Genomic DNA, 72,089 nt, shown 5'->3' with positions numbered 1-72,089 from the left:
GTCACATGGACTGAGGGACAAACACTTCCGGGTCAAGGACTATAAAAGGACTCTGGGAAATCCCAGATGGATGAGCTGAGTTGGGAGGCAGGGTGGCTAAGCGTCTGGGAGTAGGAGGATTGTATTGGATTGATTTATTGGAGTAGTTGGGAGTGGAGGGTGCTTTGTGCACTTATTTATAATAATAAATATTATTATTGAACTTTAACCTGGTGTCTGACGAGTGGTCTGAGGGTACAAGGGAGCGAGAAAGCTCTAAACTGTCACAACAGGCAACTGAGGCAACAATTCACACGGCTCAGCAAAATTAGACAATAGAAGATTGGAAAAACGTCACCTGGTCTGACGAGTCTCGATTTCTGCAGCAACATTCGGATGGTGGGCTCAGAATTTGGCATTAATAGCATGAAAACATGGATCCATCCTGCCTTGTATTAACGGTTCAGGCTGCTGCTGGTGGTGGTGTGATGGTGTCTGTGATATTTGTTGGACACACTTTTGGCCCCTTAGTACCAACTGAGCATTATTTATATATATATTTATATACACCTGAGTATTGCTGCTGACCATGTCCATCCCTTTTTGACCACAGTGTCCCCATCTTCTGATGGCCACTTCCAGCAGGATAACACGCCATGTCACAAAGCTCAGATAATCTCATAATGGTTTCTTGAACATGACATGCAGTTCACTGGATTCAAATGGCCTCCACAGTCACCAGATCTCAATCCAGTAGACCACCTTAGGGATGTGGTGGAACGAGATGTTCGGATCATGGATGTGCAGCTGATAAATCTGTAGAAACTGCTATCATGTCAACATGGACTAAAATCCCTGAGGAATGTTTCCAGCACCTTGTTGAATCAATGGCAAGAAGAATTAGGGCAGTTCTGACGGCAAAAGGGAGTCCAACCCGCTACTAGTAAGGTGTACCTAATAAAGTGGCCAGTGAGTGTGTATAGCTTATTAGACATTGTGGCGGATGGCTGGGGCTCTTGCCCAGCTGGGACGCCTGAAGACCGGGAGTAAGGCAATACCTTTCCTGGAACACAAGAGCAGGCTTGGACGATTCCGGAGCCATGGACTTCAGCACTTCCACCACAACAGGAAGTGCTGCAGGATGATCATCAAGAAGCACCTGGAACACATCTGGGTGAACTATAAAAGGGGCCACATCACTCCATTCTGAGAGCCGGAGTCAGGAGGTGGAGGACAGAGCTTGTGAAGGGAGGAGTAGAGATGGCAGAAGAAGACAAAAAGAGGAAGAAAATACAGAAGAAGAAAGGGCCGGGTTATTGTGGTGATTGGAGCGATGTGTAAGGTGCTGCGTGCTGAACTGGAAAGCAAGAAATAAAAAGCGTGAGTTTTGTAAGTGTGCCTCTTGTGTGTGTCTGTGTCGAGTTGAGAGGCTGCTATGTCACAACGGAAGACCTGTGTATTTTGTTACTAACCCTCACCTATTCTGTTTCTGTTCTCGGTAATCAAATGTGGCACTTGGTGCCACGGCCCACCTGCCAAGTTGTTTGCCTGCCTATGGTAAAGTCATCCCTGATGGAGGATCACAAGAATCATGGGAAAGAGGAGTCCTTTCATCGGATTGGCTGGCCGAGCAACGTTTCAGCCATGGAATGGCCAAATGGGGAGGCAGCTTGATGGATGAGGTCTCCAGGACTCTAAAAATATCCAAATCTTATTATGTGATATCATCTACTGTTAAATTCTGCTCCGTACTTCTAAAATTTTTATTTTTATGCTGTATTGAGGATTTCAATCAATCAATCAATCAACATTTATTTATATAGCACATATTCATACAAAAAATGTAGCTCAAAGTGCTTTACAAAATGAATAGAAAAATAGAAGACACAATAAAAAATAAACATAAGTCAACATTAATTAACATAGAATAAGTAAGGTCCGATGGCCAGGGTGGACAGAAAAACAAAAAACTCCAAAGGCTGAAGAAAAAAATAAAATCTGTAGGGGTTCCAGACCACGAGACCACCCAGTCCCCTCTGGGCAATCTACCTAACATAAGTCAAACAGTCCTCTTTGTATTTAGGGTTTTCATGGAAGGACCTGATGATGATGGTCACGTAGACTTCTGCCTTTTAATCCATCCATCATTGTTGGAGCATCATGATGCTTTGAGTAGGTGGAGGTGGCGCAGGCCGCCACCACAAAGAAACCGGAAAAAAAAACAGAAGAGAGAGTTGGGGTCAGTACGGATTTTGGAGCCACCATGAATAGTTAATATGAAGAATTGAACATACAGAGTATCAGGATTAAGTTAAAGTGAAGTTATAAAAAGGCCATGTTAAAGTAATGTGTTTTCAGCAGTGTTTTAAAGTGCTCTACTGTATCAGCCTGGTGAATTCCTATTGGCAGGCTATTCCAGATTTTAGGTGCATAACAGCAGAAGGCCGCCTGCCCGCCTCACCACTTCTTTTAAGTTTAGCTTTTGGAATTCTAAGGAGACACTCATTTGAGGATCTAAGGTTACGATTTGGAATATAACGTGTCAGACATTCCGATATATAAGATGGGGCGAGATTATTTAAGGCTTTATAAACCATAAGCAGTATTTTAAAGTCAATCCTGAATGACACAGGCAACCAGTGTAGTAACATTAAAACTGGAGAAATGTGTTCGGATTTTCTTTTCCCAGTTAGGATTCTAGCAGCTGCATTCTGCACTCGTTGCAAGTGATTTGTGTCTTTTTTGGGTGGTCCTGAGAGGAGTGCATTACAGTAATCTGGTCGACTGAAAACAAAAGCGTGAATTAATTTCTCCGCATCTTTCAATGATATAAGAGGTCTAACTTTAGCTATGTTTCTTAAGTGAAAAAATGCTGTCCTAGTGATCTGATGAATATGCGATTTAAAATTCAGATTACAGTCAACGGTTACCCCTAAATTTTTTACTTCCGTCTTAACTTTTAATCCTAGTGCATCAAGGTTATTTCTGATAACCTCACTGAATCCATTATTGCCAATTACTAAAATTTCAGTATTTGTTCTGTTCTGTGTATTGTATTGTATTGTCCCCCTTCTTTTGACACCCACTGCATGCCCAACCTACCTTTGAACTGCCTTTCCCAAGGTTTCTTCCATTTTTCCCTACAAGGTTTTTTTTTGGGAGTTTTTCCTTGTCTTCTCAGAGAGTCAAGGCTGGGGGGCTGTCAAGAGGCAGCCCATTGCGGCACTTCCTGTGTGATTTTGGGCTATACAAAAAAAAACAATAAACTGTATTGTATGTGTGTGTATGGCGCAGTCCGCTCTGCTCCCGCTCAAGCACAACCACTAGGTGGCACCTGCACGCACCTCACTTCTCACTGCGAGAGACGTGTGTCTCTCATCAACGACACCATGCTAATGACAGAGGAAGAGACATAACGTCAAAGCAAAGCAAATGCTTGCAGCTCAACAACGTGCAAGAGAAACACCTCAGCAATGGAGGGCAAGGCTGGATGTTTTCACTCAAGATATCGCCTATCAGCAGGTATTTTCACGAGACAAAGATTAATAGGCCAGCGATATGGCTGAGATATACTGTAACATCACCAGTTTTTTCTTACGAAAGCCAGTGGGGCGGCAAGCACAAGGTGGGTCCACATACAGAGGTGGGTAGAGTAGCCAAAAATTGTACTCGAGTAAGAGTAGCGTTACTTCAAAATAATATCACTCACGTAGAGGTAAAAAGTAGTCGAAAAAATGACTCAAGTAAGAATAAAAAAGTATTTGGTGAAAAGACTACTCAAGTACTGAGTAACTGTTTGATCAGAATAAATGATTTATTTTTTTAGAAATGTAATAAGACAGACACAAATATGAAATAATGTGCAAGTTCTGCTACAGTAATCCGTCCTCGATCGCGGGGGGTTACGTTCCAGAAACCCCCGCGCGAAAGGTGAAAATCCGCAAAGTAAAAACCATATGTTTATATGGTGTGGGGAACAGTCCGGACACAGACAGGTAGACATGATGTTTTAGCACCACACACATTTATTGACAATATTATACAAGAATCAAAGTGAACAAACCCAGTGCCGCAACACCAATCACCCCTCAAGTCCAGGCCTTCTCACAATGCCTTTCTCTGTCTCTGGTCCGCCTCCACTCCTCTCCTCCGAGCTCTGTCCTCTTTCACCCGACTCCAGCCACCGAATGGAGGGAGACGGCCCCTTTTATATCCACCCGGATGTGCTCCTGGTGTCCTCCAGTAATCTTTCACCGGCACTCCCCTGTGTACCCGGAAGCATTCCGAGTGTCCCCGATCCTCTTCCCCCCAGCACTTCCGGGTGTGGCAGAAATGCTGAGGTCCATGGCTCTCCAGGCAGGATTGAGCTTCCAAGCTCTCTAACGGTGGTCCCTTGGGCGGTCGCCCCCTCGTGGTCTGGAGGAGGCGCAAACCCTCCTCCGGTCCTCCTGGGTGTCCCGGCTGGGTAGCAGCCCCAGCCACTCGCCACAATGGTTATTTTTGTATATTTTAAGCCCTTATAAACTCTCCCACACTCATAAACATTTCCCGCACAGTTATACAGCATAACCCCTTTGTATTCTCTTAGATATTAGGTAAGATTCATTGAAATTATGCATATAAACACACTGTACTATATACGGTAAAACCTAAATATTATTTTAAAGATATCGAGCGTCTCCGATATCACGTATGTTACAGCCATTATGATAGACAGGCCACCAGCAATAAATACGTACAATGTAAGAAAAATTGTATACAGTAAAATGTGTGCACAGTGACACTAAACGTACGTGAATGTACTAAGTACTGTAAGTAGAAAATTAATTATGGTTACTCGCCAACAATGACACGACAACTTTTCCGATAACAATGAGTTTAATTTTACTGCACAACAAAGGCGAGCATTACAGCTCTTCTAAAGGAGCCTCTTCAGGCGATTGTGTAGCACCACCGTTGCTCTTCTTCTGCCAGTCTTCAATCTAAATCCCTAAAGCAGATTCCATCCGGACTACCACCATATTACGTCCACTTTACAACTCGTTTTGCGCCCTGGTTAAAGGACACTGCGGCCGTAGATCTTATATTCTTTTCCTCCTTTTTAAATAAAAAGAATTGTGGACTTATTGATGCTGTAATGGCGTCCTACCACGTTGTAGCTTTTCCCTTCCTTCAACATATCTAAAACTTTTATCTTTTTGGCAATCGTTAGCATCTTCCGTTGGCGCCTGGGCACGGCCCCTGAAGCAGTAGCAGGAGCAGATCGTTTTGAAGCCATAACGAAGGGCTTGACTACGCACAAAGATAAACACAAAAGAGCACAAAAGTTAACTCTTTACACGGCGAAACACGTTGATGCTGAATGAGCGAGATGAGACTTCCCGGTTAACGCAGCGGAATCGAATTCGGCGCTCCATCGCTGAGCCAATCAGCACACAGAAACTTAACTGCATGCTCTGATTGGGTATCTTCTCAGTCATCCGCCAATAGCGTCCCTTCTATGAAATCAACTGGCCAAACCAACTGAGGAAGCATGTACATGAAGTAAAAAGACCCATTGTCAGCAGAAACCCGCGATGCAGCGAAAAATATATGTACAGTATATTTAGATATGCTTACATATAAATTCCGCGATAGAGAGAAGCCACAAAAGTCGAAGCGCGATATAGCAAGGGATTACTGTATTTCCAAATAACAAAATAAAAAATGAATAAAAATAAATAACATCTTTACAAAATAAAGATGCACAAACAACACAAAGTTCCAAATCTTAGTTTTTCACAACAGAGCTTTTGAAGTCGATAACTACAGCAGGTAACATGTATGTCTGAACAGTGCAAACTACTTAGAGTGACGAGATCTCCTGTACACTGACAGTATAATACTGCATATGCACTTACCCTCCATATAGCACAGCTGATGGAAAATAACATCAGAACAAGGCAGCTTGTGCACGAACAAGAAGTCTCACTTTACCTGACTGTCTGTGTCTGTACTGGTTGGTTAAAACATGCTTGATCTTCACTCAGTGCAGTGATGGTTAAGCTTCAGCAGGAGTTGGCTCTCAGGGTTCCTCCAGTGAAGCTGCGACTGTTTAGCAGTGATCAGGAAAAAGTCTCTCATAGACTGCAGACGCAGGAAGTTTGTGTGTGGTCATGTGACTGCATGGCTACGTCTGATTAGTGAAACGGAGTCATGTGATTATTGTTGCTACATCTGATTTGTGAAACAGAGTCATGTGATTATTGTTGCTACGTCTGATTTGTGAAACAGAGTCATGTGATTATTGTTGCTACGTCTGATTTGTGAAACAGAGTCATGTGATTATTGTTGCTACGTCTGATTGGTGAAACAGAGTCATGTGATTATTGTTGCTACGTCTGATTGGTGAAACGGAGTCATGTGATTATTGTTGCTACATCTGATTGGTAAAACGGAGTCATGTGATTATTGTTGCTACATCTGATTGGTGAAACGGAGTCATGTGATTATTGTTGCTACATCTGATTGGTGAAACAGAGTCATGTGATTATTGTTGCTACGTCTGATTGGTGAAACAGAGTCATGTGATTATTGTTGCTACGTCTGATTAGTGAAACAGTCATGCAGTAGATCCACTGGCGACTTCTCTCTGACTCAAATATAGCGTATATAACGCGTAAATGGAAAAAAGTAACGAGTCGAGTGTTGCCCAATGTAGCGGAGTAAGAGTAGCGTTTCTTCTTCACAAATTTACGCAATTAAAACTAAAAAGTATGGTGCAGTAAAACTACTTGGTAGAAGTACAATTTTTTTAAAAAGTTACTCAAGTAAATGTAACAGAATAAATGTAACTCGTTACTGCCCACGTTTGTCCACGTCCCCTGCACTGGGTGGTCATTCTTAAGCGTTAGCTGACACTTCTCCAAGTTCGCCAATATAATAAAACTGCTTCGGGGTCTTTGGGTTGTTTTTTGTCCTGAAGACCACACGCAGCAAGTAATATATAACTTATAATACATTTTTGCTTTTATAATTATGTTAATAAATCATAAAAATGATTAATATTACAGATGCAAAAGAAATCCAATGAAACACTAAGCACAAATCGATAAACACTCACAACAGCAACCTTTATTTCTAGAGCACATTTTCATACAAACAATGGAGCTCAATGTGCTTTACAAGAGGAAGAAAGAGAAAAAAGACAAAATAAATAATTAAAATTAGGGAACGCTAATTGACATAGAATAAAAGTAAGGTCCGATGGCCGGGGAGATCAAAAAAAACAATAAAAACTCCAGACGGCTGGAGAAAAAAATAAAATCTGCAGGGGGCCACGAGACCACCCGGCCCCCTCTAGGCATTCTACCTCACATCAATGACCTCAATCAGTCCTGATTGTATCCAGGGTTCACATGAAAGGACTTGATGATGACAGTCATATGGACTTCTGGCCTTTAATCCATCAAAGTAGGGACATCACGTGCTTTGATCAGATGGTGGTGGTGCAGGTCGCCACCACAGAAAACCGGAAAAAAAACAGCAGAGAGAGTAGGGGTTAGTATGGATTTGGAGCCACCATGAATAGTAATGACAATTAATTGAATATACAGAGCATCAGGATTAAACTAAAATAAAGTTTTGAAAAAGCCATGTTAAAGTAATGTGTTTTTAGCAGTTTAAAGTGCTCCACTGTATCAGCCTGGTGAATTTCTATCGGTCAGCTATTCCAGATTTGAGGTGCCTAACAGCAGAAGGCCGCCCGCCTCACCTCTTCTTTTAAGTTTCGCTCCTGGAATTCTAAGCAGACACTCATTTGAAGATCTAAGGTTACGATTTGGAGTGTAAGGTGTAAGACATTCTGAAATATAAGATGGAGCAGAAATTATTGAAGGCTTTGTAAACCATAAGCAGTATTTTAAAGTCAATTCTAAATGACACAGGTAACCAGTGTAGTGACATCAGGACTGGGGTGATGTGCTCGGATTTTCGTTTCCGAGTTAAGATTCTAGCAGCTGCATTCTGCACTCGTTGTAATCAATATTTATTATTATTTTTGGGTGGTGGGCGGCACGGTGGCGCAGTGGTAGCGCTGCTGCCTCGCAGTTAGGAGACCCAGGTTCGCTTCCCGGGTCCTCCCTGCGTGGAGTTTGCATGTTCTCCCGTGTCTGCGTGGGTTTCCTCCGGGCACTCCGGTTTCCTCCCACAATCCAAAGACATGCAGGTTAGGTGGATTGGCAATTCTAAATTGGCCCTAGTGTCTGCTTGGTGTGTTTGTGTGTGTCCTGTGGTGGGTTGGCACCCTGCCCGGGATTGGTTCCTGCCTTGTGCCCTGTGTTGGCTGGGATTGGCTCCAGCAGACCCCCGTGACCCTGTATTTGGATTCAGCGGGTTAGGAAATGGATGGATGGATGGATTTTTGGGTGGTCCTGAGAGGAGTGTGTTACAGTAATCTAGTTGACTGAAAACAAAAGCGTGAACTCATTTCTCAGCATCTTTCAGTGATATAAGAAGTCTAACTTTTGCTATATTTCTTAAGTGCAAAAATTCTGTCCTAGTAATCTGATTAATATGTGAGTTAAAATTCAGGTCAGAGTCAATGGTTACCCCTAAATTCTTTACCTCCGTCTTGACTTTTAATCTTAATGCATCAAGTTAATTTCTAATAACCTCATGATATCCTCACGACACAGTCCGGTCTCACAGATGCTGACAATGGTGGTCAGGTTATGAAATGAAGTCCGACTGTGATCAGCTTCCTGAACGTTTATGTAAAGATTTGTCCTACCGTGATGCCGATGTAAGTGAAGATTCGTAGACGATGGGAGCGCTCCACAGACAAAGACATTTTCCAACCCAAATGCAATCACACGAACAAGCGGGCACAGGACAAAACACAAAAATCTGAGAAAACGGTAATCCGATGGGTGTAATTGTATTCCAATTATTCAGCGAAGCAGTGAAGCACAAAAGATCCCACCAATTGCAGTTCTGCTCATTTTTCAAATTGTTTCATTTTGCTGATGAAGCTGCTAAGATGGCGCAGTACTCCCGGGGCTGCTGGGATTTGTAGTCCATTTAGGTAGCACTGCTCTGGCATTGTTTGTGGTTTTTCCACGATAAATCACAAAACTCACAGAATAAGCTCCATTTAATTATTGATGACAAACCCCTAAATTGGCAGCTCCATGAATCATAGACCTGAGAATCACAAGGGCCTACCTGTAGTTTCTAGATTTCATCGTTTGCCGACTGATTTGGAGTTATTTGGATTGACTTTTCAGGCAAATCCTTTTACTTTATTTGGCCCCTTTGACCGTTTCTGTGCTTCTTCTTTGAATACGGTGGACTCAGAAAGTCTTCAGACCCCCTTTATCACATGTTGTTATGTCACTGCCTTGCGTGAAAATTGTTTAAATTCATTTTTTTTCCCCCTTCTGACAAAATTAATTTGTGACAGACGGGTATCAGCAAGAGTGACAGGGAAGGTCTACAGGACGGTAGTGAGACCAGCTGTGTTATATCGGCTGGAGACGGTGGCACAGGAGACAGAGCTGGAGGTGGCAGAGTTAAAGATGTTAAGATTTGCTTTGGGTGTGACGAGGATGGACAGGATTAGAAATGAGGACATTGGAGGATCATCTCAAGTTGGGAGACAAAGTCAGAGAGGCGAGATTGCATTGGTTTGGTCATGTGCAGAGGAGAGATACTGGGTATATTGGGAGAAGGGTGCTAAGGATAGAGCTGACAGGGAAGAGGAAAAGAGGAAGGCCTAAGAGGAGGTTTATGGGTGTGGTGAGAGAGGACATGCAGGTGATGGGTGTGACAGAGCAAGATGATGAGGACAGGAAGATGATCCGCTGTGGCAACGCCTACTGAAAGCAGCCAAAAGAAGAAGAAGGCAGGCAATGTGATATTAAACGTCAAGCCCAGAGGTCACGTGTTTCATTCCCACTGCTGACACCATCAGATTATTATTATTATAATTATTGTTATTATTAATATTAATTATTATTATTATTAACTATTATTATTATTAAGGCCTAAGAGGAAGGTTTATGGATGTGGTGAGAGAAGACATGCAGGTGATGGGTGTCACAGAACAAGGTGACGAGGACAGGAAGATATGGAAAAAGATAATCTGCTGTGGAAACCCCTACCAGGAGCAGCCGAAAGAAGAAGAAGACAAAATTAGTACTCGAGATGGATGATGTAAAAATGTGATATTAGGAATATTTGTAAATTTATTTAAAAAAAAAAAACAAAACAAAGAAGCATGCACACGCTTTGCTGTGAGAAGTTCTCTCTTAGGTGCATCGCAGCCAGCAATTTTAGAGCCCACCTGTGGTCAGTTCATTGGATTGGACCGATTAGGAAAGGCACACGCCCGACTACAGTGGGTCCAACAGTTGAGCACAAACCAAGCCACGAGGTCCATGAAGGACACTCGCCATTTTGATGAGATGTTTGGTGGCCCCCTGGGGTCCATTCAACTGACTGGACTGAATAGGAAAGGCACACAGCTTATAAAAAGGAAGTGTGACGATGTGGGTTTGGCTCCACGCTCCCATTGCTGTTCAGGAGCCCTTAAACCCAACACCGTCAATAGATATAACTGAGGTGAGCTAGACAGTGGAGGCAACAACAATCGAGCAAGGGGATGGTACTAAAAGGTGCAAAAGTGCTTTTATTAAAAACAATCAAAAAAAAACAAAGTGTTCAATAAATAGTGCTGTGCAGTCCATTCAAATTTCAATAAATAAATAATCCTTAAAAGTCAAACGTGGAGGTTAAAACAATAGAAGAAACAATCCTTTAAAAACGAGGTTGAAACGTTCATCTACAACAATGCCAAGCTCGGTGCTTCTTTTCGGTTAGCGTTTCACCTGCTTATCCCGCTTGGGCTTAGCAGCCGGCGAGACGCTCTCTGCAGCTGCCCTTTTCTCCTACATCCATTCACACGAGACTGGAGACCTCCCGATCCCTGGCTTCGGTCTGGCACGCATCCCAGTCCCGAGACTTGGTTTACATCCAACGGCCAGGACGCTCACGTAGGGTAATCCATAACCAAGCCTCCCGGCTCCCACTGCCTTTCCGGCCTTCCGCAGCCAGTCGCCTTTCCCTGGTCACTCCCGCTACCTGCTCGCTCAGCGGGAGCGACTTCGACTCCAACTCCTGGGTGTAGGCCCAACACCCAGGGTTTCTCGCAGCTACCCACGAGCGCTCGTTCGCTCGCCCACATGCTCCGCATGTCTCTGTCTCTCTCTTGCACCGCCTTGCTTCCTCGCTCCCTGTAACCTCCGTCCTCTCTTTTTCTCTTTCACTGTTCTTTATTTTTCACAACTGACTCAACGCTTCTTTTTATATTGCGAGGGGCCGTAGCAGCTGCAGCACATTAGCCACGGGAACAATCACGGATGTGGGCAGACCCTCACCTGTGCACTCGGTGAGAAACGGCCACACCGCAGATCGCCCCGCAGCTTGCTACGACTACTACGCCCCCTCACTAACCCGCCGCGAGTGCGGTGATTATTTATTTAAATGAACGGCCTTTACTCAGCGAGCTGTGGACCCATAACACCACAGGAAGGCAGTCGGGCAATACGCCTGAGCAATTGCAGATTTGATTTCCAAGATGGGTGAACGTCAGCCGGCGAGATAATCGGAAAATGCAGGTAAGCCTTTCCCACGAATGAGAAAAGGTGCGCAGTTATTTAAGAAGTGTATGCTGCGCCATCTCTTTGTTAATCTGTGAGGGCCGTGTGGAGATCTTTCTTTCATCTTTATGCAGAATTTCTCATTGAAAATTTCTTTCTGTGCGTATTTATTATTTGCTAACTTATCTATTCAAATTGCTATTTATTAGGAAATAGTCACTGTAGCTGACTGGTAATAGAATAATTCAAAAATATTTTGCTCTCTCTTACCCTACGTGTACCTTCAGTGCCTTTCCTCGGTACTCCATTGTGTGTGAATGTCTGCTCACCGGCGGTCTCCGTCATTTTCGAAGTGACTTTCTCGCCTCTTGTCTGGTTTTGTACTTCCTGTTGTGAAAGGACTCAGACCACCCAGAAAAAAGAGTTGGGGGCCACCACCCGTATACTTGAAATTGGCTGTCAGAATGGAGGACCTGGTTTTGCAAGCCTTGACAGACATCAGTCCAACATAGAAATGGTAGGCAGACTTATGGAAGGCACACAGCTGTCTATGGAAGGACCGCCAGTTGAGCAAAAGCCAAGTCATGAGGTGGAAGAAGGTCAGGTCAGGTTCGGGAGCATGCACTGGTACAGCGGCTCAGGATCTTGGTTGGCAATCCCCCAGGCAGACAGTCCCACCCTCTGGAAATGACACCCATGCTTTAGAGTATCCTGAACACAAATCAGTTCTGGTTAGTATTTCCATATGTTTTCATTTAACATGGAGTTTGGATGTAACTAAATTTGCAGAAATTTGGTGGTCTACAATGGCTGATTATGGAACATTAACAAACAAGATATTACAGAGAAGTGTTATGTGGACGTCCCCTTGGCCTGGTCCTGGAACTCCTTGGGCAGAACTCCAAACGCTACGTCTAATAAAGACCAGGAACTGCTCATCGGCATGGCGGTGGCAGCATTAAGCTTTGGTGACCTTTCTCAGTGGTAGGAACAAAGAGATGGGTGACAACCCGTCTCTGAGAACCTGCTCAGAGTGCAGGCCATCTTGGACTGGGAGTGACGGTTCACCTCACAGCATGGCAATGATCGGAAGCTTACAGCCAGAACAAAACTGGAGTGGCTTTGTGACGAGTCTGTGAGCGTCCTTGAGTGGGCCAACCAAACAAAAGGTCAGGTCAGGTCAGATTGGGGAGCCTGCACTGGTACAGCATGTTTCTGCACCCACCACATGACAAAACAGTTCAGGATCCTGGTTGGCGAAGGCAGACACGCAGTCCAGTCCCACCCTCCGGAAATGACCCTCTATCTGCCACAGCTGGGTGTTATGGCGGCATCCCCTTGGCCTGGTCCAGCTGCTTGGACAATGAGGATCCTCTGAGCCGGATCACCCTCGGGTAATCATACCATGTGAGGCTCCCTCACAATGCAGGTCATGTGCCTCATTCAGGACTCCATGATCAACCACTCATGACTTGGGTCGAGGCTCAGATGACAAAACCCATTACTGCAGCACCCAAAAGTTCCCAAGAGCACAGGTGGACTCCATAATTCTGAAATGGAAGAGGTTTGATACAACCACTGGTCTTCTTAAGAGAGAGAGAGGTGACCAAAAATGGCTGAACTCCAGAGAAGTTGGGTAGAAATACGAGAAACGTGAAGAAGGGCAGCCGTCAACTGCAACACTCCACACACACATCTGGACTTAATGGCTTAGGGGCCAGAGTGAAGCCTCTCCTCCTTGAAGCTTACTTGAAGTTTGTAAAGATGAAAGCACCAAATTGGCTCTCAGGCTGTGAGAAATAAGATTCTCTTAAGTGATAAAACCAAAATTAGCGTCACATCGGGAGGAAACCAGGCAGCGCTTATCACTTGACTAATACCGTCTCTGTGATGAAGCCTGGCGGAGGCGGTGCTGGTGGCATCACGCTATGCTTCTCAGCGACAGGGACACGGAGACTGGTGAGAACTGAGCGGAGAATGTAAGCAGCTGAATACAGAGGGGTCCTTGAAGAAAACCTGCTACAGGAGCCACACCACCTCTGACTGGGGTGACAGTTCACTTTTTAGTATATGACAATGACCCAATGCTGGGGTGGCTTCAGGACACGTCTCTGAGTGTCCTTGAGTGGCCCAGCCAAAGCCCGGACTGAACACGTGTGGGGAGACCTGAAGGTGGCCCTTCACAGACACTCGACTGGAGCTTCAGAGGAACAACGGGACGCGTAAACGGCTCAGATCCAGGTGTGCAAAGCTAGTAGAGACTCGGAGCTGGAATTGCTGCTAGAGGGGCTTCTGCAAAGTACTCAGTTAAGGGCTTCTAAGAAGGAAAGATTTCAGTGTTGGATTTTTAATGAATTTGTAAACCTTTCTGTGAACGCGTCGTCACTTTGTCATTAGAGGTTATCAAGTGCGAAAATGGCAGACGTGTCCAACACACAATACATTGTGCAGGAAGTGAATCCTTTCTGAATCCACTGTATAGGCGACATCATCATTCATAATCCAGCAATAACCACAATAATAAAAAGCATAAAAGACAAAAACACGGCAAAAAAAAACTTAAACTATCAACACGGCAATAGTGGAAAAATAATAAACGCTCTGATTCCATGTGCGCAAAAGATCTGAACCCTTTAAGGCAAAAAACTTGTGGCACCTCCACGATCAGCCGTAACATACAATAAGGGACCAGTGGCCCACAGCTCTGCCAGCTGGGAGAGGTTTGAGGGGAGTGTGACACGTAGTGAGGGCTTAGGGAGCTTCACGGGATAAGCAGGTTACACAGAGGATGGATGGATGATGGAAAGATGGAGGGGTGGATGGATCGACAAGTGGGCAGATGGATGGATGGAAAGAGAGGTGGATTGGTAGATGGATGGATGGAAGGAAGGACAGATAGACAATTGGAAAGAGGTGAGGATTGGTACATGGATGGATGGAAGGACAAAGAGGTGGATGAATGGATGGATGGATAGATAAATGGATGAATAGATGGATGGACAAATGGAAAGACAGAGGGGTGGATGGAAGAAAAAATGTACAAATGGAGAGATGGATAGATAAATGGATGGACAAGGCAGATGGTCAGGGGGATGGATGGATGGATATAAAGATGAATGGGTGGATTGATGGACAATTGGACAGATGGATGATTGGAAGGATGGATGGGTGGATAGACAAATGGAAAGAGGGGAGGATTGGTAGATGGATGGATGGATGGATGGATGGATGGATGGATGGATGGGAAGTCAAAGAGGTGGATGAATGGATGAATGGATATAAAGATGAATGGGTGGATTGATGGACAATTGGACAGATGGATGGATGGACTAATGGATGGCTGGATAGACAGATGGAAAGATGGGAGGATTGGTAGATGGATGGAAAGTCAAAGAGGTGGATGAATGGATGGATAGATAGATGGTGAACGAACAGAGATAAATGGAAAAATGGATGAATAGATGAATAGATGGATGGACGGACAGACGGAAAGACAGAGGGGTGGATGGAAGAAAAGATGTACAAATGGAGAGATGGATAGATAAATGGATGGACAAGGCAGATGGTCAGGGGGATGGATGGATGGATATAAAGATGAATGGGTGGATTGATAGACAATTGGACAGATGGATGGGTGGATTGATGGACAATTGGACAGATGGATGGACGGAAGGATGGATGGGTGGATAGACAAATGGAAAGGGGGAAAATTGGTAGATGGATGGATGGATGGATGGATGGATGGAAAGTCAAAGAGGTGGATGAATGGATGAATGAATAGATAGATTGATGAACGGACAAACAGATAAATGGAGAGATAGATGGATAGATGAATGGATGAAGGGACATACAAATGGAAAGACAGAGGGATGGATGGATGTAAAGAAGGACAAATGGAGAGCTGGATGGATAAATGGATGGACAGACAGATGGTCAGAGGGATGGATGGATGGGTGGATGAAGGATAGATGGATGGATGTAAAGATGGATGGGTGGATTGATGGACAATTGGACTAATGGATGGCTGGATAGACAGATGGAAAGATGGGAGGATTGGTAGATGGATGGAAAATCAAAGAGGTGGATGAATGGATGGATAGATAGATGATGAACGAACAGAGATAAATGGAAAAATGGATGGATAGATGAATAGATGGATAGACGGACAGATGGAAATACAGAGGGGTGGATGGAGGAAAGAGTGAAGCACAGAGGGATGGATATACAGATGGATGGATGGAAAGACGGACAAATAGAGAGATGAATGGATAAATGGATGGATGGACAGATGGTCAGAGGGATGGATGGATGGATATTTAAAAGCTGATGGAAGGCAAAGCCTCAGGTCTCCTTTAACGTATGCCATTCATTGAGATATTCGGCAGATGCTGCTTGTCGTCCGTAAAGCGCTGCAGTTTGTTCATTTCAAATGTCACACAAAACTGAAAATGTTCGACAAGCTGTTCAGGTTTTCTTTCCGCTGTGACACTAAGGAGGCCGCAGCACAACTACAAGCTGCCAACGGAGAGGAAGAAAAAAATGTTTTTGACAGTGCATGTCAGCAGATTAATGAAATGATGAGGTTTTTCTGGACAAAGAAGTGAAAGTTTCAACTGCACCCCAAAGGCCTCCGACCGCAGGAACCACTGCCATGCACTACATTGAAAGTCAGCTTTCTAATTTGAGTATTCGTGTGGCCTCACTGGAGCCTCACACTTTTAATCACTTCGCCCAATGCTGGAATTCCAGCGTGTCACAGTAGCGCCTGTCACGTTCTGTCTTGATATCTCCAATGGAACTGCTGAAGAGGATGTTAATAACTCAGTGCCCAGGGGTTTCTCTCCCATTATTGGGGTGATGTTTAATTTTGGGGCAGCCCCCTGGTCGGTTGGTGGTGAGGCGGTTGGCGCCCAGGTTGGTAGTCCTGTCGGTGTCATGTTTCCATTTCTCGTTGTCTTCATGTCTCTTTAGGTTTCCTCACCTATCCCAGCCACATGCATCAGGATGAAGTGCTTTGACAGACTCGTTCAACAAAATGTCCCAGACGGGCACCATCACCTCTAGTCTGGACATCGTCTCCAGTGTTCCATGCCTCATGTCTCTCCTTGGTGCTTCTGCTTTACTTCCAAGCTGGGCTCCTGCCTGTGGAAAGACACCAGGGATAATGGGAGCCTTGGAAATGCATGACCCGGAAGTTCTGTGGATGACTTGGACTTGACCCCGGAAGCAATTCCTACAAGCACAAGGACCCCATGCTAATCTACGTACTGTATGTTGTGACTTGCTGTCAATAAATAAATACTCTACTATACTAAACTATAAATATTTGTTACTGTGATCCAAGAGGCATTCGCCTCTAATTTAGTATCACGGTCCCCTCTGCCACCTCCCGTGCCTGTCAGTGAATGGATCTCACGCCCGACATCACATAAAAGCATCTATGAGAACGTCACTTAAACTCAATTCTCCGCAAAGAAATTTTGCAAATGTTTGTGTCGAACACTTGATTAATAATCAATAATTGATAGTCATTTCATACTGTGCCATCTCTGTCTGTATGATTTACCGATTGAGTGTCATTTACAGTTTGAAATTTTAGTATTTTTCATATTGTTCAAACGTCATCTTTGCTGTACAGCATGTTTTTTAATGTTTAAATACTGATTTTGTTGGAAGCACCATCCATCCAATATCCAACTCGTTATATCTTAACAGGGTCACAGGGGTCTGCTGGAGCCAATCCCAGCCAACACAGGGCACAAGGCAGGAAACAAACCCCGGGCAGGATGCCAGCCCACCGCAGATATTATATTATATTATATTATATTATATTATATTATATTATATTATATTATATTATTCAACCCGCTATATCCTAACTACAGGGTCACGGGGGTCTGCTGGAGCCAATCCCAGCCAACACTGGGCGCAAGGCAGGAAACAAACCCCGGGCAGGGTGCCAGCCCACCGCAGGGCACACACACACCAAGGACAATTTAGGATCGCCAATGCACCTAACCTGCATGTCTTTGGACTGTGGGAGGAAACCCACGCAGACACGGGGAGAACATGCAGACTCAACGCAGGAAGGACCTGGGTCGCGAACCTGGGTCTCCTAACTGCGAGGCAGCAGCGCCACCGTGCCACCCCTTGTTGGAAGTACCAATCCAATAAATATATGCTTCATTTTATCGACCATTTACATTTTAGTTCCTGCGAGTGGTTGTGTAGGTAGGGGCGCCAGTGCACTGCTTTGCCCAGGGGGCCTATAATGCTGTTAAGTTGGCCCTGCCGGTAGGAACTATGCAGGCTGGAAGGTAATGTTCTCCTGGCAGCCACCAAACCCAGAAATTTCCATCAGAGTGCCAGATGGTGAGGTGGGCTTCATAACTCAGGAGAACACATTTCTATTGCTCCAGACTCCCATGGTGGGGTTCCTTATTCCACTCCAGCTCACACTTGGCATTGTGTGCGTTCATCTTCGGCTTGTGTGCGGCTGCTCGGCCATGGAGACCCATTTAATGAAGCTCCAGTTTGGAGGAGCAGTTTGGAACTCCATTGTGAGTGGACACCCCAGAAAACATCTGACATTTATGCATTTCTGTATTTGGTGGTCCCGCTCGGTGAAGTTGCGTGGTCTGCCACTTTGGGGCCGAGCTGTTGCTGCTTCTTGATGCTGCCACTTCACAATCACAGCACACAATCACAGTTGAGATCTAGCAGCTATGTCTTGTGGCAAAGGTGGCATCCTGTGACAGTGCCACGCGTAAAGTCACAGCTATGGAGACTGCATGGCTATAGTGCTGATTTGATGCACCTGTTTCCAATGATGCCCCTCGAAATCAATCATATGGAGGGCCGTCCACGTACTTTTGGCCATACAGCGTATCACAAAAAGAAATATCATATTGCTGATTAGTGTCTATTAAAAACATTAGAAGAGATCAGACAGACCACGATAAACAGCTGGGGCCCCTTAATAAGCGAACTTTATAAAGACAAAAAAAAAATACGCAACAGTAGAGGAGATGTCTTCTCAGATGCAGGTTTTCAATCGAACTGATTCAAGATGGCGGATGTTTCCGGTCTTAGGTCTTTTCTTCCAGCAGGAAGAGGGCGGGTCCAAATGGACGGGCACTGATAAGGATGTCAGTGATGGTACAGCCATCAATCTTCTGGTTTGCACAGGGAGGATGGGTAAAGGCATTAGAACACAGCGCCAACTTCTGGAGTGGAGGAGAATCACAAGCACCATAGCCCTTAAGCTTCCATAAAAGACTGCTGATCCGAGTCCATTACAAACATTGTGAAAGATCAGGGAGACCACGATAAACAGTTGGGGCCCCACCCTGGTGACCCATTTATTAGGGTTATCAATTAAACTGATTCAAGATGGCAGATCTTTCTGGTCTTAGGTCTTTCCTGCCAGCAGGGACAGGATGGGACCACATTGGCGGGCACTGGTAATGATGCCAGGGATGGTAGAGCTGTCAGTCTTCTGGTCTGCAGAGGGTGGATGGGGAAAAATCATTAACACCCAGCGCCAGCCCCTGGAGCGGAGAGGAATTACAAGCACCATAGCCCTTAAGCTTCCATAAAAGACTGCTGATCGGTGTCCATTAAAAACCTTGTAAGAGATCAGACAGACCACAAAAAAGAGTTGGGGCCCCACCCTGGTGACCCATTTATTAGTGAGCTTTGAAAACACAGAAAAACAAGCAACAGTTTCGCAGACATCTTCTCAGACGCAGGTTCTCAATTCACCTGATTCAAGATGGCGGATATTTCTGGTCTTTCCTTCCAGCAGGGAGAGGAGGGTCAATTGGCCGGTCACCATAAGTGATGTCAGTGATGGTACAGCCATCAATCTTCTGGTTTGCACAGGGAGGATGGGTAAAGGCATTAGAACACAGCGCCAACTTCTGGAGTGGAGGAGAATCACAAGCACCATAGCCCTTAAGCTTCCATAAAAGACTGCTGATCCGAGTCCATTACAAACATTGTGAAAGATCAGGGAGACCACGATAAACAGTTGGGGCCCCACCCTGGTGACCCCTTAATAAGTGAAATTTGAAAAAGCAAAGAAAAACACACAATAATTACAGAGATGTCTTCTCAGATGCAAGTTCTAAATTGAACTGATTCAAGATGGCGTATCTTTCCGCTCTTAGGTCTTCCCTTCTGGCAGGAGGAGGAGGGGCCAGGTAGGAGGACAACGGCAGTGACATCAGTGGTGGTACAGGCGTCAGTCTTCCGGTGTGCAGAGGGAGGATGGGCAAAGGCATTAATACACAGCGCCAGCCCCTGGAGTGGAGGGGAATTACAAGCACCAGAGTCCTTAAGCTTCCAGAAGATTGCTCATCTGTGTCCATGAAAAACATTGTAAGAGATCAGAGAGACCACAATAAAGAGTTCGGTCCCCAGCCTGGTGACCCCTTTATTAGTTAAGTTTGAAGAAAAAACGCACAACAATTATAGAAACCTCTCCTCAGATGTCAGTTCTCAATTCATCTGATTCAAGATGGTGGATCTTTCTGCTATTAGGTTTTTCCTGCTGGCAGGGAGAGGAGGGTCAATTGGCCGGACACCATAAGTGATCCCAACCATCAGTCTTCTGGTTTGCACAGAGAGGATGGGTAAAGGCATTAGAACACAGCGCCAACTTCTGGAGTGGAGGAGAATTACAAGCACCAGAGACCTTAAGCTTCAAGATTCAAGATGGTGGATCTTTCCACTCTTAAGTCTTTCCTTCCAGCAAAAAGAGGCAGGTCCAGGTGGGCGGACACCAGAAGTGACCAGAAGGCTCAGGCCCCACCTTGGTTACTCCTTTATAAGTGAAATTTGAAACAACAAAAAAACCATGCAGCAATTGGAGAGATGTCTTCTCAGAGGATGGGTAAAGGCATCAGCACATAGCGCCAACTTCTGGAGTGGAAGGGAACTACAAGCACCAGAGACCTTAAGCTACTAGAAGATTACTGATTAGTGTCCATTAAAAACATTAGAAGAGATCAGACAGACCACGATAAAGAGAATTAAGGCCCCACCCTAGTGACCCCTTTATAACTGACAAGAGGTGGATTCAGGTGGGTGGACACCGGTAGCGACATCAGTTATAGTAAAGCCGTCAGTCTTCGGGACTGCAGAGGGAGAATGGGTAAAGGCATCAGCACACAGCGCCAGTCCCTGGAGCGGAAGGGAATTACAACCACCAGAGTCCTTAAACTAGAAAACTTCTGATCAACATCCATTAAAAACATTATAAGAGATCAGAGAGACCACGATGAACAGTTGGGGCCCCAACATGGTGTCCCCTATAAAAATGAAGTTTGTAAAAACAAAAAAAAAATGTAGCAATTGCAGAGACATCTTCTCAGACGTGTGTTCTCAATTGAACCGATTCAAGATGGCGGATCTTTCCACTCTTAGGTCTTTCCTTCCCAGAAAAAGAGGCGGGTCCAGGTGGGCGGAAACCAGAAGTGATCAGACAGACCACAAGAAAGGACTCAGGCCCCACCCTGGTGACCCCTTTATAAGTGAAAACTGAAACAACAAAGAAAAACATGCAGCATTTGGAGAGATGTCTTCTCAGAGGAAGGGTAAAGGCATCAGCACAGAGCGCCAACTTCTGGAGCGGAGGGGAATTACAAGCACCAGAGACCTTAAGCTTCCAGAAGATTGCTGATCAGTGTCCATTAAAAACATCAGACAGACCATGATAAAGATTTCGGGCACCACCCTGGTGAACCCTTTATAACTGACAAGAGGCGGGTCCAGGTGGGCGGACACCAGAAGTGATGTCAGTGGTGGTAAAGCCGTCAGTGTTCTGGTCTGAAGAGTGAGGATAGGTAAAGGCATCAGCACACAGCGCCAACTTCTGGAGTGGAGGGAAACTACAAGCACCAGAGACCCTTAAGCTGCCCCCTATGTGCACACACATGCGTAATAGCAACATAATGGCATCCAGAAAAATGACAGGTTAGTAACATTCAAATGAAATTCAATGACATACAACAGAATACTAATAAGAAGGTGACATTGATGTCACAAGCTTGCATTGTAGTTGTCCCTTCACACAAATGACGCTTCGGCCTTCTGGCGTCAAAGTCCATTTTCTGTTTTCACTCGATTGAGTTTTCTTCCTTATTACTGGCTCTTCAATACGTTTTCTGTTTTGCTTCATTATGAGTGACCTTACCTGACTGCCTTGGACGCCTTCTCTGCCAGCTCAGCCCCTCAGTGTGTGAGGTGGACACTTATCGTGGGGGGTCTCAACCCAATGGCGATAATTAACACTGTGCCGGCCTTCACTGATCTCTTCTGAGAGACGTCGCCAAGGTGTCTTTCTGTTTACCAACAACATCTGCAGATCATTCGAAGTTAGGAAGGTGGCAGACACTTGGGGGTAACGTTGCCATCCTGAAGGGTAACTTTATTTTTATACCGTCCTTTAGACTTTATTTTCCAATGAAACCGTTTTTTTTCCTTTTTTTTTCGCTCAGTAAGTGGATTGTGCTTTTGTTGCTATGGATACACCGGAATAATGAGGTGCTTTGGGAATCAATCAAAGACAAAAAAAATATTTTTTTGAGCTCCATAACTTAATATTATACCACTTTTCGACTAACACCGGGAACCACCAGGTGTTTTTCCATTATAATAAAGAACATAAAAGAAGGTCCTACTGGCATATTAATGACACGGAGGCACTTCAGCTCTTACCCAACAGGCAGGCAGCCGATTCAGAAAGCACTCCGAGCCCTTCACCTACTGCACGCTTTATTGTGTTGTGGATTTCATTTTAAAGGGACCAATTGGCCATTTTGGTACTGTGAGTGCTGTGCAGGGTGGAGGAAGACCCTCTGCATTTTTTCCCAGTTGGTTCTGGGGGTCGTCAGGGGTGTGTTCTGCACCTGCTCTGCCCAATTCTTACACAGACTGGGTGCTGGGCAAAGTCGTGGGGTCCAGTGGCTGTGGGGCATCTGTTGGTAAAGAAAGATTCACTGGTCTTGACTTTGCTGACGATGCTGTGATCTTCATGGAGTCAATGGAGGCTCTGATCGGGGGTCTCGAGAGACAGAACGAGGAGTCTGAGGGTCTGGGCTTGCAAGGGTCCTGATAAAATCCAAAGAGCCAGGCCTTTAATGACCTCTTGGGCATGGCCATCAGCAGTGTGTCTGTCTGCGGAGAGAGTGTTGACCTCGTTGAGAGGTTTACTTACCTCAGCAGTGACATTCATGACTCAGGTGACACTTCCTATGAAGTCAGGAGATGGATTGGGAGAGCATGGGGGGGTCATGAGGTCACTGGAAAGGGGTGTGTGGCTCTCCTGATATCTCAGCAAAAGGACGAAGGTCCAAGTCTGTAGAGTCCTGATGCTCCCTGTTTGTGAGACATGGACGCTATCCAGTGACCTGAGATGAAGACTGGACTCCTTCAGTACTGTGTCTCTTCAGAGAATCCTTGGGTCCCGCTGGTTTGACTTTGTGTTGCTCATGGAGTCGTGAATGAGGCACATGACCTGCATTGTGAGGGAGCGTCAGTTACGGCACTACAGCAATGTGGCACAATACCCCGAGGGTGATCTGGCTCACAGGACCTTCATTGTTGAGGACCCGAGTGGCTGGACCAGGTCAAGGGGATGCCCACGTAACACCTGACTATGGCAGATAGAGGGTCATTTCCAGAGGGTGGGACGGGACCACGTGTCTCCCTGGGGGTGTTGCAAACCGGGATCCCGAGCTGTTTTGTCGTGTGGTGGGCGCTGTACCAGTGCATGCTCCCTAACCATTAAGATCCGCCATTTTGAATCAGTTCAATTGAGAACTTGAATCTGAGAAGACGTCTCTACAATTGCTGCGTGTTTCCTTTGTTTTTTTCAAACTTCAGTTATAAAGGGGTGACCAGGGTGGGGCCCAAACTCTTTATCATGGTCTGTCTGATCTCTTCTAATATTTTGATTGGACATTGATCAGCAGTCTTCTGGTAGCTTAAGGGCTCTGGTGCTTGTAATTCCCCTCCACTCCAGACGTTGGCGCTGTGTATTAACACCTTTACTCATCCTACCTCTGCATGATGGCTGTTCCACCACTGACTTCACTTACATTGTCCACCCACCTGGACCTGCCTCTTCTCGCCAGAAGGAAGGACCTAAGAACGGAAAGATCCGCCATCTTGAATCAAATTCAATTGAGAACCCGAGTCTGAGAAGACGTCTCTCCAGCTGCTGTGTGTTTCTCTTTGTTTTTTCAAAGGTCACTTATAAAGGGGTCACCAGGGTGGGGCCCCAACTGTTTATTGTGGTCTGTCTGATCTCTTACAATGTTTTTAATGGACGTTGATCAGCAATCTTCTGGAAGCTTAAGGTCTCTGGTACTTATAATTCCCCTCCGCTCCAGGGGTTGGCGCTGTGTATTAATGCCTTTACCCATCCTCCCTATGCAGACCAGAAGATTGACAGATTCAATTGAGAACCTGCGTCTGAGAAGACGTCTCTGCGTGTTTTTCTTTGTTTTTATTTTCAAATGTCCATTACAAAGGGGTCTCCAGGGTGGTGCCCCAGCTCCATCTGATCTCTTACGATGCTTTTAAATGAAGCTGTCAGTTCGGCCATTTTGTAATCAGTTCAATTTTGAGCTCTGGTCTGAAAAGACGCATCTGCAACTCTTTGTGTGTATTTCGTGATTTCAGCTCTTCTTAATTATAGGGGGTCACTAAGATGGTATATTCTCATCTCCTGCCCACATCAGGCAAGAACAGCGCTGGACAGGGAGGTGACCAAGAGACCAAATCATATCAAATTTTATTTCTCACCTACAATTACGTTGCAAATTGTAGTGAAATAATTAGCTCTTGCAGCTTCAGAAAAATACTTTGAAAAAGAAAACTAAACACCCATAACAACTCCTGGCTTGGTTATTAATATTTAGAGGTCCTCTGTTGTGGTGGAAGAACCTGTCAGAAGGACCACCATCCGGTTTATGGTGGAGGGGACGGACGGAGGTCATTCGTTCCAGACCTGTGAGAGCTGAGATGAGCATGAAATGGGCAGAACAGCAAATACTACATGTGGTGAAGACCTGGCATAGCTCATCACCTACCTGATACCATCCTTACATTGACGTATGGTCATTATCATGTAATGGAGGTCCTTCTTGGTGGCAGGGACAGGGAGACGGGTGAGAACTGAGGAATGAAGAATGAATGCAGCCAAGTACAGAGAGGACCTCAAAGAAAACCTGCACCGGAGTACATGTCACCTCAGACTGGAGCGATGGGTCACCTTTCAGCACAACAGTGTCCCACAGCAGACAGCACTGGAGTGGCTTTGGGACTCTTGAATCTCCGAGTGTCCTCGAGTGGCCTGAAGTTTAGAGACGCCTCCCATCCAGTCTCATGGAGCTGCCGGGAAGAATGGGAGAAACTGCCCAAATTCAGGAGTGCTAAGCTGGTAGAGACTTCCCCAAGAGGACTCGAAGCAGGAATTGCTGCCAACGGGGATTCTACAAAGCACTGAATTAAGGGTCTGAGAGTTTTCAGCTTTTTGCTTTCTAATAAATTTGTAAGCCTTGCAGAAGCCGCGTTGTCACTTTGTGATTCTGTGACATTGAGTGTCGATTGATGAGCGAAAATGGCAAATGTGTCCAATTAAAATGAAATGTACGAGACAGTGAATTGGGCAGAACGTGAAAGGGTCTGAATGATTTCTGCATCCACTGTAGAGCATTATTCTTTGTTAAATTGTTTCTACTCACTTTTTACAAAGCATTACATAAACAGACAAACAAAAGAAAACTGAATCAACGCAAATAGAAATCTTACCAAAATAGAGAGCCTACGGAGGTAATGAATTAAACGTTTACATAACTAAATGATATATACATGCTTTATATTGTAAGAAAAGGCGCTATATAGCACCCACGGGGCACGTATAAAAATAACACAAATATTTATTTTTTTTCGGCTGGAGGGCACGTCTTCCCCGTAATTTCCCCCTCACCACAACACAGTCCCAAAGTACCAACACAAGCACTAACATTCTTCTTTCTGGCACCACCACTCCTCCCAGGCATCCTTGTCCTCCTCCACCCAACTCTGGCCCCTGAGTGGTGATCGTTGGCACCCATTATTGGGTACCCGGAAGTGCTCAAGGTGCTTGATTGCCGACATCCGGCTGCACTTCCGGCTGTGGTGAAACCAATGCCCAAAAGAGGCCAGAAGCTCCTGATGTAGCACCCCCTGGTGGCACCTGGGTAACCCAACAGGGCTGCACAGAACTCCAACCCCCATGAAGCCCTGGGGTAGGCACCGCTGCAACCCAGGGAGGCTGCCATCTAGTGTCCCCATGGAACATATGGTGTAGGAGCGTCCCAGCCAGGCATGGGCCCCGGCCATCCATCACTATATATATATATATATATATATATATATATATATATATATATATATATATATATATATACATACAGTATATATTGTGGAGGACTGCCGGCTTCGTTCTCCGGCCCTCACCCCCAGGCCGCCAGGCGGAGCTCTCCCGACAGCAGGATCGTGCCCCGAGTTTCAACAAGGCCTCATGAACTATGTAGTGTTTATACACAGCCCTGCTGGATACCTTGGGGCCACCGGGAGTCGCTGTAGGGGGGCTCGTGGGCTCTTATGTGCCCTATAACCCGGGAGTACGTTAAAATCACGTGACAGGAAGGAACCAGGAAGCTCCCGGGTTGAAGAAAAGGACTGTTTACCCTGACCCGGAAGGAATAAGGAACTGTGGACTGATTGGGCAGGAACACCTCCGGGTCAGGGTGTATAAAAGGATTGTGGGGAAGCCCTGAGACTGAACTGAGCTGGGAGGTAGAGGGGCGAAGTGTCTGGGCGAGGAGGAGAGAGAATGTTATTGTAGTGTTTAATTTATGAGTAGTATGGAGGGTACTTGGTGCACATTATTGTTAATTAATAAAAAGTCTTGGGCTTTTATCCAGTGTCTGGAGTCGTACCTTAGGGTTGGAGAGGTGGAGAAGAGCCTCACTGTCACAATATATATATATATATACGCCCAGGAGGACCAGAGGAGGGCTTGTACCTCCTCCAGACCGCGAGGGGGCGTCCGTCCTGGTTACGCTGGTGGCCTCGGGTAGAGGGCATGGAAGCCCAGCCCTGTAGGTGCCCGTGGTCACCGCCAGGCGGCGCCCCACTTCCAGACCATCATCTGCCACATCCGGCCGAGGCAGGAGTCCAGCCGGGATGCCCAGGAGGACCGGAGGAGGGCCTGTACCTCCACCAGACCACGAGAGGGTGTCTGCCCTGGTTATGTTGGTGGCCTCGGGTAAGGGGCATGGCAGGCGGCGCCCCGCTGCCTGAACAGCCTGGAGCCCAGCACTTCCGCCATACCAGGAAGTGCTGGGGAAGACGACAGGGGACACCTGGACGGCTTCCGGAGAAGCCGGCACTTCCGCCACACAAGGATGTGTCTGCGGAGGAGTGCCGGGAAGCAGCTGGAGCCCATCCGGGTTCCCATAAAAGGGGCCGCCTCCCTCCAGTCATTGCTGAGAGTCGGGAGGAAGGAAGACGGAGCTGGAGTGAGGACTGGAGGCGGCCAGGAGAGAAAGACAAAAGGACTGTGAGGCCTGGACTTTGGGGGATCGGTGCAGGAGGCACTGGGGTTGGTAGTGCACAAAGTTTGTAAATATTGTATGTAATAAAGGGTGTGTGGTGAAACTATGTTGTCCGTCTGCCTGTGTCCGGGCCAGCGTTCACATATATATATATATATATATATATATATATATATATATATATATATATATATATATATATATATATATATATATATATATATATAGATATAATTCAAACATTTTCTTTGCTTCTGCATTTTCCAAACCTTTTAACATTTTAGAGACTAAATCGTATTTGAAGCCCACCTCAAAGGTATTGAAACTTGCAGTACTCTTGGGTCATTTTGAAATACTGTATAAATATGAACTGGACTCAAAATAATACATGCTTTCCCCATGGGCGGCATGGTGGCGCAGTGGTAGCGCTGCTGCCTCGCAGTTAGGAGACCCGAGTTCGCTTCCCGGGTCCTCCCTGCGTGGAGTTTGCATGTTCTCCCCGTGTCTGCGTGGGCTTCCTCCGGGTGCTCCGGTTTCCTCCCACAATCCATAGACATGCGGGTTAGGTGGATTGGCGATTCTAAATTGGCCCTAGTGTGTGCTTGGTGTGTTTGTGTGTGTCCTGTGGTGGGTTGGCACCCTGCCCAGGATTGGTTCCTGCCTTGTGCCCTGTGTTGGCTGGGATTGGCTCCAGCAGACCCCCGTGACCCTATTCGGATTCAGCGGGTTGGAAAATGGATGGATGGATATCTATCTATTATATAGTGCCTTTCATATCTATCTATCTTAATGCCATTCATATCTATCTATCTATCTATCTATCTATCTATCTTAATGCCATTCATATCTATCTATCTATCTATCTATCTATCATATAGTGTCTTTCTCTTTTATTTATGTTACATACTGCTCGTCATGTCCATCTATCTATCTATATATCTGTAAGTCATGTTATGCAGCTACTGGGGGGCAATCAGTGTTTCCCCCAAATGCCTAAAGGACACACAGAGTAGTTTTCCTGAGTTGTGCTTCTCCTCTCCTTCCAATGCAAATCCTCAACAGGTTTCTTTCATTTCCGTGATCTCGGTGAGCCATTCTCCATGCCGACAGCATCAGCACCTTCCATTTGAATCCATTTCCTATTAAATGCACAACATCATGAAGTGTGCCGTATCTGAAAAGGTCCAAATTTTTGTATGAATGAGAGATTTTCATTTTTTGTTAAACTTTTTCCCCTTTGTTTTTGCAGGTTGTCGAGTGCGGATTGCAATGGCCAATGTATGCCCTTCAAACGAGACGAGAGGTCTGAGTGCTCTCTGGCTCCTCTGTACTGTATGGGATGTTTTCTGGTTTTTCTAATCACACCATCCATGCCTTTTATGTCTCCCTGAGGTCTAACCTCATACAAGAAGCCTGTGCCGTGCCAACGGTTTTTAAGACTATTTATTCCTAAGCTCCCCCTTCCTATCAATTCCAAATTCCTCGGTTTCCAGCTCCGAGAAGGCTGAGAGTGTAATGCTGATTAATTGATGCTCTCTGGAGGTTGAATGCTACTCATCATGCATCACACAGGCTTCAGCCCAATGTAGGTGGCTAGAAACCTAAATCCTCATCTCCCACGGCAGGAGTGTGACTAATTCATGCTCGCTGACTCCTTCGTTTTACCCACTAGTCCATTTTCAAAATCCGAGGCTCACGTTTGCAGAAGTTGCTTGGTAACCTTGAGTCTCTGCAAGAAGCGGCTCTGAGATTCGTTTATTTTGCAGTTTATCAATCGCTTGCAATGAACATCCATGAAGCAAAAAAAAGAACTGAGAAATGGGAGCAGTGTGTTTGTAAGCATTGTAGCCTGGACGACTGCTCTCTCGTAGGGTGGCAGGAGACTGGCTTCAAATTAGGTGGAGACCCCCAAGTCCCTCCAAGTTCCTCCCGTATTCTCTCCCAAATCCCAAAGACGCATGTGTTGGGCTCTGAATCCAGATGCTGCAATTCAGAACCACAGAGCCGGTCTTAGGTAGGAAACAAAATTGGAAAGGATTGCCAATTGTGGACACTAGGGGGTGTCACAGGCCCCCGACACAAGACCACAACTATGTACACAGGAACAATTCATTTTTATTTCTTCACAAATGTCCTTTTGCAAGCTTTTTCTTCTAATGCAGTGGACTAGCTGTGCTAACCATCTGAGACGAGTTGAAATCTAAATTGCCAATGTAGTCCTCAGCGCTAACGCTTGTAGTGCATCATCTATTAGCACTGCTTTTGCAAATCCAATACCAAACGGCATATAACCAAGACATATGCATTGCATTTTAATTGCAACAGACGGCGCATCATAAACATTTGTAATAATACTAGGTGTGTAAGCCCGTGCTGTAAAAAGCCCGGGGTCCTAGAAACTATTGAAATCGTCAGAAAAAGAAAGTTAAATCTAGAGATGTCAGGTAAGCAAACTCCTGTCAATCATGAAGAATCCACTGCATCCACTGAACAGGATCATCTCCAGGCAGAGGAGCAGCTTCAGCAACAGACTGAGGAGACCCCACACTATGTGACTCTTCAATTCCATCCGGGGGAGTAAATGCTAACATTATTTAAAGTTATTGTCTGATATACCAGCATTGTTATCACTCTTTAATTTAATATTGTTTTTTTTATCAGTATGCTGCTGCAGGAGTATGTGAATTTCCCCTTGGGATTAATCTATCTATCTATCTATCTATCTATCTATCTATCTATCTATCTATCTATCTATCTATCTATCTATCATATAGTGCCTTTCACATCTATATATCTAGCTATCTAATCCTGCCAACTACACACACAGTAGGGACAATTTAGAATCGCCAATTCAACTAACCTGCATGTCTTTGGACTGTGGGAGGAAACCCACGCAGACACGGGGAGAACATGCAGACTCAACGCACGGAGGACCTGGGAAGCGAACCTGGGTCTCCTTACTGCCGCCCATAATAATAATAATAATAATAAATAATAATAATAATAATAATAATATATTATTATTATTATTATTATTATTATTATTATTATTATTATTATTTAATAATTGCCATTATTAGTGTATAAATGGATATAAGTAATTGCATTTAAACGGTTCGCCAAAATCTGTTGTATGTAAACGATACTGTTTTAAACGTTACTGTTTTTTCATCAGAAAACCCGATTTCCACGTCTACCTGTGTTAGTTTAAATGGCACTTTTGCCACTCGCAATAAGGCGGACGCGCTGACGTATCGTGTCGACTGGGCAACACAGTGAATGCGCCGTCTCCCTATACATGTCTACGGGCTGGACGATGAATGACTGACTGACTTTTTTTTTTTTATCTAAATACAGTTTATTGAGTTATACCCAGCAACAAATACGTATAATAAATAGATGCAAGTATTGATATAAATTACCGCTCTATTTCCAACCGTGTGACACAAATGGTGACAGTGGAACCAGCCTGTAGGTGAACTAACCCGTTACACTGCCGGTCAAATTACGCCTTCAGTCAAAATCCGCGTCACATATTGCATGTCCAACGGGGTAAAATATAAAGTGGCCTCGCGAAGTCCAACGTTTTCCTAAAAACGAAAGCGGAGTTTCACCGCGTGCTCGTGTCAGTTAGGGGTGCAGATTAAGCACAAGCAGGCGGACACAGACAGCGCCTGTTTGATTCGACGTTATTTTTTTCCGAATACAAATACATGACAAGAAATTCGTGCAAAATAAATATCTGTAAAAATCCACTATTTGTGCTTTTCCGAATACCGTATTCGGATTCCGCTCCACCTCTACATTACAGGATAAGGCAAAACGTTTAATGTGGACCGAAACCAGATCCAGAATGTCACCGAAAAGTTGTTCACATGCAAATACGTCACGTGAAGTTCGCCGTTCTTAGGATCCGAAATCACACAAAAATGGGAGAACATTCCGCTTCCAAAAGTCCAGCCGCTTGTCCCCGTAGGCACTTCTCAGGTGTTATTAAAAGAAGAGGGGATGCCACCCAATGAGAATCACGGCTCTGCTGTCCAAACAAGACGTGTTACTGCCATCAAATTCAAAATGACCTCATTCTATTCTTACAGTGGTACGTTTTCTCAGTTTAAACATTTGATATGTTTGCTATGTTTTATTGGGAATAAAATACGGGCTTAGGAGATTTGAAAATCATTGCATTCTGGTTTTGTTTTCATTTTACACAGCGTGGAATGGGGACTGTAGATAGATAGGAAAGGTCCTGTATGATAGGAAGACAGATCTGAACGCTCTGTGATATAGATATGAAAAGGCACTATATAATATACAGTCCAGGAAAGGCAGAAATAAAACACCTTCATAATTGACACTGTAGACACATAAGGTACTCAGGGGGCACCACGAATTGCTTTGAAGCAGGTATGCAAGAATTCCTATTTTGGCCCCATAGCAAAGCCCCTCAAGCAGCAGGGTTTTTATAGCCACCCCCTTAGAAAACAAGTGATGTACTTCAGTCCACCACGATTGTGGGCCCCCTTTGAGACAGAGTGCTGTGCTTGAGCCCACCAAGACCAGGACACTACAAGGTTAGTGATGGGCCACTACTGCTAGGACCCTTATGCAACACCCCCTCTGCGTCCCCCTGAAGGCACTTTATAGACAGATATGAATAGCACTACATAACAGATAGATAGATAGATAGATAGATAGATAGATAGATAGATAGATAGATAGATAGATAGATAGATGCACATGTGATGAAGACCATGGAGAGGCTGCTGCTTCACCACCTGAGGCCACAGGTCCGCCACACCCTCGACCCTCTGCAGTTCACATACCAGGAGAAGGTGGGAGTGGAGGATGCCATCATCTACATGCTACACCGATCCCTCTCCCACCTGGACAGAGGCAGTGGTGCTGTAAGAATTCTGTTTCTAGACTTCTCTAGCGCCTTCAACACCATCCAACCTCTGCTCCTTAGACACAAGCTGACAGAGATGGGAGTAGATTCATACCTGGTGGTACGGATCGTGGACTATCTTACAGACAGACCTCAGTATGTGCATCTTGGGAAATGCAGGTCTGACATTGTGGTCAACAACACAGGAGCGCCGCAGGGGACTGGACTTTCTTCAGTCCTGTTCAGCCAACATACATCAGACTTCCAATACAACTCGGAGTCCTGCCACGTGCAAAAGTTCACTGACGACACTGCTATCGTGGGCTGCATCAGGAGTGGGCAGGAGGAGGAGTACAGGAACCTAATCAAGGACTTTGTTAAATGGTGCGACTCAAACCACCTACAACTGAACACCAGCAAAACCAAGGAGCTGGTGGTGGATTTTAGGAGGCCCAGGCCCTCATGGACCCTGTGATCATCAGAGGTGACTATGCAGAGGGTGCAGACCTATAAATACCTGGGAGTGCAGCTGGATGACAAATTGGACTGGTCTGCCAATACTGGTGCTCTGTGCAAGAGAGGACAGAGTCGACTAGACTTCATTAGAAGGTTGGAGTCCTTCAACATCTGCAATAAGATGCTGCAGATGTTCTATCAGACGGTTATGGCGAGCGCCCTCTTCTACGCAGTGGTGTGCTGAGGAGGCAACATAAAGATGAAGGACGCCTCACACCTGGACAAACTGGTGAGAATGGCAGGCTCTATTGTAGGCACGGAGCTGGATAGTTTGACATCGATGGCAGAGCAACGGGCGATGAGCAGACTCCTGTCAATCATGGAGAATCCACTGCATCCACTGAACAGGATCATCTCCAGACAGAGGAGCAGCTTCAGCGGCAGACTGCTGTCACCGTCCTGCTGCACTGACAGACTGAGGAGACCCCACACTATGCGACTCTTCAATTCCACCCGGGGGGTAAACATTAATATTATACAAAGTTATTGTCTGTTATACCTGCACTGTTATCACTCTTTAATTTAATATTGTCTTTATCAGTATGCTGCTGAGATAGATAGATAGATAGATAGATAGATAGATAGATAGATAGATAGATAGATAGATAGATAGATAGATAGATAGATAGATAGATAGATAGATAGATAGATAGATAGATAGATAGATAGACTGGGTGCCACTCTAAGAAGAGGTAACTGAGGCTTCAATTCATGCAGGCTCAGCAAAACTGAACAACATCACCTGGTCTGATGAGTCTCAATTTCTGCTGCGACATTCAGATGGTGGGGTCAGAATTTGGCATCAAGAACATGAAAGCAGAGATCAGTCCTTTCCCTTCATCAACAGCTCAGGCTGGTGGTGGTGCTGTAATGGTGAAGGAATACTTTTTGCCCCCCTTAGTACCAACTGAGCATCATTTAAATGCCACAGCCTATCTGAGTATTGTTGCTGACCATATCCATCCCATTATGACCGCCATCTTCTGATGGCTCCTTCCAGCAGTATAACGCACCATTTCACAAAGCTCAAATCATCTCAAACTGGTTTCTTGTACATGATAAGGAGTTCACTAGATAGATATTAAAGGTACTATATGATAGATAGATAGATAGATAGATAGATAGATAGATAGATAGATAGATAGATAGATAGATAGATAGATAGATAGATAGATAGATAGATAGATAGATAGATAGATAGATAGATAGAACTCCATTTCTTTCCTGGTCTCATTGATTTCTTTGAGTCGTTGGTGTAGATTAAGACCTCTGAGACCCTCCGTGACTGATCTCATATTTTTGTGTTTCTTTATTTCAAGCTCTTTTATTTATTTGATTTTTTACATATCAGCCTCACTGCATTTGCAAGCCCCTTCAGAGCTGATGGACTCGGAGGCAGGAGGGCTCATTTCCTTCTCTTTGGGGAAGCTGCCCAAAGCTTTTTCGTTTCAGTCCCCTTTTATTTTTAGAGTAGTGAAAACTCCACAGGAAGTGGGATGCAGAAGCTGAGGTTCATGTCAGGTTTCATACAAGAACAAAAATGCAAAAAATAAAAGAAAGAAGAAAAAGAAAATCTGCCAGGGTAACATCAGCACTTTCTCAACAGAAGTCGCCCAATAACTGGAGTAAATAAATATTTCAGATCCTTTTTGATACTTCCTGGCGAAAATGAGAGTGGAAAACCTCTACTTTTAAAATTTCGATTAATTTTTCTCTATTTTGAGGATATTTTTTAATGAAAATGTGGGTTTTTAAGTACGTACAGGTACACTCAGGTTTGGGGTGATTATCTGACTAAGGTGACCATAAACACAGTTTATCTCCTGGGGCGAGTTGCTTGATTTTGTTACACAGCCATTTATTTAACTGGAAATTTTCCAGCGGATTGGGATAAAAACTATAAAATGACGTCCATCCATTTAATGATCTCGCTTCATCCAACTGTAAGACTGTGGGGGATTTTCAAGTAAATAAACCATAAATGAAAAATCCATCTTAATAAAAGGATAAGTGTCAGTGTGTCTGCCTATCTGTGTGTCCGTCCAGTTGCTATGGTTTTGTCGTTCCAACAGAATGTACTTTACAAACGTTTGTAGTAATAAAACGCATTGCATTTGTCATTCCAACCGATGGTGCATCTTAAACATTAATGTTACTTTTACAAATCGCATACCAAATGACATTATAATAGAGATATTTGCATTGCATTGTATTTCTCATTCCAACAGATGGCACATCTTAAACATTATCACTACTTTTACGAATCCCATATCAAATGGCATTTAACAGAGACACGAGCATTGCATTTCTCATTCCAACAAATGGTAAATCACAAATATTTGTAGTTATGCATTTTATTACTACAAATGTTTGTGATGCGGCTGGCCTCCCAGCATGGAGTTTGCATGTTTTCCCAAGGATTCCGCCCAAGACATTATAGTCTGGGTCCCCAAACTCATTGAGCCTCTTTAAATTCTGGTCACTGGAGTAATTCCATGGTCATTTGAAATTCCAGGTGAAATACAGCTGGACCAAATCTGGACATATACAACTCCTAAGATGGCCCTTTTAGAGTTCAGAGTTGTTTTCTCCCCATTTACGGCATTATGTTTGGGAAGATTTCCAAGTGTCCCGAGGTTGGCATCTGCTGACCTGCTGCCCAGGATCCCACCCAAGACGTTACAGCCTGTGCACTTTACTCCAAGTCCCAGGAGTACTTCCAGGGTCCCTTCTGGTCCATTCTAAAATTCACCCAGGGTCAGATCTGACCCAATAAAACTGCTAAGATGGTCTCAAAATGTTTGGTTCTCCCCATTGTCCATTTATGGCACCAGTTTTGGAAAGATGTCCAAGTATCCTCAGTTTGGCACATCTGCCAAGATGCAGTATATTCCAGCTGACCTGCTGTCCAGGAGGGCACTCAAGACAGCACAGTCTGTGTAGAAATGCCAACTACATTGAGCTTCTTCAAATCCTGGTCCTAGCCATACTGCCGAGGTCACTTGCAGTTCCATATGAAAGATCTGACCCTAATAAAACTCAAGTAGGACTGTCCTCTCAGAGCTCCCTCTTGTGGCCTAAACCTAACAGGCAATTTCAACATTAAAAGGGTAAGAAACCCTGCAGGAGCCTAAAGGAACAGCACAGCAGTCTCTGGATGCTGCCATCTATTGGCAGGGAGAACTTCACACATCTGGTTGTGTTCTCCTCATTGTCCATTTACCACTTTTTTTTCCCCCCAGATTGCCATTTCTGTCAGTATATGTTCACCTGAGACACTACAGTCTGTGCCCTGACCATGACGACCTTTAACACCCGTCCTCTTCTAATCTCAAAGGAGTCGGCTGCTTGAGCGTGTGTGTGACGTGCTTTTCTAATTTGTAAGGTTAGCTGACACTACGGCTTAGTGTCCCACACACAGGTCTTGTGCGTAGACGGCCTGTGGCGTTTAGGATTCATAGAACAACAGTTGGAAGCGGTTCATTTGTCTCCGGGCTACGATTTTCATCAGGAAGGCATCCTTCAACCTACAGAATGCTGACCAGATTAACAAAAAGAAAGAAATGTCTCACGTGTTCATACATTCTGAGAGTCTGTCAACTTGGTGTGTTAATGGAGCAGCAAGAAAGAAATTAATTCAGTTCAAGGAGGAAGAAGGTCTTAATGGATGAGCAGAATGCAAGCCGTTTGGTAAATGCAGCTTCAGGATGGTGGCACAGTGGTGGCCCACAACTCCTGGGTTCAGACCCCCAGCCCCCTGTCTGTGTACAGTCTGCCTGCTCTATTTGGGTCTGTGCGAGTTTTTCTCTAGGCATTCTGGGCCTGATCTCCATCTCGATGATGTTCATGTCGGGTACAAACAGCGCTAATTAAAAATATTCACCCCCTTGAAAGGTCAGTCAGTCATTTTCTAACCTGCTATATCCTAACACAGGGTCACGGGGGTCTGCTGGAGCCAATCCCAGCCAACACAGGGCGCTAGGCAGGAAACAAACCCTGGGCAGGGCGCCAGCCCACCGCAGCCCTTGAAAGGTTACATGTTTTATTGTCATGCAACATTGAACCCAGCCTCCATTTTGGAGCCGGTCCCAAGCCCAGAAATGTGGGAAGGGTTGGCATCAGGAATGGCATCCAGCTGTAAAAAAAATCATGCGAAAACCTTTATTGGGGAAGTCTAGACAAAATAAATAAAAGTAGCTTACAGTACTCTGGGTTCCCAGGTGGTCGCCCATCCAAGTACTGGCCGAGCCTAAGCGTGTTCAGCTTCCAAGAGCAGACAAAAATAACAACCCCATGTAAAAATGGAATAACTACAGAAGAAGAAGAAGAAGAAGAAGAAGAAGAAGAAGAAGAAGAAGAAGAAGAAAAAGAAGAGAAAGAAGAAGAATAATTAGAGAAAGCAGAAGAATAAGAAAAAGAAGAAGTAGAGGAAGAAGAAGAGAAAGAAGAATAAATAGAGAAAGCAGAAGAGGAAGAAGAAGAAGATTGGCATACAGCTTTGAATCACTGGTCAACCAAAAAAGATTCATTGAAGCCAAAATGAAAACAGATCTCTGCAAAGATGACCCAGGAAATAAAGTGCTGCTGATGTTCTCAGAAAGGAGACCTTGGTGATGACTCAAAGGATGTGAAACTCACGATAACCATATAAATAAGACAGCAGTGATTCCACTAGGAATGGGAGGACGGTGAGGACCTTGGAAATAAAATCCCAGTCATGACCCTTGGAGTGACCCAATGCTGAGAAGACTAAAAATGAGACAACGGTAATCACCTTAGAAGTGGAGTGCCCATGATGGTGTAGGAAATGAGAAGCCACTGATGGTCCCAGTAACTAGATGGTGATCATGACCTTAGCAATGTGACATGAGAGCTTATATTAGAAGTTACATGTTGGTGATGCCCTTAAGCAACAACCTCATGATGATCTTACAAATGTGACAGTGATGAAGACCCTATGAATGAGATATCATCGATGACCAAAGGAATGAAAGGTCAATGATTACACTAGAAATAAGACTTCTGTGATGACCCTATGTATTAAATGTCAGTGATGGACCTTAAAATGAGATACCAGCAATTAACCTGGGAATGGTGATGACCCCATGAATGAGACATAAGATGCTGGTAATGAGATATTAGTGAAGATCCTTAGAAATGAAACTTCAGTGATGACCCTAGAAATGAGATGATCATGATGACCCTTGGAATGAGACAATGGTGAGGAGCCTAGAAAGGAGACAATGGTGAGGACCTTAGAAATGAGATGTCAATGATGACCTAGGGGCTGAGAACCATATAGAAAACAAATGAAGGTGATGACCTTGGGAATGAGAGGACAGTGATGACCTTAGACATAAGAATTCCCTGATGACCCTCTGTATTGCATGTCAGGGATTGACCGCAAAATGAGTTGCTAGTAATGACCCTCGGATTAAAATGCAAGTGACGACCTTTGGATCGAGACAGTGGTGATGACTATAGGGACAAGAAAGTGGAGATGACCTTAAATGATCTTAGAAATAAGACTTTTGTGATGATCTTTTTCATTAGATGTCAGGGATGAGCCTCAAAATGTGTCTCCAATGATGACTGATGGAACAGAATGCCAGTGATGACCTTAGAAATGAGACACCAGTAATGACTATAGGAATGAAGGACTAGGTGGAGGAGATGACCTTACGAATATGATGACCTCAGGAATTAGACATTTGACCACAGTAATGAGAATGTTGAGATGATGTTAAGAATGAGATGCTTGTGATGATCTGGAAATAAGACTTATGTGATGATCTGTTGTATTAGATGTCAGTGATGAGCCTTAAAATGAGACACCAGCAGTGACCCATAGAACAGAATGCTGGTGACGACCTTAGGAATGAAATGACAGTGATGACCTTAGAGATGAGAAAGTGAAGATGACCTTAAGAATAAGACGCTGGTGATGACCTCAGGAATGAGCCTCAAAATGAGACACCAGCAATGACCTGTGGAACAGAATGCTGGTGATGACCTTAAAGATGAGAAAGTAACGATGACCCTAGAAATAAGATTCTGGTGGTGACTTTTGAAATAAGACTTCTATGATGATCCTATGTTTTAGATGTCAGTGATGAGCCTCAAAATGAGAAGCTAGTGAGGACCCATGGAATAGTGGGATAGTGATGACCTTAAGTTATTGAGACATTGGTAATGACACTGGGGATTCGAAAGTGGTGATGACTTTAGGAATGAGATGCTGGTGATGACCTCAGGAATAAGAAAGTTGTCATGACCTTAGCGATAAAAATCTGGTGACGACCTTAGGAATGAGATGCTGCTGATGACCTTTGAAATAAGACTTCTATGGTGATCCTACGTTTTCTGTTTCAGTGATGACCCTTGGAACAGAATGTTAGTGATGACCTTAGGAATGAGATACCAGTGGCGACCTTAGGGATAAGACATCGATAGTGACACTGAGGATAAGAAAGTGGTGATGAACTTAGAAATCAGATGCTGGTGATGACCTTTGAAATAAGACTTCTATGATGAACCTTTGGTTATAGTGTCATGGAGTCATCTTTGTTTTAGATGTCAGTGGTAAGCCTCAAAATGAGACGTCAGCGATAACCCATGGAACAGAATCCCAATGATGACCTTAGGAAGGAGACAATGGCAGTGACACTGGGGATTAGACAGTGGCGGTGACCTTAGGAATGAGAGAATAAGAAAGATGCGATGACCCTAGTAATGACACATCGGTGATGATGTTAGGGATGAGACGTAAGACACTGGTGATGACCTTAGGAATGAAGCATTGGTGATGGCCCTGTGGATAAGAAAACAGATATGACTTTAGGTTTAAAAAAGTTGCAATGACCTTAGGAATGAGATGCTGGTGCTGACCATTGAAATAAGACTTCTCTGGTGATCCTGCACTTTAGATGTTAGGGATGACCCTTGGAACAGAGCTGTGGAATGAGGCTTTGGCGATGACCCTAAGGAATAAGAATGTGCTGATGACCTTAGGAATAAGGCACTGGTCATGGCCCTACGGATGAGAAACTGGCAATGAGCTTTGGGATGAGATGCCAGTGATTACTTAGGTTAGTATCGTCGCCTGTTCATTTCTGCCACGTAGCGGCAGGCTGTAAGCACACAGCAGAGGCGCTCGCTCTTTCATTTACTGCCAAGTCTCTAATCAGCGACCCGCTCCCAATTCTTACATGAGGCCTCCATACCAACGAGGAATCGAAATTCAGCCTCATGCAACAATGAAAACAGCAGCATTTCTAGAAACACAAGCAAATGGCATGCAACAACAGGGCACGCGCCACTTCCATACATGCTTTCAGTTTCCTGGCACACATTTTATATTCATTAATTCAAATTAGAGGATCCAGCCCGGAGTTCTGTAATCAGATCGAGTTACCAACCTATAATCTTCACGGAGGTCCACCCTTTCTTTCTCTGTAAAGCAGCTTCAGGGTTTCAGGGATGAATGAATGAATGAATGAATGAATGTCCACTCCGTCCCGGCGTCTCTTTGGCTTTTCACTATTCACCGCTTCCAGAGTCGGCAGGCAGCACCAGTCATCGGAGTGACTCAGCGTGTGAAGCTTTTCTGCTTTGTGCTACGTGGACTCCATTTCTCATTTCTGGCCTGATGCTTTGAGGTGTCGTAAAGCTTTCCTCCCCTTCAGGTTCTACTGAGGTGCCCACGTGCAGCTGCCGGGACTCCTTTTGATGGGACTGGCGTCTTATGTGAATCTTCCAAGGTTGCACTGGCCTGGTTTAGTTTTGCTGCCTCGCACTTCCAGGTGACTGGGGGGGGGTTCAAATCTCTGCCGCTGTGAAGTGTCTGACTTCTCCATACTAAGTGGCATCGCAGTTGGCACTGCTGCCTTAGGGACCCCAATGCCTGGTTGTTGTGTAGGTTTGGGTCTGCACGTTTTCGGTGTATCTTTAAAGATTTCAATTACATAAATTGTGTGTAAGAGGCTCCTGTGATGGAGGGTTAAACTCCTCACTTGCACCCTTGCTTGTTGTGATCAGCACTGGCTAACCCCCCAAAAAAAATGGTGGGGTTTGAAACTGGACAGATTTTGACATTACGTTTGGTTATTGTACTCCATTAGAACTTAAGAACAATCTGGACCAGAACACGCCAGGCCTGACTTCTAAAATATCATCAAGTTGAGTTTTGAGGGTCCCTAAAGTCCTCCTGTCCACCACACTACTTGCTCACTTATTCCATGTGTCTGTGTTTCCCTGTGTAAAGGACTCTGCCCCTGTAAAGAATCAGCACTAACCACTGCGTCACCATGCTGCCCTAGTCCCAGTGCTTATTGTAAGCATTGTTATGTACCGTATATCACAAACGTATTAAAGACCCGACGTCATGCCTGGGGTGGTAGATACAGCTGAAGTTCAGAACATGGCTGGATGGGTCATTTTCTACACAGACCACCAGTCCTCACATAAAAGGAGGGCAAGCTGAACGGGTCCATTCTGGCCTCACATTTTTTTGTCTTCAATAAGAACAAATACTGCACCAGAGTGAGTGTTGTGTTTCAATCAAACCCCTAAAAGCCACCTAACAAGACCACCTCCACCCACTGTTGGCCGGGGCTTGAATTCGTCTATGGGTATTTCCCACTTTATCTACTTGTAGATTTTTCCAGTGTCATGCTAGTGAGTTCCAGGCTATCCTGAGCCATGCAATACCACCCCAGACTGAGAGGGGGCGCTGCCACTATTGCTATCATCTCTTTTTTTCTCCCCTTCACAGAGCCAAGAAGATACCCAATGAGGGCAATTGATCCAGAGAAGCCCCGCCCCTTCCGGTTCAGACAGTAACAGCTTGGACCTCCCTAGAAGGAGGTGTCCCATTTCTGGACTTGAGCCACCGTTGGACGGAGTTCTCCCAAAACCTGACCAGACCGGCTGAGCTCTTTCTGTTTGCCATCGTGTGCCTGTTTATCTGTAAGTATTTGCCTCGATATTAAACCGGGTGTCCCAACTGGCACCCCAGCTTAATTTTGGACTCCGTCACGTCTGTCACTTGTCTACACCAGAACGATCCATCCATCCAATATCCAACCTGCTATATCCTAACTACAGGGTCTCAGGGGTCAATCCCCGCCAATAAAGGGCGCAAGGTAGGAAACAAACCCCCGGGCAAGGCACCAGCCCACCGAAGGGCGCACACACACACCCACACACCAAGCACACACTGGGGACAATTTAGGATTTCCAATGCACCTAACCTGCATGTCTTTGGACTGTGTGAGGAAACCAGACCACCTGGCGAAGCCCACGCAGACACGGGGAGAACATGCAAACTCCATGCAGGGAGCACTCGGGAAGAGAACGCAAGTCTCCTTACTGTGCTACCACAGCACCACCATGCCGCCCCCACACCAGATCATCTGGATTTTTGTTTTTTTTACTTCAAATAAAGCTTGATAGTGTAACCACAAGGGGCGCCAGAGAGTCCCAAACCCAAGACACATCAATAACAGCACACGATATATGAGTAAAATGAAGGATATTCACCCAAAAGGCACTTCTTCTCTACAACAATCTGACACAATAAATAAATAAATCACAATAAATTAAACAATTCTTACTCCTTTCCACCTCGGCTGAGTGCTGTGCCCCGGCAGCAGACTTCTTTAAAGTCGGACCCCAGAGTGCTTCTGGTACTACACTGTATTCTTGCGGAGGCACTTCTGGGCCATAGAAAAAAGAGGGAACAAACAACAGACAGGACTCTTTAAATATACCCAAGGACCCCAAGAGAACTACACTTCCTGGACTCCAACTCCCAAGCATCCCTGTGGGTGTTACCATCTGAGGACCACTGCCACCTAATGTATGGGGAGTGCAACGACTCCCGATCCTCTGACTTTATCAGTCCATTTGCTAAATGATACGCACCCGAGTACAGAGTTATTTTTCTGTCCTGCAGGCCAATCCATCCATCTTTCTGATCTGGCATCCCATCTGGGTAGTAAATCCCCCGCCCCCCAACCCCCTTCCTGGCAGGGATGCCTCTTCTCGTCCTACAGTAGTTAACAGAATACGACCAAACGACGCCAAGCCGACTTAATCCAGCTAGGGACCATCGAGGATTTCACCCATTTTACCCAGAGTCCACTCCCGCACATACAAGCCCACATGGGGCAAATTCCGAGTGAACCGGTGGTCCTAACGTGTGTCACAATGTGATTAATAACACACAGGGACATGAAGACAACAAGACGACTCCACGCCGACAACAAGCTGGAACCCGGGATCTGTGAGGCAACGGGGCTACCCTAGAAAAGCAAACAGCGGGTTACAAAGAAGACGCTGTCACCGCGCCAACGGGCGATAAGCTCATCACAGCCCATCGAGAATGGGCCTTCACACGAGCAGCAGCAGCAGCTTATGTCTCCATCTCCGTCTGAGGCGTAAGGCTGTCAGCACGACGGGCCGATGATGAAGGAGTCACTGGCGTCGTCCTACGCCCACCAAGTGACAACGGGCTTGTTAATCCGTCGTAGTAAAACACAGCAATAGATCACTTTCTGTTTAAAAGGAAGGAAAGAAAAAAAAATAAGAGGACGCATTTATGAAATATATGTTGTGCTTTGACAAGCTATCGTGTGTGATTAAATATAGAGTAGCGACATATGCATGCAGCTAGCTATATATATAGAGAGAGAGTCCTGAGTCATCCGGGAGAAGGAAGGCTTCTTAATGGATTCTGGATGGGAGGAAATAAATCACTGGGTCTACCGTAAAATAGAAATGTGCCGGACCCTGCAGTGGGCTGGCGCCACGTCTGGAGCTGTCTACTGCCTTGGCACCAGCGCTGCCAGGCTGTCAGGAATGTGACTTTATGTCATGGAATAAATGAACTGGCAGCACGGTGGCACAGTGGTTAGTTCTGTTGCCTCACTATCTCCGGAGTTCTGCGTTCAAATCCTGGGTGGGTCATTGACTGTCTGCCGTTGGTGTGTGTGTGTGGATTTCCTTGCAATACTCTTTAAACTACAAGTTATACCCACTGGCCACTTTATTAGGTACACCTTGCTGGTCTCGGCTTGGACCCCCTTTTTACATTCAGAACTGACGAAAAGATTCAACAAGGTGCTGGACACAATTTGGTCCATCTTAAAATGACAGCACCACGCAGTTGCTGCAGATTTCTTGGCTGTACATCCATGATGTGAATCTCCCATCCCACCACATCCCAAATGTGCTCTACTGGATTGGGATCTGCTGACTGTGGAGGTCTTTTGAGTTCAGTGAACTCACCATCATGCTCAAGAAACCAGTCTGAGATGATCTGAGCTTTGTGTAATCCTGCAGGAAGGAGCCCATCCAGGTAGTAAATCCCTACCCCCCCTTCCTGGCAGGGATGCCTCTTCTCGTCCTACAGTAGTTAACAGAATATGACCAAACGACGCCAAGCCGACTTAATCCAGCTAAGGACCAGAACGAAGGACCTTCTTTATCTTCAGAAGATGGCAGTCATGGTCCAAGGATGGACACGTCACTGACAATACTCAGGTGGGCTGTGGCACTTAAACGATGCCTAGTTGGTACTAAGGGGCCAACACTGTGCTAAGAAAATATCACAGACACCATCACACCAGCAGCACCAGCAGCACCAGCAGCCTGAACCACTGATACAAGGCAGGACCGATCCCAGCTTTCATGTTGTTGACACCAAATTCTGAGCCCACCATCTGAGTGCTGCAGCAGAACTTGAGACCCAGCAGACCAGGTGACGTTCTTCCAGTCTTCTGTTGTCTAATTTTGCTGAGCCCAAAACATCACAGACACCATCACACCACCAGCAGCAGCCTGAACCGTTGATACAAGGCAGGACGGATTCATGTTTTCGTGTTGTTGACCCCACCATCCAAATATGACAGAAGAAACTGAGACTCAGCAGACCAGGTGACGTTCTTCCAGTCTTCTATTGTTTAATTTTGCTGAGCCCGTGTGAATTGTTGGCTCAGTTGCCTGTTTTTAGCTGACAGGAGTGTCACCCGTTGTGGTCTCCTGCTGCTGTAGCCCACCTGCTTCAAGGTTTGACGTGTTGTGAGTCCAGAGATGCTCTTCTGCACACCTCACTTGTAACGAGTGCTTATTTGAGTTCCTGACGCCTTTCTGTCAGCTCAGACCAGTCTGGTCGTTCTCCTCTGGCCTCTGGAATCAACAACTGCCACTCACTGATGTTTTCCTTTTTCCAGACAATCTTTTGTAAACCCTAGAGATGGCTGTGCCTGAAAATCCCAGGAGATCAGCAGTTTCTGAAATACTCAGAGCAGCCCGTCTGGCGCCAACACCCAGGATACGTTCAGAGTCACTTCAGTCCTGATACTCAATTTGAACTTCAGCAGGTCATCTTGGTGACGTCTACAGGCCAAAATGCATTGAGTTGCTGCCCTGTGATTGGCTGATTAAAAATTTGCATTAACACGCAGTTGAACAGGTGTACCTAATAAAGTGGCCGCCTAGTGTAGCGTTAATCTTTCTCTTTATTGTCACACACGTGAAATTGGGAGACAACACCTAAATGCCCCTGTAAATGTAATTACCCTCCCAACCAGGTGATGGCGCTGTTGCCTAATGCCTTTTCTATTCCTCCCTTTGCAGACGTTGTGATTGACAGTTGCGTCCCTAATGATGTCACTTCCGGTTCACTTCCCCATCCAGCTGGACCCGCCCCTTCTCCTCCTCCCAAGTGAAAACCGGCTCTGTCGCCATCTTGGGTGCCAGATGATCATCTCACATCAATATGACGTTCATTAAACTTTATAGTTTGGACTACCAATTAAATGGGGTCACCACGGTGCCCCCACACTTTATCTGTGTTTGTCCTCCTTCTTACACTTTTTATCTTGTGGTGCAGGGAGGACCACCCGCAGCTGAACATCAGCAAGACTCAAGACCTGCTGGTGGACTTCCGGTGTGCCAAGGAGCCCATGAGACCACCAGTCACCATTCAGGGGGAGGATGTAGAAGTGGAGTAGAACTGCAAGTACCTGGGGAGCCAAATGAAGAGCAAACTGGACTGGTCTGACCACACAGGGGCGCTGGACTGGACTTGCTAAGGATATTTGGGCACGCAGGAGGTGTCTTACCAGTCCGTTGTACTTTGTGTTGTACCGTGGGGGCTCAAAAGACCCCCCAATGCCCGAACAAACATATCAGGAATGCCAGCTCCATCACACAGCGCACACTGGAAGCTGTGGTGGAGAAGAGGGTGGTAGCGCAATTAGATGCCATTCTGAACAATTCTGCTCATTCCCTCTAGGAGGCGCTGTCTTCTAGTCGCAGGTTGACTCCTCCACGGTCTGCTAAGAGGCACTGCTGGGGCTGTCAGGCGACTCAGTGCTTCGTCTCAATGCACTAAACTAAACAGTAATACTCTTTAACTTCTCTTGTATTCAGTTTCTATGTAATATACAGCATGTGAAAGGCGCTATATAAATAAAATGTGCTATTATTATTATTGTTATTAGTATTAGTAGTAGTATTTATTTATCGATCTGGTGATTGATTGTATTATGTGTTGTGTCTAAATCCTTGACTTTTATGTTTCTGCTGTCATATGCATCTAAATTTCCCCTTGGGATTAATAAAGTTTATCCAATCGCATCTAATATGCAACATAACTTAAAAACGCATACATTTGTAAATGCTAAAAGCAAACATTAACCTTACGTCACTATATTTTGTCACATACTGTATAAACTCATAATATGCAGCTGACGTTACTTCTCAGGACAAAGACACAATCAAATGCAAATGCGTGTGTTTGGCGTTCGAGCCATCGGTGACGAGGCCGCGGCTGCCTGAGCTCGCGTTACTTCACAATTACACATGACCTGAAAAGGCAGCTTGAAGCGATCCCACTAACCAGAACTCGGCCAGTTAAGAAGTCATTGTTCTGTAAAATAGATCAATAAAGTGGAAAATTAAGAGAAAAACGCTCCGACTCCAAACTTGATCTGTTAAAAAGTTCAACCGTGTAATTATAGAAACATGCATGCCCTTGAGATCTGAAGTGGTGAGCAATGTATACTGCTGATGCGTCTCGTCTCAAAATGACATTGGTCTCCAGGGCAACTGTGACATCGACGAAAAGGAACAATTAGAACAGCGGCTTCTTTCTTTAACTTTAAAAGTGAATACTGCTGGTCGAATTCTAGAAAAATATATTCTTAAAAAACGGCAAAAATTAATCAAAAATCTCAATAGATAGATATGAAAGGCACTATATGATAGATAGATAGATAGATAGATAGATAGATAGATAGATAGATAGATAGATAGATAGATAGATAGATAGATAGATGTGAAAGGCACTATATATTACATACTTATTTGACCCAAGGGAGAAATTTGGCTTCTTACAGAAGCTCAATTAAAAGTAAATAAATACTTTAACGAGTTAAGAGTCCAGACCAGTGAAACTTCAGAGGTGGCCATTGACCACCCAAGGGGGCAGAAATAGCGGAGAAGCCAGCTATAAGGCATCCTGTTAGGCAGCAGGTAAGAGGGGGGCACAGATACACCAGTTCTAGGGCATTTCGATTGTCTCGTGTCTCCTGTCTGTTGACGGCTATTGTTTCGGATGCATGGCCGCCGGCGAGTCTCTGATTGGACGCTCGGTCGGCTCACACAAAGCCGGTGTATTAAGTCGGACGTACAGGTTGCGTCTGATTCCACAGGTGAGCTGGTGAGGCATAGCAGGTCGGTGTATATGAGGGGGCTAAGGGTCAAATCGGCTGGAAGCGCGTGTCCCTGTTGAAGTCCAGTGGTAGAAAATGGCACTGAAGAAGCTAAAAGTTCCTTTTTTTGGGGGGCCACTCAAAAGCAATTGACAATAAGAGGCTAACGAGTCCATTCCTGCACAGCCTCGCACCCACCGTGTCGTTACAGTACAGTCAGTCAGTCACTGGCTGGGATTGGCTCCAGCAGACCCCCGTTATATAAATATTAAAACAAAAAATACACACCGAAATTGCTCAAATTAAAAGAAAGCTTAAAAAGAAAGAGAACTTCCAGTTCGGCTAAGAGAGCACACCCAGTGAGGTACCATAAAGCCGTATTTACGGAAGGTTTCAAGGAGCCACCAGTTTCTTGACCATTAAAACAGCCACAGGGGGATCAGAAAGACCAGAAGATGGAAGCCAAAGATCAAAATCAAAACGATCAGTTACCCTAGCAGACAAAGACAAGACATAATTTGGAGTCAAAAGAGCGATCGAGAAAGAAATTCGAAAATCGGGAAAGATCAGAGTTTAGGAGAACACCGCACATGCTCAGTAAGTTTGTACACGCCGGCTTCTAGCTATCGCGATACATTGCCAGGTGGAGATGACATCGCTGCTCTTCGAGATTGAGAGGAGCCTGTTGATGGAAGTAATAATAATAATAATAATAATAATAATAATAATAATTCTTTATATTTATATAGTGCCTTTCTCACTACTCAAAGCACTTTTCATACCAAGTTGTGAGCCACTTCAAGCACCACTAAAGTGTAGCATCTATCTGGATGATACGAAGGCAGCCATTTTTGTGCCAGGATGCCCACCACACATTAGCTGTAAGGTGGTGAAGGGGTGAGACATAGTCAGTTACAGATAGGGGATGATTAGGGGCTAGAATAACTAAGTTGAATTGGGCAATTTAGCCTGGACATCATGATACACCCTTCTCTTTATGAAGGATGCCCAGGGATCTTTTAAGACCACAGGGAGTCAGGACGTCAGATTTATGGTGCAGGGATGGTGCCATTTTTTTCACCAGTACACACAACTGACTTTAGTTATTAGGTAGTGATAGGGTGAGAGTAGATAGCCAATCAGAGACAGGGGAGAATTATGGGGTCAGAATGACTAGGGCATGGAGGGCATAGAGGGCATTATAGCCTTGGCATCGGGATACACCCTGCTCTTTACAGAGGCAGTCTTAGGGGTGTGCGGGGGGAGCCTAGGGCTGACCAAACCCATGGGGGGCCGGCTACGTCAAACGCTGTGTGGAGTAACTGTTGGGTCTGATAGAGGGAGGGCGGAGTACACCAGGGGTGGGATTGTTACAGATTGGTACCCGTGACGGAAGGAGGGTCGAGAGGTTCGTTGGAGAAGGGCTAGAAGGTTGTGTTGTTGGGTTACGAAGTCTCCATTTTTCTTTTCCTGTTTTTGCTTTTCTTTAAAGGCGGCTCTCAGGACCACAAATATGAGAGAAATATAGGAGACTGTAAAACAGTTCAAAGTCAAAGACGTTCTTTTTATTTGTTTGCTGTTTTGTGAGTGTTACTTGGTCCGTCTGGTTTATTTTTTCTTCTTTTTGAACCTGACGCGGAGGTCGCTACAATCATGTTAACATACGCCGGATTTTCTCATTACAGTATTCAGCTCTATTTTTAAACAAGATAGCACGTGGACTTTATCAGAAGCGGGGCCCCCTGAGGCTCAGGGCCTGGGACGGTCGCCCCACTTGTCACGCCCAAACGCCACTCTTGGCTCTTTATGAAGGATGCCCAGGGATCTTTAAGGACCACAGAGAGTCAGGACCTCAGCTTTACGTCTCCTGTGGACTGCGCCATTTTTTTCACCAGTACACACCACTGACATTAGGTATTAGGTGGTGATGGGGTGAGAGAAGATAGCCAATCAGAGACAGGGGGTGATTAGGGGGGCAGAATGACTAGGGCATGGAGGGCATTATACCCTGGATATCGGCATACACCCTACTCTTTACAGAGGCAGCCTTAGGGGTGTGCTGGTCCGGGCCTAGGGCTGCCCAACCTCACGCGGGGCCAGTTACGTCAAACGCTGTTACCACTATGTGTGGACTCTTACAACTTGTGCGTGAATTTTAACATATGCCGGATTTTCCCATTAAAGTATTCAGCTAAACCTTTAAACAAGATAACACGTGGACTTTATAAAAATATAACTGGAGACTGAGCGGCACGGTGGTGCAGTGGTAGCGCTACTGCCTCGCAATTAGGAGACCCGGGTTTGCTTCCCTGCATGGAGTTTGCATGTTCTCCCCGTGTCTGCTTGGGTTTCCTCCCACAGTCCAAAGACATGCAGGTTAGGTGCATTGGGGATTCTAAATTGTCCCTGGTGTGTGTGCCCTTTGGTGGGCTGGCACTCTGCCTGGGGTTTGTTTCCTGCCTTGTGCCCTGTGTTGGCTGGGATTGGCTCCAGACCCCTGTAGTTAGGATATAGCGAGTTGGATAATGGATGGATAACTGGAGACTATAATTTGACAAATCCGCCAGAATGGGAAACGCGGTCCTCAAAAGTGGGGACCTCCTTAGGTTTGGGGCCTGGGATGGTCACCCCACTTATCACCCCTAAATGCCACTCTTGGCTCTTTATGAAGGATGCCCAGGGATATTTTAGGACCACAGAGAGTCGGGACCTCAGCTTTATGTATCACCAGTACACAAAACTGACTTTAGTTATTAGGTGGTGATGGGGTGAGAGAAGATAGCCAATCAGAGACAGGGGATGATTAGGGGGCCAGAATAACTAGGAGGGCAGTTTAGCCAGGGGATACACTCTGCTTTATACAGAGGCGGCCTAAAGGGCTGACCAACCCTACGCGGGGCCCGTTAACAAAAAACGCTGTTACCGCTATGTGTGGACTCTATAAACTTGCGCACAAATTTAAGAAAAATAATATTAACATACGGCGGATGTTCTCATTACAGTATTCAGCTAAATTTTTTAACAAGATAACACGCAGACTTTATCAAAATAGAACTGGAGACTAGAACTTGCGCCCTGCCCGGGGTTTGTTTCCTGCCTTGCACCCTGTGTTGGCTGGGATTGGCTCCAGCAGAACCCCATGAGCCTGTAGTTAGGATATAGCGGGTTGGATAATGGATGGATGGACTAGAACTTGACAAATCCGCACCCACTTGTCATGCCCAAACACCACTCTTGGCTCTTTATGAAGGATGCCCAGGGGTCTTTAAGGACCACAGAGAGTCAGGACCTCAGCTTTACGTCTCATCTGAAGGATGGCGCCATTTTTACAGTACAGCAATAATAACAATAATACATTTTATTTATTCATAGGCGCCTTTCTTAACACTCAAGGATGTGGAACAACGGATAAAAAAGACGTTATAAATAGAACTAAAAATACAAAAATTAAAATCCGACAGAGCAATTATAATCAAAGTGAAGAAGCAGTCTTAAACAGATGAGTTTAAAGTTTAGATTTGATAAGCTCAGATGGTAGAGAGTTCCAGAGCTGAGGAGCAGAGCAACTGAATGCTGGTGGTGGTAAGACGGGCGAGGAGGACAGTCGAGTGGGTGGAGGAAGAGGATCTAAGGGTACAGGAGGGAATGGCATCATAGAGGAGGTCAGATAGACATGGAGGGTCCAGGTTGTGGGGAGCCTTAAAAGTTCACAGAAGAATTTTTAAGTCAATGCGAACTTAACGGGATGCCAGTTTAGCTACTGCAAGACAGGAGAGATGGTGAGTAGAGGAGGTTCTAGTAATGAATTCTGGACCAGTTATATGAAACTTATAAAGAAATCTGTGAGAAAGACCAAAGACAAGGGAACTGCAATAATCGAGACGAGAAGTGACAAGGCTATGAACGAGATGTCACGTACATGAGCTTAGGAGACAGGTAACGATGCCTCTCTCTCTGTCTCCCCGTCAGAAAAAAAAGAAGAGACATAAACACGCAAGGAAAGACTCTCAAGATGGCCGCCTAAAACGTCACCTCCGTCCAACCCAGATAGATAGATAGATAGATAGATAGATAGATAGATAGATAGATAGATAGATAGATAGATAGATAGATAGATAGATAGATAGATAGATAGATAGATAGATAGATACTTTATTAATCCCAAGGGGAAATTCCCATACTCCAGCAGCAGAATACTGATAATAAACAATATTAAATTAAAGAGTGATAACAATGCAGGTATAACAGACAATAACTTTCTATAATGTTAACGTTTACCTCTCTGGTGGAACTGAAGAGTCACATAGTGTGGGGTCTCCTCAGTCTGTCAGTGGAGCAGGACGGTGACAGCAGTCTGTCGCTGAAGCTGCTCCTCTGTCTGGAGATGATCCTGTTCAGTGGATGCAGTGGATTCTCCATGATTGACAGGAGCCTGCTCAGCGCCCGTCGCTCTGCCATAGGTGTCAAACTGTCCAGCTCTGTACCTACAATAGAGCCTGCCTTCCTCACCAGTTTGTCCAGGTGTGAGACGTCCCTCTTCTTTATGCTGCCTCTCCAGCACACCACCGTGTAGAAGAGGTCACTCACTATAACCGTCTGATAGAACATCTGCAGCATCTTATTGCAGATGTTGAAGGACGCCAGCCTTCTAATGAAGTATAGTCGGCTCTGTCCTCTCTTGCACAGATCATCAGTATTGGCAGTCCAGTCCAGTTTATCATCCAGCTGCACTCCCAGGTATTTATAGGTCTGCACCCTCTGCACAGTCACCTCTGATGATCACGGGGTCCATGAGGGGCCTGGGCCTCCTAAAATCCACCACCAGCTCCTTAGTCTTACTGGTGTTCAGTTGTAGGTGGTTTGAGTCGCACCATTTAACAAAGTCCTTGAGTAGGTTCCTATACTCCTCCTCCTGCCCACTCCTGATGCAGCCCATGATAGCAGTGTCATCAGTGAACTTTTGCACGTGGCAGGACTCCAAGTTGTATTGTATGTTGGCTGAACAGGACCATTGAAAGTCCAGTCCCCTGCGGCACTCCTGTGTTGCTGACCACAATGTCAGACCTGCAGTTCCCGAGACGCACATACTGAGGTCTGTCTGTAAGATAGTCCACGATCCATGGCACCAGGTGTGAATCTGTTCCCATCTCTGTCAGCTTGTCCCTAAGAAGCAGAGGTTGGATTGTGTTGAAAGTCTAGAAACAGAATTCTTACAACACCAGTGCCTATGTCCAAGTAGGATAGGGATCGGTGTAGCATGTAGATGATGGCATCCTCTGCTCCCACCTTCTCCTGGTATGTGAACTGCAGAGGGTCGAGGGCGTGGCGGACCTGTGGCCTCAGGTGGTGAAGCAGCAGCCGCTCCATGGTCTTCATCACATGTGACGTCAGAGCGACAGGTCGTATGATGTATCTTCTGGCCCCTTCACATGACTTCAATTCCGGCTCCTCCTGATGACATCGCTCACCATGCCACATCACTTCTGGTTCATCCTTGATGACGTCGCTTCCGTCCCATAGCTTCAACGTCATCTCCTGCCAACTCACTTACCCGTTTCCATTTTGTTTTCACTGCATATTACTTACCGTTTTTGATCCACTACAAAGTGTTTTGTCTTTTCTTTGTCCTTTGAACATTATACGGGGACGATCCCTAAACCTTTATGCTTTGTGAGAGACTCTTATTTGAAGAAAACTATCACAAAGGATAGCGGTAGTGTGGGGAGTGATGGAGGGGCGAATACAATTAATATTCCCATTACTGCACTGGGGCGGGAATGGGACCAACACTCAGACCACAGGGTAAGCGCCCTCTTGCTGACCTCACTAGCAACTCTTCCAGCACTAACCCAAGCTTTTGTTCATGGATGTTCTCCCATCCAAGTTCTGGGTGGGCCTGGACATGCTTAGCTGCAGGTGGGCGACTTCTTCAGGGGTGCAGGTGGTCTGGCTGCTGGTCTCACGACAGGCTGAAGGGATCAAATCTCTCAGCCAGCTTGGAAACACCCAGGAAGAGCTGGAATCTGTAGCTGAGGACAGAGAAGTCTGGGCTAACCGTCTTGTCCTGCTGCCACCAAGACCATCACAGAGATAGCGGTTTGAGAAGATGAAGTATCTTGATGACGGTTATAGATATCTTAAAATACCATCCAGACCTTACTGAGGCACCCGAAATGCGTTGTACAATATCTCAAAAGGCATTCCCGGATATCTCAAAATGGCTTCTCTGTCCACTGTCAGATATCTGTAAAGTCTTTCAAGATACCACGAAATCACAGAATTTGAGATCTCTTGACTGCATTTTACGAAATCTTAAAATAGAAAGGACAACCAAACGAAAACATGGCCAGTTGTCCAGGAGGTCATTCTGAGATTGTGGTGCTTCATCCTTTTCTTTTTCTTTTTGTTACGTCCTCTCGAGGTTGCTGGATATCATGGCCGGCCTGTACACTAGTACTGTGAGTGCTGTGCAGAGTGGAGACAGACCCTCTGCTTTTACCCCGTTTGATTCAAGGGGTCTGTTCTGCCCCTATTCTGTTCAATGCTTGTATGGACTGGGTGGTTGGCAGGGTCGTGGGGTCTAGCGGCCTTGGGGCATCTGTTGGTGAAGAGAGATTCACGGATCTTGACTTGGCTGACGAGGCTGTGATCTTCGCGGAGTCAATGAAGGCTCTGATTGGGGGTCTTGAGAGAGAGAATGAGGACTCTGAGGTTCTGGGCTTGTGAGGGTCCTGATGAAAACCAAAGCAGCCAGGCCTTTAATGACCTCTTGGGCATGGCTATCAGCAGTGTGTCTGTCTGCAGAGAAAGTGTCGACCTCGTCGAGAGGTTTACTTACCTCGGCAGTGACACTCAGGTGACTCTTCCTATGAAGTCAGTAGACAGATTGGGAGAGAATCGGGGGGTCATGAGGTCGCTGGAAACGGGTGTGTGGCGCTCCTGATATCTCTGCGAAAGGACAAAGGTCCAAGTCTTTAGAGTCCTGGTGCTCCCTGTTTGTGAGACATGGACGCTATCCAGTGACCTGAGATGAAGACTGAACTCCTTCACGTGTGTCTCTTCAGACAATCCTTGGGTCCTGCTGGTGTGACTTTGTGTTGCTCATGGAGTCCCGAATGAGGCACATGACCTGCATTGTGAGGGAGCATCAGTTACAGCACTACGGCCATGTGGCGCAATTACCCGAGGGTGAGCCAGCTCATTGTGGAGGACCCGAGTGGATGGACCAGGCCAAAGGGACACCCATGTAACACCTGGCCGTGGCAGATAGAGGGTGGGACTGGACTGCGTGTCTGCCTGGGGGGGTTGCCATCCAGGATCCCGAGCTGTTTCATCATGTGGTGGGTGTGTCATCGCTCTGTACCAGTGCACACTCCTCAACCTGACCTGACTTGATCGAGTGTGAAAATAGGCGCACTGCAAAAAAAAAACATTTGCATGCCAATAAAAAAAAATCAGATTTATAAAAAAAACGGGTGTACGCAAATTTCTATGCAATTAACAATTTATATGTCACAATCCCCTTCCAAATATGTGTAAGTGAAGGCGCCTCAAACGCCACCCTGAGACACCCATGTATGGAACATGCTAATCAGCCTCATACATATGCAATCAGGGTGGTACAGGACTTCATTGGCTGGTAATGCAGCTGTCACCTGACGCGTCGAGACCCCGCCTCCTGCATTCAAGAGCATCCGGCTGTGCTTTGGAACTGAGAGCACAAGATCATGTGTGACATTACAGCGCATCTCTGGTGACTCTTCCTATGAAGTCAGTAGAAAGATTGGGAGAGCATGGGGGGGTCATGAGGTTGCTAGAAAGGGGTGTGTGGCACTCCCAATATCTTTACAAAAGGACAAAGGTCCAAGTATTTAGAGTCCTGGTGCTTATTGTTTGCGAGACATGGACGCTGTCCAGTGACTTGAGATGGACTGGACTCCTTCACGTGTTTCTCTCCAGAGAATCCTTGGGTCCCGCTGGTTTGACTTTGTGTTGCTCATGGAGTCCCGAATGAGGCACGTGACCTGCATTGTGAGGGAGCGTCAGTTACGGCACTACGGCCATGTGGCGCCATTACCTGAGGGTGATCCGGCTCATTGCTGAGGACCCGAGTGGCTGGACCAGGCCAAGGGGACGCCCATGTAACACCTGACTGTGATAGATAGAGGGTCATTTCCGGAGGGTGGGACTGGACCATGTCTGCCTTGGGGGGGTAAGTTTGACATCCCGAGCTCTTTCATTGTGTGGTAGGTGAGGCAACTCACTGTACCAGCGCATGCTCCCCAACCTGACCTGACTGACTCATTACTGAACAGGGTTTTCTCTTTTGGAACTCCAACACGGTGACGCTCTCCCTGCCTTTTGGGCTTTAGACTGCTATTCATATTTGGCTATTAGAAAGAAAAAAAAATAACGAATGGAAGTAACAGTTTTGAAATTTACTACCACCTTGTATCCTTCATGTGATCATAACTGATAAAAAAAAAAAAAACGATACCACAAAAAGCAGCACTTAAAGAGACAATGAGAAATGATGATGTGCAAACACGACCTGCTGCACCCAGACAGATTTAATAATCTGACAACACGCATTTAGTAACCGATGTGGAGGACCCGCATGACAAGGTAATTTATTATCTCATGAACGCGTCTCACTTTTGGAGTTCAGCCGAGGACACTCACTTTGTCATTTATCTCCCGCTGTCCTCGTGAATCTTTACGGCGTATGAATGCTAATGTTATTGCGAGCAAAAAAAAAGATACAAAAGATTTGAAATGGAGAAAATACAAAAAAAAAAAAGGTTTTATTATCAATAGAAAGAATATCCACATATGAGAGCAGCTCTACCCAGCATCATAGACCCCCCAGGGCAAAATAGTGGACACCCCCTGTTTTGGAAGCAAAACAGAAACATAAATAGGCATCAGAGACATCGTGGGCCCCTTATGCTCCTCGGACCCCAACTCCCAAGGCCAGTGCCCATTGTGCCCAATATGTAAAGACGGCCCTAAGAGTCTAAGAGTGCCACTTGACATTAGGATGGACTGCTGCCCTGTCCAGGATTGCCCGCCTGAATTGCATCATCTTGTATATAAGGATGCTACCCCTTTGTAATAATAATAATAAGTCGGGTTTTATACGATCGTATGGATTTCTTTTTTCTTTCTTACTAATTCATTAATATTCTTACCTCATCTTTTTTTTTACTTCTTCTTTTCTAGTAACTTTCTCCTTGACATCTTGTAAAGCACTTTGAGCTCCATTGTTGTATGAAAATGTGTTATAAAAAGAAAAGTTGTCATTGTTGTTTGTTACCATGAGCCACAGTTCTTGAGGCTGAGCCTCCATTTATCTGCGGACCACCGAGCCTCACTGAGATGGCACAGGTGGTGAACCAGCTGAGGGTAGGGAAGGCTGTAGGGGTCTGTGCTATCCAGGGTGAAGTTCTCCAGGTGGGTGGTCAGGCTGTCCTCCTGGCATTGCTAGCATTCTTTGCTTCCATTTGGGAGACGGGCATCATCCCAACTGACTGGAAAACGGGACTTGTTGTCCCTATCTGGAAATTTGTGGAAACTACGGTGGGGTAAAGTACAGGGTGCCGGGTAAAGTCCCCGCTAGGTTCGTCCTCAATAGGATCCATGATCACTTGCACACCTAGCAGTCTGGTTTTACACCTAAGAAGTCTGCCATCACATCCTGGCACTGAGGGTTCTCATCAGGTGCAAACGTGAATATCGGTAGAATTTCTTTGTTGATTTTCATAAAGCATTTGACTCCATTGATCGAATTGCCCTGTGGGACATCCTGAGACTTCAAGGGATCCCCTCGAGGTTGTTGGATATCCTGGCTGGCCGGTACACTGGTCCTGGGAGTGCTGTGCAGAGTGGAGGCAGGCGCTCTGTGTTTTTCCCAATTGATTCTGGGGGTCCGTCAGGGGTCTGTTCTGCTCCTACTCTGTTCAATGCTTACATGGACTGGGTGTTGGGCAAGGTCGTGAGGTCCAGTGGCTGTGGGGCGTCTGTTGGTGAAGAGAGATTCACTGATCTTGACTTTCCTGCCGATGCTCAATGAAGGCTCTGATGGGGGGTCTTAAGAAACTGAGCGAGGGGTCTGAGTGTCTGGGCTTGCGAGGGTCCTGATAAAAACCAAAGAGCCAGGTCTTTAATAACCTCGTGGGCACGGCCATCAGCAGTGTGTCTGTCTGAGGAGAGAGTGTCGACCTCGTCGAGAGGTTTACTTACCTTTACTGAAGGTTTACTGAATGTCAAGTGACATTCATGACTCTGGTGACTCGTCCTATGAAGTCAATAGATGGATTGGGGGTCATGACGTCACCATTAAGGGGTGTGGTGCTCCTATTCTGTTCAATGCTTGTATGGACTGGGTGTTGGGCAGGTTCGTGGGGTCCAGCGGCTCTGGGGCATCTGTTGGTGAAGAGAGACTCACTGGTCTTGACTTTGCTGACGACTCTGTGATCTTCACGGAGTCAATGGAGGCTCTGATCGGGGGTCTCGAGAGACAGAGTGAGGAGTCTGAGGGTCTGGGCTTGCAAGGGACCTGATAAAAACCAAAGAGCCAGGCCTTTAATGACCTCTTGGGCACGGCCATCAGCAGTGTGTCTGTCTGCGGAGAGAGTGTCGACATCGTCGAGAGGTTTACTTACCTCGGCAGTGACATTCACGTCTCTGGTGACTCTTCATTTGAAGTCAGTAGATGGATTAGGAGATCAAGGGGGGTCATGAGGTCACTAGAAAGTAGTGTGTGGTGCTCCCGATATCTCAGCAAAAGGACGAAGGTCCAAGTCTTTAGAGTCCTGGTGCTCCCTGTTTGCGAGACATGGACACTATCCAGTGACCTGAGATGAAGACTGGACTCCTTCACGTGTGTCTCTTTGAAGACTCATTGGGTGCCGCTGGTTTGACTTTGTATTGCTCATGGAGTCCTGAATGAGGCACATGGCCTGCATTGTGAGGCAGCGTCAGTTACGGCACTACAGCCATGTGGTGCGTTTCCCCGAGGTGACCTGAGTGGCTGGACCAGGCCAAGGAGACACCCACGTAACACCTGGCTGTGGCAGATAGAGGATCATTTCTGGAGGGTGGGACTGAACCGCATGTCTACCTGGGGGTTGCCAACCGGGATCCCAAGCTGTTTCATCATGTGGTGGGTGTGGTAACGCGCTGTACCAGTGCAGGCTCCCCAACATGACCTGACCTGACCTGTTGTTGTTTGGTTGGCCCACTCAAGGACGCTCACAGACTCGTCCCAAAGCCACTCCAGTGTTGTCCTGGCTGTATGCTTCAGGCCATTGTCATGCTATGAGGTGAACCGTTACCCCCAGTCCAAGGTGACCTACACTCTGAGCAGGTTTTCATCAAAGACCTCTCTGGATTTGGTTCTGACCAATCTCCCTGTTCCCACCACTGACAAATGCCACCAAAGCATGATGTTGCCACCACCATACGTCACCACTGGGCTGGTATTAGGCAGGAGATGAGCAGTTCCTGGTCTTCATCAGGCATAGCGTTTGGAGTTCTGCCCGAGGAGTTCAATGTTTGTCTCATCAGACCAGAGAATCTTTTTCGTAATGTTAGCAGAGTCCTTTAAATGCCGTTTGACAAACTCCACGTGTGAGTTAGCCCCTCTAAAACGAACATCTGATTAATGGAGTGCTGCTGAGGTAGTCCTCCTTCCCAAAAAATTATCCAATTTCAGCAGGTGACTTCTAAACAATCTATTCAAGTAGCCCCAACTGACCCCTAACCAAAACCCTTCTTGCCTTGTTACTCAGTGTGGCCAGATGGTCAGATGGTGCTTCCAAACTTCTTCCTTTTCACAATCATGGTAGCCGTGGTGCTCCTGGATGGCTTCAATGGTTTCATCCCCTGGCCCTGATCTATGCCTTCCCACAATTGGATCACTGAGGTCTACAGAGAGTTTCTTGGCTTTCTGAGGACATTGTGAGCCAAAATGGACCAGGAGATGATAAACATGAGTCAAGAATGGTAGTGGAGGACAGGCAAGGGAAGGTTGTGCTACCAAAAAACCCCTGTGTCTCCAGTGGTCTACATGGTCCCCAAAATCTCAGTCTTTTAGAGTGCCTTTGGATGAGGTGGAGACCAAAAATCTGCAGGAACCCCGGATTTGGGAAAAAAAAAACAATCCTGGACATGGCATGGGTCCATTTTAATGCCCAGTGGCACTCATAGACTGGCTCACCCTGGACCAACCTTCTGGACTCCATGCCTTCAGGAATTTCTGGCTGCTCTGGATGTGTCTCAGGGGGGACGCCCAGAAACTTCATGGGATTTAATGATTTGAGAGCAGCAGACAAATAGAATTACAGGATCATTTTGACAGAGTTAACATTTTCCCTGAAGCTTCAGTTAAGGGGGGCCTGAGTCGTCTCAAAGATGTGTGTGTGTGTAAAAAAGTGGTGACCCTCGTAATAAAGTAATGACCCGTGTGTGCCGAGCAGAGCAGCTAATTTCTGAAGACCTTTTAATGATCTCATTAGAGTCTTACGGTCGCCTGCAGTGGCGCCACTCACGCATGTCTAATCCCCTCTTATCATGAGGACAAGATGAGCGCTGGCTGAGGGGATGGGGGCACAGATATACAGGGGATTCTGAAAGTACTCAGACCCCATCACTTTATCGTGTTGTAGACTGGAATTCATTTTTGCCCATCAGAATACACTCGATAGACCATCAGGACAAAGTGAGGACATTGTGGCATACGGCTGGGGACTTTGACAGGCAGGGACACCTCTATGCTGGAAGGACCAGGAGAGGGAGGGAGTGTATCCAGAGCCAGACCGCCTAACCGGGCAAGAAGGGGCATGGTCAGGGGCTGTGACCAAAAACCACATGACCACTCCAACAGACCCTCAGAGGTCCTCTGCTGAGGACAAGGCACTGGACGGGTGAAAGGACTCGGAGTGCATGAGCAGAAAGTCCACACAGTGAACACTTTGGCCAGAACGTTAAGCACAATGTCTGCTGAAGACCAGGCACGTCTCACCACCTGCCTAATACTAAAGGCTCAGGGGTGCACAGATATCAGGTGCCAGGAGGGGGAGCTCTAGTCTGGAAAATTACGGAAAGAGTCTGACACCCCAAATGACCCCACACACTGAAAAAAACGTGAGAAGCTCCAGCTTCAGCTTCAAGCTATTATAGATGATGCTTCATATCTATCTATCTATCTATCTATCTATCTATCTATCTATCTATCTATCTATCTATCTATCTATCTATCCTGATGATGCTCTATCTATCTATCTATCTATCTATCTATCTATCTATCTATCTATCTATCTATCTATCTATCTATCTATCTATCTATCTATCTATCTATCTATCTGTCTATCCAACTACTAAAACATCTATCTATCTATCTATCTATCTATCTATCTATCTATCTATCTATCATATAGAGCCTTTCATATCTATCTATCTATCTATCTATCTATCTATCTATCTATCTATCTATCTATCTATCTATCTATCTATCTATCTATCTATCATATGGCTTAGTACCTTTCTCTGTTATTGAGTGCCTTTCATATCTATACATCTATTATGCAGTTCACTTCTCTTCTCTCCATTATATATCTACTTTCATATCTTTTGGTTTGTCTGTTTTATAGTGCCTTTCATAATGTATATTATCAATTTATTATAGAGTTCCTTTCTTATCTATCCTCTTTCTCTTATACAGTGCCTTTCCCATATATCTATTGAGTAGTTATTTTGCCACTGTCTATGATATAGTGCCTTTCTCCTTTATATATCTATTATTCTGTGTCTCTGAATTTACTACCTTACTCTTCTTTCTTTATTTATCTGGTTTAGTACAATGCTATATGCTGTATACCCTGCCATTCTTTCTTAAACTCTGTGAAATGCCTTGAGCATGGGAAAGGCACTATATAAATAAAATGTATCATTATTATTATTTCAAATCTGCAAAACTATCATAAAGTCCCTTTCTTTCATATCTATTATAGACTCCCCCCATATCTATGTGTCTGTCTGTTACATAGTGCCTTTCACATCTGTCTCTCTGTCGTACTTTTGCACAGCTGAGCCCTCGGTTGCTGCACTTCTTTAAATATGTTTTAGTGTCCGAGACCCCAAGGGCAGTCATGACGATGCTACTGGACTCAGCTTAGTTTAGGCCTTAAACGTCTCCTAAGGGACTCTCACTGTCTTTGCTTCAAACGAGTCCAAAATCAAGAGAAACTCTTGGATGCCTTTTGAAGTTCTGCATGTTAACGGTAAATGAGAGCTTCTGAAGAAAGCAAACTGTCTCGGCAGGGACATTGATTTGTTTGATGACTTCTGTTGGCAGGCTAATGTCACTCCACAATATTCTCAGACCCAGCAAATCTATTTGAAAGTCGTGGGGAGGTGCAGAGCCCGTCCTGATAGTTTTGGGTGCGAGTCCGGATGGGGAGGCCCAAGGTGGCTAGTTTAGAGTGCTATCGACATGTAAATATACCGATTTAAATTTTAACAAATGGCCACCATTGCAAGGATATGCAGCCGCAGATAAGATTTGTGCCGCTGACTCCAGAGATGTGTTAATCCTTTAATCCGAATATTTAACACATGTTTCCTATTGAAGCCAAATGAGCACTTTGAGGAAACCACAGGTTTTGAACGGGGTGCTTTGTGTTGCACCGATTCTGTTTTGATGCCCCTCCAAAAACATCACAATCAGAGTGCAGCTCCTCAGCGCTACATTTTCATTTTCATTTTCCTTACCTCTGGTACATTCTTATAAGATTATTTTTCATTGAAACATTTTGAATACAATTCTATGGCATCCTCTGCGAGCCTGATGGTTTTTTTGAAAACATTCAGTCAGTCAGTCAGTTATTATAAAACCCGCTATATCCTAACTACAGGGTCACGGGGGTCTGCTGGAGCCAATCCCAGCCAACGCAGGGCACAAGGCAGGAAACCAACCCCGCAGGAAAACATTCAGGATATCTTAAATAAGCTTGATTTGGGAAACAGAATCAAGATGAATCCCAACTTCTTTTGTTATTCGTGTCTTCAGGGAGACGATTTGCAGAATCGCGAGTGTGTGCGTAACTGGCCACCTGTCCGGGGCTGCCTCCTGCCTCTCACCTCATGCTGCTCGGATAGGCTCCTGGACCCTTCAACTGTAACCAGGAATGAAGTGAGGTTAAAAAAGTGAAAGTCAATGAGCTACTGCCATATACAGTTGGGGGTAAAAGGGATTCAAAATGTCAACATTGTACTCATTAAATATATTTCCAATGCAATTACGCACATGAAATGGCATTTACTTTAACAAAAGGATACGCATCTGTGTATCCGCATAACTTTGTGTCTATCCAGTTGTTATGTCTCTGCCATTCCAGAAGATGGCGCATCTTAAACATTTGTAGTGATAAAATGCCAACATGATTGCTGCTTTTACGAATCCCATACCAAAAGGTGTATAACAGAGACATATGCTTTGTATTGCATTTGTCATTCCAACAGATGGTGCATCAAAAACATTAACACTGTTTGTATGAATCCCATGCCAAATGGTGTATAACAGAGACATAAGCATTGCATCTGTCATTCCAACAAATGGCACTTCACAAACATTCTTCTTCTTCTTCTTTCGACTGCTCCTGTTAGGGGTCACCACACTGGATCATCTTCTTCCATATCTTCCTGTCCTTGTCATTTTGCTCTGTCACACCCATCACCTGCATGTCCTCTCTCACCACATCCATAAACCTTCTCATAGGCCTTCATCTTTCTCTATTCCCTGGCAGCTCTATCCTTAGCATCCTTCTCCCAATATACCCAGCATCTCTCCTCTGCACATGTCCAAACCAACACAATCTCGCCTCTCTGACTTTGTCTCCTAACCGTCCAACTTGAGCTGACCCTCTAATGTCCTCATTTCTAATCCTGTCCATCCTCGTCACACCCAATGCAAATCTTAGCATCTTTAACTCTGCCACCTCCATCTCTGTCTCCTGTGCCACCATCTCCAGCCCATATAACATAGCTGGTCTCACTACCGTCCTGTAGATCTTCCTTGTCACTCTTGCTGATAAACGTCTGTCACAAATCACTCCTGATACTCTTCTCCACCCTGCCTGCACTCTCTTCTTCACTTCTCTTCCACAATCCCCATTACTCTGTACCGTTGATCCCAAGTATTTAAACTCATCCACCTTCGCCAATTCTACTCCCTCATCCTCACCATTTCTCTGACCTCCCTCTCATTCATGTAATCCCACCTCCTCCGTCACTCCTACCGCAGACCTCACCACGGTCACACTCCCCTCGTACATATCCTGTACTACTCTCACATACTTCTCTGCCACTCCCGACTTCCTCATACAATACCACAGCTCCTCTCAGTCACCCTGTCATTTTCTTTCTCCAGGTCCACAAAGACACAATGCAACTCCTTCTGGCCTTCTCTAAACTTTTCCACCAACATCCTCAGAGCAAACATCGCATCTGTGGTGCTTTTTCTTGGCATGAAACCATCCTGCTCCTCACTAATCATCACCTAACTTCTTAACCGAGCTTCCACTACTCTTTCCCGTAACTTCATGCTGTAGCTCATCAATTTTATTCCCCTGCAGTTACTGCGGTCCTGCACATCCCCCTTATTCTTAAATATCAGCACCAGTACACTTCTTCTCCACTCCTCATCATCCTCTCACTTTCCAAGATTCCATTAAACAATCTGTTTAAAACACCACTGCCATCTCTCCTAAACACCTCCATGTTTCCATAGGTATGTCATCTGGACCAACGGCCTTTCCATTCTTTATCCTCTTCATAGCTGTCCTTACTTCCTCCTTGCTAATCCGTTATCTCCACATCATCCAACCTCTTCTCTGTCTTGCTCTCTTCATTCATCAGCCTCTCAAAGTACTTTTTCCATCTGCTCAACACCCTCTCCTCGCTTGTGAGTACGTTCCCATCTTTATCCTTCATCAAACTAACTCAATAAATAAATGGCCAAGTATAATATTTTTGTCTCATTTGTTTAACTGGTTTCTCTTTATCTACTTTTAGGACTTGAGTGAAAATCTGATGATGTTTTAGGTCATATTTATGCAGAAATATAGAAAATTCTAAAGGGTTCAGAAACGTTCAAGCGCCACTGTAGGCATTGCATTTGTCATTCCCACAGTTGGTGCACCACAAACACAACAAAACTAACTTCACCAAATCTTATCATGTGAAGCATGAAAACTAAGTGGTTTGATTTAGGAACATTTATGTTAGGTAGAAGGCCCATTGGGAGTTTGGTGGAAATTTGGCCTTGGAACCCCTAGCAGAGGTTTTTTCGGCCATCTGACCTAACCTTGTTTTCTTGTTATTTATTCTTTAATATATTGCCTAATTGTTTTCTCTTCTTGTAACTTTCTTTTGTCATCTTGTAAAGCACTTTGAGCTGTATTGCTGTTTGAAAACTGCTATATAAATAAATGCTGTTTTTGTTTTATGAATCCTACACCAAGTGGCGTATAACAGAGCCATACGCATTGCATTTATCATTCCAACAGAAGGCGCGTCACAAACATTAGCACTGCTTACGCGAGTCTCTCTCTGACTTGTGATCTGTTATCAATGACAGGTACTTGCTGTGCTGCTAAGTGTCGTGGCGTTTCTTTTCTTATCTCTTACTTCTATACACTTGTAAATGCCTACACAAAAAATAACAAGATAGAAAAGCAGCTGAAAAAAACATATAAAGACACAAAGAAATCCTGAAGAAAGGAACAATTTGTTCAAACACTGCTTACAAAAACAGCACTTAAAATGTGCGTGTAATAAAACTGACACTTTACCACATCCAGGGCTGTTTGTGACCCTTTACATTTTAGGCAAATAATAAATGATCACAAAAAATGTGAAAATTTTGCCATATTTCTGGCAGTAATTTTTGGCAGCTGAAATGAATGAGGCCGACCTGAGGAACTTTGTGTGACGGGACCCCGTGAGATCTGTAAACATGACGTCATTGGGTCGTTGTGATCGGAGAAATGTATACAAGGGTTAAATAGTTTTGAACGTTTAAAATTCGGAGCTGCATTTTGGCCCCGTGAAGATCTTGAAGCTTGCATTCTGAGTTTGGGGGTCAGGCTTCCTAGGGTGAGGCCAATCCTGGATTTTGAGTTGACTCACTTTGCTATTTCCTCGAGGGGACATTGTCTTGTCACATGACCTTTTGGAGTCAGACTCCATGAATTGAAATTGTGGTTGGTGTTATTTGGTGGGTAGGTGTTCTAATCGTCCCTTCCACCATTTTGGGCTGCAGGGTGACCCACACCTCAGAAAGTCTTCAGATCCGTTTACTTTTTTTACGTATTTTGTGATATTAGAAAAAACTGACATTAGAACACTCCGGGTGAGAACAGGCCATTCAGACCAACAAAGCTCACCAGTCCTATCCACTTATTTCCTCCAAGAAAACATCAAGTCGAGTTTTGAAAGTCCCTAACGTCTTACTGTCTACCACACTACTTGGTAGCTTATTCCAAGTGTCTATCATTCTTTGTGTAAAGAAAAACTTCCTAATGTTTGTGCGAAATTTACCCTTAACAAGTTTCCAACTGTGTCCCCGTGTTCTTGATGAACTCATTTTAAAATACAAGTCTCGATCCACTGTACTAATTCCTTCATAATTTTAAACACTTCAATCATGTCACCTCTTAATCTTCTTTTGCTTAAACTGTAAAGGCTCAGCTCTTTTAATCTTTCCTCATAATTCAACCCCTGTAGACCTGGAATCAGCCTAGTCGCTCTTCTCTGGACCTTTTCTAGTGCTGCTATGTCCTTTTTGTAGCCTGGAGACCAAAACTGCACACAGTACTCAAGATGAGGCCTCACCAGTGCATTATAAAGGTTGAGCATAACCTCCTTGGACTTGTACTCCACAGATCGGCTATATAACCTAACATTCTGTTAGCCTTCTTAATGGCTTCTGAACACTGTTGGAAGTTGATAGCTTAGAGTCCACTATGACTCCTAAATCCTTCTCATAAGGTGTACTCTCGATTTTCCGACCGCCCATTGTGTATTCAAACCTAATATTTTTACTTCCTATGTGTAATACTTTACATTTACTGACATTAAATTTCATCTGCCACAAATCTGCCCAAGCCTGTATGCTATCCAAGTCCTTCTGTAATGATATAACGGATTCCAAATTATCTGCTAATCCACCTATCTTGGTATCATCTGCAAACTTAACCAGCTTGTTACTTATATTCCTATCTAAATCATTTATATATATTAAAAATAGCAGCGGCCCTAGCACTGACCCCTGTGGAACACCACTCTTAACATCGGCCAGTTCTGATGAGGTTCCTCGCACCATCACCCTCTGCTTCCTGTGTCTGAGCCAATTCTGCACCCATCTAAAAACATCACCCTGAACTCCCACTTCTTTTAACTTGATGCCCAACCTCTCATGTGGCACCTTATCAAATGCTTTCTGAAAGTCCAGATAAATAATATCATAAGCTCCACTTTGATCGTATCCTTTTGTTGCCTCCTCATAGAATTCCAACATGTTAGTAAAACACGACCTCCCTCTTCTGAACCCATGCTGACTGTTCAGAATAACTCCTGTCCTTGCCATGTGTTGCTCAATCTTATCCTTAATAATTCCTTCCATTAATTTTCCTGTGATGCTTGTTAAGCTTACTGGCCTATAGTTGCTTGGATCTGCCCTGTCACCCTTTTTATATAATGGGATGATATTTGCCATTTTCCAGTCCTTTGGAATCTCTCCAGTGCACAGTGACTTCCTAAAATATGTGTCAAGGGTTTATATATGTACTCACTCCTCCTTAAGAACACGAGGATAAATATTATCTGGGCCTGGTGATTTGTTTGATTTCATCTTATTTAATCTGAGCAGCACTTCTCCCTCTACAATTTCCAAATCCCTCAGTACCTCCTTAGTAGTTGTTACCTCTGAGGTTATCCACTTGCTCAATTGTAAACACTTCAGAAATGTAAGTTTAGGGCATCCGCTATTTCATTGTCTGTATCTTTTAATTCCCTTTACTATTCCTGATGAACTTGACCTCCTCCTTAACTGTTCTTTTACTACTAAAATACTGAAAGAATCTCTTGGGGTCTTCTTCGCCTTATCTGCTATATTCCTCTCCAACTGTCTTTTAGCCTCTCTGATATCCTTCTTAATGGTTGCCCTCATTTTCTCATACTACGGTTCTCTTTGCAGTCATTAGTCTTATATGCCTTATACAGCAGTTTTTCCTTTGCAACTTCTTTTTAAATCTTTATTAATCCATCGTGGAGTTTTTTAGTTTCCTATTACTTCCAAATTTAGGTATGTATCTGTCCTGCATTACATGTAAAACATTTTTAAACCTGTTCCACTGCTCCTCGACTGTCTCCACATTTAAAAGCTTATCCCAGTCTATCCTACTTAGACTTTGTCGCATCTGCTCAAAATTAGCCCTACTAAAGTTCAACTTAACAATTTTAGTCTTTGCATCTGTACTCTTACAAAATACTGAGAATTGTATTACATTATGGTCACGTGACCTAGTGGTCCAATCACCTCTACACCCTCAATTCTATCCTGATTATTACAGAATACTAAATCCAGACAGGCTTCACCCCTGTTGGTGCTTTAACATGCTGTGTTAAAAACAGTCGCTGATTACTTCTAAAACTCCTGCTCTTGTGCTCCTCACATCTGTAAGGTTATCCCAGTTAATATTTGGATAATTAAAGTCCCCCATGACTATAATATCCCCCTGTAAACTTGCCTTTTGATATCACTAAAAAGATGTGTGTTGAAATTGCTGTCTGAATTGGGTGGTCTATAACACACTCCTGAAATAAGACCTCTTTCCCTAATATTTTCCAGGTGAAGCCACATGTCCTCACTAAGATGGGGCTCATCATCCAACTGAAGATGACTTACATTTAAACCCTGTTTGGCATAAACAGCAACCCCACCTCCTTTTCTGTTCTGTCTATCCTTCCTAATAATGTGTATCCCTCTATGTTACACTCATCTCCATCTTTGTTATTTCGCCAGGTTTCCGTTATTGCTATAATATCATAATTATGCTCTGCTACATACGACTCCAACTCACTTACCTTATTTTGATACTTCTAACATTAAGGCATGATACTGATGTTGCTGCTTTGAGCATTCCCAAACCCCTAAAAGCCCACCCCGCACTGTCCCACCCCCATCACACAGAGGTCAATACCCCAGGATGACAACATGAAAACTTGAAATTTTAGAGATTTAAATGCGAGTGTTAGGAATGAACGTAAATGATTTTCGCAGAAGTTCTGCAGCATGTGCCGAAAGTGGAGGAGCCTGAAGGTGCTGTAACTTCTTGACTTGTTTTGATTTGTTTTTCTTTTGTTCTATTATTTGATCATTTATTATTATTATTATTATTTATTTATTTATTTTTTTTTTAATACTTTACTTATTGTTAACCATACAAATGTAACATTTATTTTGGAGTCGTTATCAGATTTTGCGCTTTACGCTTATTGCCCGTTCTCTCCCAGTCCGACGTGGACGTGGAGGGCTGACTCAGTGATCTCGGATTCTGCTTTTTATTTTACAAATTCGGAAATAAAGCCAAAGCCCGTAGGGGGTCTGTACATTTCGATTAGTTTTCGAGCTGCAAGTGTTCTTCTTCACCGTGGCCCCTTTTGAAATGTGCCGTTCCTGCGGGGAGTAAGGTGATTCTGTCTATTAGGCGCCGTAACGTCGTCTTCTGCCTCCTCGCTTCACTCGAGCTGACAGAGCTGCCCTCGACAAACAGGCAGGTCGGCTCCTCTCTGCTTCGTTGATCACCAGAAGGTTTATTTTTACTTCTTTTTATTTTTTTTACTTTATGTATTTAAAACAGTCAGATAGGGAAAGTAAAACGAATTACCCGAGTGTTAGTATTTAGAGTACCCAAAGGTAAATGGCTGCATGGTGGGCATGGATTTGTTGTCCCCCGTTGTGATTCACAAAAAAAGGAGACGACTGTCTGATAAACTCGATAATCACCCGTATGTTCTCACTCCGCGTCTCCGATGAGTGGCCGGCGAGATAAACCTCGTGTATAAAAGTATTGATCCTACTCTCAGTTACGATGTCTTTCATTAGAAACACTTCTCTGAATGAAGCGTTACAGGACCCCTGCGATGGACCCTGGCATGTGCCGCTGCTTCAGGGAGCCCTCGCCACGCAGAGGTGGCATCACCAGATGCCATTTATCAGCAGACCTGGGTGGTCCAACCCTGGAGATGACATCCATCCTTGACATTCAAGCTAACCCGCATAAGGACATCTTTGAGGTGTTGAAGGGAATGCAGGCGGGACATAAGGATCTCCTGTGTGACCACAAGGGGGCGGACATGCAAGCTGCCCACAGAGGGCGAGCAAGCAGGGATTTGAACTCAAGGGCAATGGAGATGGTGGACAGAAATCCATCAAACAACAGAATCTGAAGACCACCACAAGCAGGGATTTGAACTGAAGGACAATGGAGATGGTAGATTGAAATTCATCCAACAACAGAACCTGGAGACCACCCACCTGACCACAGTGGGGAACGTGCAAAGTGTTCACAGAGTGTAAGCAAGTAAGGATTTGAACTCAAGGACAATGGAGATGGTGAGACAGCAATGGAGATGGTGGACAGAAATCCATCTAACAACAGAACTTGAAAACGACCCATCTGACCACAGGGAGGAACGTGTGAAGTGGACACAGAGTGTGAGCATGAAGAGATTTGATCTCAAGGACGATAGAGATGGTGGACAGAAATCCATCTAATAACAGAACCTGAAGACCACCCACCTGACCACAGGGAAGAAAGTGCAAACTGTGCACAGAGTGTGAGCAAGCAAGGATTTGAACTCAAGGACAATGGAGATGGTGAGACAGCAATGGATATGGTGGACAGAAATCCATCTAACAATAGAATCTGAAGACCACCACAAGCAAGGATTTGAACTCAAAGACAATAGAGATGGTAACAGAAATTCATCCAAAAATAGAAACTGAAGACCACCCACATGACCACAGGGGAAATGCGCAAACTGAACATAGAGTGTGAGGAAGCAGGGATTTGAACTCAGGGACAATGGAGATGGTGATACAGCAATGGAGATGGTAGAACAGAAATTCATCCAACAATAGAACCTGAAGACCACCCATCTGACAGACACAACAAAATAGTGTGGGATTCCCTAGGCAGATACGCGGTCCAGTCCCATCCTTTATCTGCCACAGCCAGGTATTACGTGGGCATCCCCTTGGCCTGGTCCAGCTGTTCAGGTCCTCAACAATGAGGATCTTATGAGCTGGATCACCCTCAGGGAAACATGCCACATGGCTGTAGTGCCGTAACTGACGCTCCCTCACAATGCAGGTCATGTGCCTCCTTTAGGACTCCCTAAGCAACACAAAGTCACACCAGCCGGACCCAAGGATTCTCTGAAGAGACAGACATGAAGGAGTCCAGTCTTCGTCTCAGGTCACTGGATAGCGTCCATGACTCTCAAACAGGGTGCACCAGGACTCTAAAGACTTGGACCTTCGTCTTTTTGCTGAGATATCAGGAGCACCACACACCTCTTTCCAGTGACCTCATGACCCCCCCATGCTCTCCCAATCCGTCTACTGACTGCATAGGAAGAGTCACCAGAGTCATGAATGTCACTGCCAATGTAAGTAAACCCCTCACAGCACTCTCCCTGTCTGTGAAATTCTCTAAAGGGGATGATGTCTGTCGTGTTCTGCAGTGCTTCTTGCTTTTGTTATCTTTTGCATGTCTGTCAAAGCTACAGGTCAGGTCAGGTTGGGGAGCATCTACTGGTACAGCACGTTGTCGCACCCACCACATGATTAAACAGCTGCTTGGCAACCCCCAGGCAGACACGCGGTCCAGTCCAACCCTCTATGTGCCATGGCCAGGTGCTACATAGGCGACCCCTTGGCCTGGTCCAGCCACTCGGGTCCTCAACAATGAAGATCATCCTCTGGGAATCACACGACATGGCCGTACTGCTGTAATTGACACTCCCTCACAATGCTGATCATGTGACTCATTCGGGACCCTGTGAGCAACACAAAGTCAAACCAGTGGGACCCAAGGATTCTCCAAAGAGACACACATGAAGGAGTCCAGTCTTCATCTCAGGTCACTGGATAATGTCCATATCTCACAAACAAGAAGTAGAAGGACTCTAAAGACTTGGACCTTCATTCTTCTTCATAGATATCGGGAGCGCCACACACCCCTTTCCATGAGCCCCCATGCTGTCCCAATCCGTCTACTGACTTCATAGGAAAAGTCACCAGAGACAAAAACCTCTCGACGCTCAAATCCATGCAAAAGTTTTCAGATCTACCAAATCCTCAACGGCACTGCTAGAGCTGATCCAGCAGAACGAAATGATGAATGACATCCTCGAGGACGCCGTTGGAAATTAAGAGCAGTTCGGACTGAAGCCAGGAAGCACTCACTTCTTTATGCTCGGAACAAACTACCGAGACATGGAAACCTCATCACCCTTATAGAAGGATCTGGAGGAGCTACGGGGTCAGCGTGGCTGTTAGCCCAACAGATGGACTGAATGGCCTCCTGTCGTTTGTCACCTTCCTGCCTGTTCTTCGTGTCATCTTTATTACATTTTGGTTACTTGAAGCAGTTACAGGCTAACA

This window comes from Polypterus senegalus, chromosome 7 (genome assembly GCF_016835505.1).
Source record: "Polypterus senegalus isolate Bchr_013 chromosome 7, ASM1683550v1, whole genome shotgun sequence".
NCBI lineage: Eukaryota > Metazoa > Chordata > Cladistia > Polypteriformes > Polypteridae > Polypterus > Polypterus senegalus.
This window is presented reverse-complemented; position numbering follows the sequence as displayed.